Source organism: Primulina eburnea, chromosome 3, assembly GCF_022965805.1.
Source record: "Primulina eburnea isolate SZY01 chromosome 3, ASM2296580v1, whole genome shotgun sequence".
In the NCBI taxonomy this organism is placed as follows: Eukaryota; Viridiplantae; Streptophyta; class Magnoliopsida; order Lamiales; family Gesneriaceae; genus Primulina; species Primulina eburnea.
In genome coordinates, this window is record NC_133103.1 from 49,487,664 (window position 1) to 49,553,553 (window position 65,890).

At 35.0% G+C, this 65,890-nt stretch overlaps 6 protein-coding genes across 9 annotated transcripts; 3 read left to right on the forward strand and 3 right to left on the reverse strand.

Moving 5' to 3' along the window:
- The first annotated feature begins 7,954 nt into the window (after positions 1-7,954).
- On the forward strand, positions 7,955-13,128 carry LOC140827798 (uncharacterized). Its single transcript, XM_073190642.1, has 11 exons — positions 7,955-8,159; positions 8,260-8,328; positions 9,045-9,140; positions 9,222-9,297; positions 9,382-9,480; positions 9,561-9,640; positions 9,718-9,825; positions 9,913-10,050; positions 10,495-10,600; positions 11,117-11,328; positions 12,654-13,128. Exons 1-11 carry the CDS (start codon positions 8,103-8,105, stop codon positions 12,720-12,722), a joined length of 1,110 nt encoding a protein of 369 aa, XP_073046743.1. The 5' UTR covers positions 7,955-8,102; the 3' UTR covers positions 12,723-13,128.
- Positions 13,129-21,567: 8,439 nt separating this feature from the next.
- LOC140827799 (protein disulfide isomerase pTAC5, chloroplastic) lies at positions 21,568-35,696 on the forward strand. Its single transcript, XM_073190643.1, is given in 8 exon segments — positions 21,568-22,043; positions 33,120-33,326; positions 34,051-34,146; positions 34,245-34,379; positions 34,808-34,828; positions 34,830-35,040; positions 35,144-35,181; positions 35,449-35,696. Coding segments are annotated over 8 exon segments (1,224 nt in total). The 5' UTR covers positions 21,568-21,623; the 3' UTR covers positions 35,545-35,696.
- A 6,475-nt stretch (positions 35,697-42,171) lies between these two features.
- Positions 42,172-45,421, reverse strand: LOC140827800 (putative F-box protein PP2-B12; the record flags this gene model as incomplete). Its single annotated transcript, XM_073190645.1, has 3 exons — positions 42,172-42,789; positions 44,054-44,172; positions 45,194-45,421. Coding segments are annotated over 3 exons (819 nt in total), but the record flags the coding sequence as incomplete, so codon positions are not given.
- A 1,684-nt stretch (positions 45,422-47,105) lies between these two features.
- On the reverse strand, positions 47,106-57,292 carry LOC140827801 (glutathione reductase, chloroplastic). Of its 4 annotated transcripts, none has more exons than XM_073190646.1 (17): positions 57,078-57,292; positions 56,281-56,431; positions 55,871-55,935; positions 55,258-55,327; positions 54,747-54,818; positions 53,879-54,082; positions 53,526-53,599; positions 53,357-53,440; positions 53,002-53,089; positions 52,219-52,300; positions 50,908-50,984; positions 50,410-50,517; positions 50,204-50,268; positions 49,802-49,915; positions 49,075-49,174; positions 48,368-48,421; positions 47,106-47,448 (listed from the first exon to the last, which is right to left on the reverse strand). In XM_073190646.1, the coding sequence occupies exons 2-17, from the start codon at positions 56,419-56,421 to the stop codon at positions 47,356-47,358; spliced, it is 1,491 nt and encodes a 496-aa protein (XP_073046747.1). In that variant the 5' UTR covers positions 56,422-56,431; positions 57,078-57,292; the 3' UTR covers positions 47,106-47,355. The 4 variants fall into 4 exon arrangements, with proteins under 4 accessions (XP_073046747.1, XP_073046748.1, XP_073046751.1 ...); XM_073190647.1 differs by having other exon boundaries at positions 57,129-57,284; XM_073190650.1 differs by having other exon boundaries at positions 57,176-57,255.
- Positions 57,293-59,237: 1,945 nt separating this feature from the next.
- Positions 59,238-60,781, reverse strand: LOC140828536 (cytochrome P450 89A2-like). The gene has a single exon (XM_073191469.1). It carries the CDS (start codon positions 60,779-60,781, stop codon positions 59,255-59,257), a length of 1,527 nt encoding a protein of 508 aa, XP_073047570.1. The 3' UTR covers positions 59,238-59,254.
- Positions 60,782-63,627: 2,846 nt separating this feature from the next.
- Positions 63,628-64,869, forward strand: LOC140827430 (uncharacterized). The gene has a single exon (XM_073190098.1). It carries the CDS (start codon positions 63,628-63,630, stop codon positions 64,867-64,869), a length of 1,242 nt encoding a protein of 413 aa, XP_073046199.1.
- Positions 64,870-65,890: the final 1,021 nt, after the last annotated feature.

Genomic DNA, 65,890 nt, shown 5'->3' on the forward strand with positions numbered 1-65,890 from the left:
AATACATGAACAAAAGGTAAGAATTGGTCGACAGTTTGTTCAGATGTGACACCTATTCTGGTAGAGTTCCGATATCAAAATCTTAACTTTTATCTGGCATGTGCATTTTTACTGATCTGGCATATTTTAATCTTTGATGCATATGTATTTAAATCCAACGATTCATACATGAAAAACATGGATGATGGAGGGCGGATCCAACAAATAATGTCCATAAATAGCCAACACCGCATGTTTTTAAAATTCTTTGTATTACAGTAATAAACTTGAACTTAGCATGGATTTACAAATTTATTATTTCCATTGTTCTATCTACTTAATTTGTTGATTTTCGTTTCAACTTAAGCAAAACATAGTATGTGTCCGGAAATGATTTAATTCTGTCACTATTGCTAGATTTTGTATTATTCATCTTTGTCAAGTGATCTACTTATAATATTTTGGTTTTTTGGAAAATTAAAGGAGTTTGCCTATTTTTAATTTATTTTCCATATATTTAGAAAAATCGTTGCAGTAGTTTACATTTTTTATGTCATATCAAATTTTTATAGCTTTAAAATTTGTTCTATTTAATTTGTATGTTTGTATTGTACTTGAGTATGATTCGGTAAAATGAATATTATATTATTACTTTAGAACAGAAAGGGTATAACTTATGCATACAATAGCTAAAGATAAATACAGCTTTAATTGTTTTTTGATCAATTTATTAGCTGAATTTAGAATACAAATTTGAGGTTTTATATTCAATAAATTCTAGTTTGATGATATTATTATATTTTTTGAAATGAATTTTTGTTTACTTCTTTTATATTGAAGTTTATCATTATTTTACATGAGATGATATTGCGACTTCAAAAGAATATTATTTTTAATGATCAAAACTTACATCATGTAAGGTAACAAATCGAGTTTGACATGTTTATTTAAGCTTTGGAATCCACTGTCTTTCATTATTCAAGTACATAATGTTTTGGTGTCATGATGTTGTAATATTAATAATCCAATATTTTTATGACACACGTGGTGGTTAGTATTTAATAAAAATTTAATTGTATTTATTGTAAAATTTTAAAAAATCATTTGATATTTAAAATTTGACATTTAAATATTTTATAATAGTTTAGAGATATTCAAAATGTCAATTCTCCATTAAATTCTATTAAATATAAGAAAGTACAACTATAAAATATTAAAAAACTGAATAATTCAACATAAAGATTTAGATGAATATTTAATTGAGAAATATCTCAAACTCACGCTGTAGGATTGGTTATGTATTTAAAAAGAGGTTGACTAAATACTTAAACACAATAAGTGAATTTCTTCGATTAGTTTAGATAGGTTGACAACTAAACTGTTTATTCTCGAGTGTTTATGTCAGTTTGCTAACATATGAGTGTGGAAAGAAGCTAAACTGACATATTTGAACAAATCACATAATGAACAGGAAAGAGTAAGCTAAAATGTAAGTAAGACATATATGTTTCTAGATGTTCGTAGAACTGAAATTCCTATGTCACCCTTTTTCCTTTTGGGAAGATTCGCACTAGAAAACTTAGGATGATACAAGTAGTTTGCAAGATCCTGATACAATTGGTCTTAAACACAGACAAACTGAAACTCCTAGTATCTCAACTGATTAACAGACAATCTGCAAACTACTATACACATTCAATATAAAATGAAGCTAACTTAGCACAAAATTATCCTTAAACGATCAGATATAATTCTTTTAAGGTGTGCTAAACTGATTCAATTTTGCTCAGGTATATTATGCATTTTGAAGGCTTAATCTTGATAGTGAAAAATGCTCGTCGCTTCTATTTATACTTTCAGAAATAGATCCGTTCAATCTAAAGTAGTCGTTGGCTAGACAATATAAATAAAATCAAAAAAATATTTACTCTATTTATTGATATAAATAATAATTTGAAGATCTACACAAATAATAATAATAACAAATACATAATAACGATTTCTCAAATGACATGACTTTATTTTATCTTTAAAAAAAGGTTAATAAAGGCACCCCTTTTAAGAGGACGTCACTTAATTAAGTAGAAATAAATTTTCGAATTTATCTCAAATAATTAAATTATTCTAACATTATTGTAGTTAGTATATATAGAAAACTTGACTGAATCCAAGAATTTATTTTTAAAAATATTTAAGACGTGAAATTTTATTTTTATTTTATTTTTAAGAAAATAAAACAAGTCACGCATTTTTTTAAGAAAGACAACTTAACAAAAATACGCATATAAAATCATATTATACTTAAAATCATGCAAATTTTATCATGTCTATTGAATTGACGAGATCCTTTAGTTTAACATATTTTATCGATTTTACTTTATTTTATTAAATTAATTACTACAAACCGTTAAAAATCGCAAGAGGAAGAATTGAGAAATAAGAGGTATTCTAAAAGACCTTCCTTTTAAATTTATATTATATATCATATATAAAAGCTATTTATATAATTATATTTTATATATATTCGAAAAATTCCATCTTTTGTTGGTCTCACGTACGGTAATTTGAGATAATAAATATGAAAATAAAAAATAAACTGGACACCGAGATTTATGTGGAAAAACACCAAAAAATTATTAGGGTAAAAACCACGGGCAAGATGAAAAGAATTTCACTATAATATTTTTATGGTGTACAACTCACTAACTGTGTTTCCAAAGAAAAGACACACTCTCTTAATACATGTATTCAAAACACCTCACAAATATTATAGAACTAAGCACTCAAATGCTATAAGATGAGAGAAAACTCGAAAAAAGATAATTTCAGAATGAGGGAGGAGCTCTATTTATAGAGCCCCTAAGCCGTGTGAAGACGCGTATAAAACACGTCGTCTGAAAATTCTTCGTCAAATATGCCAACCGCGTTTCTGCTGCAAATTATGACTTTTTTCCCTCATTCATTGAATGATTCATGTTTGGCATTAAATGCATATTGTCGACATTCCTCCTACTTGGAGATTTGATTGAGAATCAAACACATCTCCACACATCTTTTTAATCTTGTTATTCCATGCTGCTTACGTTTCTGCTAGGCCACTTGAGGATCTACACTTCTCAAACTTATTAGTGTTCACTGGCTTGGTTAGAAAATCAGTTATGTTATCTTTTGTATGAATCTTCTGCATATCCATGCTTCTTTCTTCTACTACTTCCCGTACAAAGTGAAATTGGACTCCAATGTGTTTCGTCTTGGAATGAAAAGTTGGATTCCTTGCGATGTGCAAGGCACTCTGACTGTCATAAAACAAAAAAACATTCTCTTGTTTGTGTCCGATCTCCTCCAATAACATTTTAATCTATATTGACTCCTTGCAAGCTTGAGTAGTTGCCATGTATTCTGCCTCTATTGTAGATAATACTACAACTATTTGCAGTTTTGAAAGACAGCTTACAGCTCCCCTCCAAGTGTAAATACATAACCAGTATTAGATTTTCTCTTATCAGGATCACCTGCGCATTTGAGGTACCCTTAATATATCTAAGGATCATCTTAACTGTATTCCAATGCTCTCGTACAATATTCACCATATACCAACTAACTGCTCCCACTACTTGAGCAATGTCCGGTCTTGTACAGATCATGGCGAACATCAAACTTCTCACTGCTGATGCATATGGTACTCGAGACATCTCCATCCTCTTTGCTTCACTGCTAGGACGATACATCTCAGAAGATAACTTGAAGTTAACAGGAAGAGGGGTTGATATTGGCTTACTATCTTGCATGTTTAAGCGTTGCAAGACTTTCTTCAAATAATTTTTTGGGAAAGTCTAATCTTTTTGTTACTTCTGCCTCGGTGAACTTGCATCCCTAGAATCTTGTTTGCTGGCCCCAAGTCCTTCATATCAAATTCCCTAGCCAACTATGCCTTCAATCCTTGGACCTGATCTTTGTCGGGGCCTGCTACCAACATGTCATTCACATACAACAAAAAAATGATATAATCATCACCAGACCTCCTGAAATATGTACAAGGGTCTGCACTCAGTCTGTTGTATCCAAAGCTCATGATATAGGAATCAAATCTCTTGTACCAACACTCCGGCGCCTGTTTGAGACCATACAGAAATTTGTTCAATCTGCAAACCAAGTTCTCTTTGTTTTAGTTTTTTCACAAAACCTTCTGGTTGGAGCATATAGATTTCTTCTTAAAATCTCCATGAAGAAATGCAGTTTTCACATCTAGCTGTTCTAGATGTAGGTCAAACATCGCACACAATGTAAACACTACTCTGACTGTTGTAAGCCGATTCACATGTGAAAATATTTCATTGAAGTCAGTGCCTTCTTTCTGAGCATACCTTTTTACTACCATTCTAGTTCGATACCACTCCACTTGGTTATTGCCATAATGCTTGATCTTATAGACCCATGTGTTTCCAACGGCTTTCCTCTCTCGTGGTAGTGTATCAAGATCTCAAGTTATACTTCTGTCTAATGCTTCCAACTCTTCTTGCATTGCTATCATCCACAAGGATACATTCGAGCTTTTAGTAGCCTCGTGGAAACTCGATGGCTCAGTATCCTCTGATAATAGACAATATGCAATAATGATATCAGTGACATAATCTGAAAGCCAACCTGGTGGTCTTCGGGCTCGAGTTGACTGCCTCACATTGGAAACCTCAAATTCAACATGTTCTTGTTCTTCATGCTCTGGTACTGCTTCACAAGAATTTTGACTTTTGTCTGTCCTATTTTCCACCTGAAATATAGTAGTTTCTGAATTCAGTGTGCCTTTGTCTCCCTTTACTTTATCTTCCTCGAAGATAACATCCCTGCTGATGACAAGCTTGTGGACAGTAGGATCCCACAAGCGAAACCCCTTAATTCCATCATCATATCCCAAAAAGATACATTTTTTGAATTTCGAATCCAACTTCGATCTTTCTTGCTCATTGTACAGAACATACACATGACTTCCAAATATATGCAAATGAGAATAATCTGCTGGCTTTCCGGTCCACATCTCCATCGGAATCTTCAAATCAATCGCCACTGAAAGAGAACGATTGATAATATAACAAGCGGTTTTGACCGCTTCTGCCCAAAATGACTTTTCTAGACCCGCAGCCCTCAACACAGCTCTTGTTCAATCCAACTAAGTTCAATTTATCCGCTCTACCACTCCATTCTGTTGATGTGTGTAATCTATCGTAAACTGTCTTTTGATGCCCTCATGTTGAAAATATGTATCAAATTCGTCACTGATATATTCTCCTCCATTTTCAGTCCTCAAACACTTGATTTTCTTTTCTAAATCAAGTTCAACCAGCGCTTTGAAATCTTTGAAGATCTGAAAACATCTGATTTCTACTTGATTGAATACACTCAACATCTCCGAGAGAAATCATCAATGAACGAGAGAAAGTATCTCTCTCCGCCTAGGGATACAACTGATGCTTGCCAAACATCCGAATGAATTAGCACTAATAAGGTTTTGCTTTTGGTCGTAGAAGTGCCAAGCTTTAATCTGTGTTGTTTACTGGTAACACAATGCCATTACAAAGGGTAGTGACACTTTTGTAAGTCTCGACAGCAACTTCCGTTCTAAGAGAATTTCAACCCTCATTCTGACATATGCCCGAGCTTTCTATGCCATAACACTGTTAATTCTTCTCCTGAACCAATTGATGCAACAACTAATTCCGCCTCTTTGTGTATTTCTCCCAAAAGTAGATATAGATTTGCAGCAATTTTTTCCGCTTTTCACAACCACAAGCACATCCTTTACTAATTTTCATGATCTCATTCTCGATACGGGTTTTGCACCCGATGTCATCCAATTGTCCCAAAGACAAAAGGTTCTTCGTCACTCCTTTCACATTCCGTACCTCTGTATGGTACGATGGTGCCATAAAATATTTTTATTTTGATAGTACCAACCCCAGCGATTTCCAAGCCATGATCATTTCCCATGTACTACAGATCCTCTCGAGACTGCTTACATAATGATCGAACCATTCTCTGAGACATTATGTGCCATGTCACTCCTGAATCCATAATCCACTGTGTCACAAAATTTGTGCCTGCTTTCAGCAACTGTTGTTGTTTCGCTGAATAATATTTCACTACCGCCTGAAGGACTGGCCACATTTCCTTGAGAATTTTTCTTGATACTCGTACACTATTTCTTGAAAGTGTCCTTTTACCACCAGATTTACAGCAGTAAATATTTTTTTCTTACTTCTTGACTTTGATATACCTCGCCTTTGGCTTACTACTGGACTCACGGTCCATAAATATTCCTCTTATTATCGGCAAAGCCTCTGCTTGCTGCGAAGTTACCAACCTATCTTCCTTATTATTGGGCTGGCTTTCTTCACTGAGAACCGCAGTTAAGACATCGTCAAATTTTAGAAAGCCCATAAGAATATTGTTGGTAATATCGATGATAAATTGATCATATGAATTTGGTAGACTTTGAAGTCAAAGCTCCGTACGTTCATTTTCTCCTATTTTATGCCCAATGGAAGTGAGTTGGGCAAATAGAGTATTTAGTATGTTGATATGGTCGGTCATCGATGAAGATTCCGCAATCCGAATAGTATAAAACATTCTCTTTAGGAAAATCATGTTGTGTAGCGATTTGACCTCGTACATCTTTGTCAGAGTATCTCAGATAACTTTTGCTGTTTTTATCTCAGAGATACTTGACAATACTTCATCTGTTATAGCCACGTATAAATTGGTAACAACATTATCATTCATCTCATTTCACTTTCCATCGTCCGTAATTTCCACCGGTCTATTTCCAATAGTCGTCAAGCAATTCTTCTTTCTTAAAATTGCTTGTATCTTTATTTTCCATAACATAAAATTGCTTCAATTGAACTTTGTTATCTCGTACCTGTCCACCATTATGTCTACAACAATTTAGTAAACTGGACAAAACAATTCTGTCTTAATAAAAAAATCTCAAAAAAATCTTTTCTGATATGGAAGATAAGTCTAGGCTGTAACCACAAAGCATATTCAGAATTTTAACATATTTTAAACCAAGGCTCTGATAGCACTTGTTGGTCCCTCGTGCGGTAATTTGAGATAATAAATATAGAGATAAAGAATAAACTGGACATCGAGATTTACGTGGAAAAACCCCAAAAAATTATTAAGGTAAAACCACGTGCAAGATGAAAAAAATTTCACTATAATATTTTTATGGTGTACAACTCACTCACCGTGTTTCCAAAAAGAACACACTCCTTTAATACAGGAGAATGAAACACCTCACAAATATTATAGAACTAAGCACACAAATACGATATGATCAGAGAAAACTCGAAGAAGAGATAATTTCAGAATGAGGGAGAGCTCTATTTATAGAGCCTATTGTCCGTGCGAAGACGAGTATAAAACGCGTCGTCTAAAAATTCATCGTCAAATATGCCAACCGCGTTTCTGCTGCAAATAATGACTTTTTTCTCTCATTGATTGAATGATTCCTATTTGACATTTAATGCATATTGCCGACACAAAATAAGGTTCTAAAAAATGTGTCGAAGCACCGATATCAACCTTTAAACTCTTTAAATTAAGCGAAGTACAAACTTAAGCATAAAAAAAGTTTTTTTTTTGCACGTTAATTATAATTTTAATAAGAAAATAAGATATGATGTAAAATAAATATCAAATAAGAAATTTAAAGAGTATTTTGATAATAACAAAAATGTTTCATATCATATTAAAAGTTATTTACGTGGACTTTAACTTCCATTAATTAATAGCATAGATAAATTTTTGGATATTATAAAATTTTTATGGGCTTTAAAATATTTATAAAATTTATATGGGAACAAACAATATATATATAAAAACATGGGTTAATCTTTTAATTTTTATATAAAATGTGATATTAAATTATAAATAATGTAATTGTAATAATAATAATAATAATAATAATAATTCGAGTAAAAAAGATAAAGTTCGATCGCGCAGTAATCTTCGACAAGCAAATATTGAAACTCGAATCTGCCTAAAACGCCGTCGTATCCCTAGCGATAATTCGCATTGGTCTTCATCTTCTCGATCTTCTTCTCGAATCTCTAGCATTTGCTGCAATGGATCCATTCAGAGCTTATGCTGCCACCCTTTTATCGATTCTCTCTATTTTCCAGGTTTTTTTAGCTGTTGGCCGTTCATGTTTTGTGTTTATTTGATAGTTTTTTCGATATTTTTATTTAGAAAATTAGTTTGGTTTTTGATTGATTTTTATAGGTTGGTTTTGGGGATGTGCTTTTCCTCGACAGCCCAACTCGGGATTATTTTCGCCGTTCGCCTGATCAGGTGATGAAATTTTGTTTTAATATTTGAAGTTCTTGTTTTTTTGAGCTGCGAGTGAATAATTTACTCGTTAAAAAAGTATCGAAGAGGTATTCATGTCTGCGGTGGAGTGTAATGATGATTGAAATAAGGAGTTTGCTAGTTGAGGGTGATGATTGGACTTGGTGATAGTTGATCGTACAAATTGGGATCTTACTCGATTGCAAGAGTCCATTTTATTTTGATTGATGCTGGTTCACTTGATTGGAAAGCAAGACTTGTAAACTTTTGTTTTTTTATTCTCGCGCTTTTGTTTTTCAGTTCTTGAGAAGCTCTTTATATCTTTTTGATATTGTGATTTGAGTTTGACATACACGTCCAAGGTTGGCTATATAGAAGCTTATCAAGCTCAAAGTCTAGCTTTTAAATGTATGATTAAAACTCCATGGATTTGGCATTTTAAATATTTTCTTTAGATGCAGTTTTGAAAGACTTGGTTCTAGTTTTCAAAATGTAGTTTCTTGATAATTTTCTTTCCTTCCCGATCTTGTCTCCTCCTTTTTCTTATTAAGAATAATTTGGATGTAAAGAATTCAACAAAGTTTTTTGAGGCCATGCTCCCTAACACATAGTGTCAAAACTTATTCGTTATCATTGCTGATACGGAAAATCAAGGCAATGCTACCATGTTGGTTGCTATCTAATTTGAAAAGAGCTCATAATGTTTGGTGGTCATGCAGACAACCACATTCTCGCCCTCTGAAGTTGGTGCTGCCGCATCTGTGTTGCTTGGCTTTCCACCTTCTTCGATCCTTACTGCTGCTAGCTCATTGAAGGTACAACAGGAGACAAGCGCACAAAGTAACTTTGTTATATCTGCTATGACTTGCATTTTATTCTTGATTTCTGTTCTACAGTTGAACGAGGTGCTTATGCCCAACCCGTTTAATAGGCCTCGTGCTGTATTGATGCTTGAAGTTACAGGAGCTGAAGGTATGTTGTTCGAACTAGACCAACATTAAGTTGACGCCTCAATTGTTTCTTTGCTCTAAGTTATTCACAAATTTATGTATACAGGAACTCAACTTAATTTGGATTCAGACAACTCTGCATTTAGTGGTGCTCTTGGGATCAAGGTTGTGGGTGATGAACAAAGGGTGGACATTCAGCTTCCAGGTAACTGACCTTCGTGGATGGTAAATGTCCCAGAGTCATCATCTAATCTGAATCTTTTTATTGATCTTATGTTTGCTCAGGTGAAGATGAAGCATCATTGGTGTCCTTGAACGAAGTATCAAGTGATTCTGAATGTTCAGATAAAGAGCTAGCTGATTTTGTTAGTCACCTCTCTCTCTCTCTCTATATATATATATGCATGTGTGTGTATCTTTTTTGAAAGTGTTTTTTACACAGGCTTCTTGGTTGGGTGGATCGTATGTTGAGGATGCATCCAGACCATTGAATGGGGAGTTTGCTGTCCCCTTGGCTAATGGCGCCTCTTTGATACTTTATATGTCAAAGGTTCTAATAAATCAGCAATTTCAAAGTCATCATGGATTATTTTGTTTCTGAAATATTTTCTGAAGGCCCGTAAATTAAATATGGCAGAGAGCTGACCGAGAATACACCATGAATCTTTTCTCCCTCATTTATAATATTAGAAGGGCGATGGAGCTACATGAAGTATTGTCAAAAAGAGATCAGAGTCCAGCAGAGCTAATTATTGGGAAATTTGTTGGAATAAAGGTCTATAGAATTTCTCACGTTTTTTACCCTTAAAATTCTCAGTCTTAACACTGTTAATTTAGGATCATTTTAGTTTCATATTGTCTTAAACCTAATTACTGGGTCTGGAATGAAATTACTTTTTGCCCATGTATGTGTAGCCAGAAACTATAATACATAAGGTACTTAAATTCCATTTTAGTCTTTGGGATGCTTGGTTTTTTAATATTGTTGACTATTAATTAAAGATACTAAATGAATAAAAAGCTTTTGAAAGTTGCAATGTTGAAATAATTTTGGTGAGGCAAATTGCTTTGTTGCCAACGAATTGAAAACAAGGTATTGAAAGTGAACTGGCTGAATAACTTTATGATTTATGCTCATAAACATCTGGTGGACCGTACATATGTTGGCCTAGAGTGTTTGGTTTAGTTTAATGATTCTCAGTCTATTTTGTTGTCACAGGCCTTTCAAGATTATTACGATGGAGAAAGCATTGCTCAAAATGGATTGGAACTATTTGTCACTTCTATTTCTAAGATATTTGATTCCTTACAGGCAGCTTATCAAGGTTTGATGCCTATTCGAGCCATGAAGCAACTTTATCTATAAGTTCACCAACTTGTATTTTTCCTTTTCTTTTTAATGCTTTTGAAAGTTACATTAATTGGTTTGTTAGTGAATTTATTGCGCTTATTTTTTTTGCTCTTCAAACGCTTCTTATGGTCAAATCTAGACAATGGTATCAAAGAAAGTCCATTTATTTCATTATTGATCAGGTGGTAACATGTTTTAGTGGAAGCCAATGATGTGTAATTTGTTTGATCGAATGACGTCTTAACATTCATATTTACCGATAATTCCTCTTCTTACAGAAAATAAATATTAATCAAAATTTTTGATGCTTTGTACCAAACAAATAAGATTGGACAACAACCCTACTGTTGAAATGTAGAATGCTTCTAATTATCTAGCCGAAGAATGCTTCTCTGTTTGCAGATGATGCTGGCATATAAAATCTTAATATTCGCATATTATTTTCTCTTCATTTTCAAGTTTGGAAACTAAATAGTGATTGTACAATCAGGCCAAATTTGTGGAGTCATTGTCCTGGGTGGACCCACTACCTCAAAGTTGGAAACTATGTTCCATGTGAAAATAGCATCAAGAGCATCTACCCGTTGGTTGGAGGAAACAGAAGCCTCAGCCGATCCCAGCAAAATCGCAGAAGTGGTCTTTGTTAGGAAGACGTTAGCTTGGATAACAGGAATAATACTTCTCATTGCCACTCTGTTCGGGGTAAGTTTTTATGATAATTCTTCATCCATCCTTCTCGTGCTATTTAATCTGTTAAATGCAATATGATTCAATGCGTAGTGGAAATTACACTCATACTTGGTATCCATGCCATGGACTAAGTGACTTCTTCATAATTTTGGTTGGTTATCAGAAGTCTATTAGCTCATATCTGTGTATATTACATCCTGAAGTTGCTAGGAAATAGGTGATAGTGGAAAGAGGAATATGTATTAAACTTGTGATCACTATCTCGCTTGGTTTGAGTTGCACAGAGCATCTCCAAAAGGCTTTTACTTTAAACCTTATTATAACTTAAAATAAGTTTGAAATACCAATTTCTGGGAAAAATGTCCTATTTGAATGAACAGGAATAGCTAAAAGTGACAAGCTGATGTAATTACGAAGTAGGGTGCGAGTGAAGTCCTAGCAATTCAATTCCTCGTCGTCGTTTAATTCACATTGTTTGCTATCATCCAAATATATTTTTGCATAAATTAAATTGATAATATCACATTGACTATAGCAATTGATGGGCAGCAATCAACTGTATTAGCTGGCTATTCATTTGAGCACCAAAGTTGTATTCACTGCCTCCAGTCTCCAGAGGTTATTTTAAATCTAATTAATCTGGATAAAAAATTATGGTCTTCCGTTGACCGCTTTCAAGAAAGAAAATGAATTTGATCTACCTCCAAATTCTTGTGTTCTTGTTTCTGTAATGTTTTCAGCTGATGCAGAATGAACATGCAACAAGGATAAGATCTTATATAAATTCTGTATTTATTTTATATTTGGAAGCATTAAAATTTGTCTATAACTGGTGTTAGCCAATATCGGGAGCACTCTCCGTAAGTCAGGAAGGTTGAAATGGAGGGTTTATGTTGGACTGCAAGTTTGGTTTGAGTTCACCAGACAATTGAAGATTTTTGGTTCATGCCTGTGAGAAAGATTTAGCATTTGATTTGAGAAATATTGCGGTAATGCATGAATATAAGTGAGGTTGTCCTGGTGGATAAATGTAATACACTTTGCGGTGGGTTAATTCATGCTATGGATAAATTTTCGCGACTGTTTTTAAATATAGAAGCTATTTAATTTTTATCCCCAGAAAGCTAGTTATAAGTGGTTGGAGCATAGGAACTTTTGGGTCAACCAGGTTTGATTTTACAATGTTTTGGTGACAAAACAGCTTTAGACTTAATATCTCTGCTTTGTAAACTGGAGAAGGCCATAGTCGAATAAAAATTTATGTTATCGTACATATCTAGTTTTAGAATGAACAAGAACAAAACATCATCTGATAAAGTTATTTCGTTTTGGTGCAGATCTATTTTCTCATGAACATGCCACTCACCAAGGACACCCTCCTGTACGCTAATGTCAAGCTTGACTAATTTTCAACCTCAGCACCTCATTCTCTTCTATTTAAGATATGCGACGAAAAGTATTGCTGAAGAATTATTTCTGTAACTATTGGATCGACTATTCTACCTATGGCATCCGATTTCATGTATTTTTGATTATGAGAAGTTCAGTGCTGCTCCAGTGGTTGAGCTTTCTGTTGCATTATTTGTTTGTGGCTGTATCAGCTTAGAAAAAGAATGTATTACAAATGTTCAACCGGTGGATACAAACGAAGCTGCTAATAGTGTGTGATTCTGCACATAGTTTTTGAATAAACATTTCTTGTATCAGGTTTGGTTTCATAACTATCAATAAGCTATCTGAACCTCGTGGCATTGAGATGTCTGTGAATCTGCGGTTAATCGCGTAATGAAATTTCTGCATTTCTTGCTTTAATATCTCCTTTTTGATTTACTTGGGGTGTACCTTGTAACAAAGTGTCATGGTTAAAGGCTAATTGAATCCACAGCAAGGAGCGGTGCCGTAATGACTCAAGTTCAGTTAAAGTTCAATTATCAGGAAAGTATAATTTAAATATGATTAAATATTAATACGTAAATACCGGCTGAAATATCAAGTTGAATATTATGTGTTGATTTACTTGTCATATTATAAATGTTTTATCTATTATGATATTTATACGGCATTTGCAGATCATGTTGAGCGTGTATCTTTTGAGATATCCTTGATCTAGTGGGGTCACTTAGTCTTGTTTTTTAGACGTTGGGTATAGTGAGCCACCCACTCTTTCGACTAATTAGTGTGGTACGGTTATCCAGGACATTGTAGGTCCATGTCTAGTTAGTGTGTGAGCCACCAGCTGTTTCGAGAGACCGGCGTGCTGCACACTAGGAGCCTTAGTCTGAGGAAGATATGCCAGTTTGATCTTTGATACCTAATTCATGATTCATGCATGCACATATATGTTTGTATAATAATACTGTACGTATTAGACGATTTGTCGCTTACGTCTTTATTTTCATCTTGGACACCCTATTGCACGAGACAAATTTGGTATTGTACGGATCAGACGACCAGGACAACAACTAGCTTAAAGTGGAGATCAACGCCTCAATTATTTGTTGTTTTATGGGTTTTGTTTCATACAACTATTCGATTTGGTTGTATCATACTGATACTCAGGTTTACCATTAGCATAGGGGGATATTATTGTTATGTCTAATTATGTCCGCTGTTTAAAGTTTTGATTATGGTTTATTAAGTTTTATCATTGTATACTATTTAATGTTTATTGTTGGCTTGTCGGGTAAGGACGTTACATTTAGGTGATATCAGAACATGCAAAAGATTTTAGGAAGTATATAGTACTCTGATTAGAGTTTCCTTCAGATGTCAAGAAGATGAAGTTGTGGAGAGAACAATAGTCGTGGCAATGTCAGACGTGATCATCGCGAGGATGAGTCTGTCCATGATCGTGATGAGAGTTTGGCAGATCGTCGTAGGGATCATCGCCATAGATATCAGGACGAGAGGCACCATCGAGATTGTCTTAATGTTATGGATTTTGTCAAGGTTGGACCCCACCTCTTACTGGTGAGGAGAGCTCAGATGCGGTGGTTGGAGCACATGGCGCAGTGGTTCCACGCTTTCCTTCATAATGAGGAGTTTAAGCGAGAAATGACTGATTTCATGGTTCATGGGAAGGGGAGGAAATTGTGGAAATCCACAGCGACTGCATTAGTTCAGCCACATGGAGCGCTCGGTTCGGAACATTTCTGCCTAGCATTTATGACCCACAAGCTCTCCGAAAAACAAAGGAGATGGAACTTCTGATTCTACAACAAGGCGACTCAACTATCGAAAAGTCTCCTTAGCGTAAGAGAGACTAGTGAATCGTTACAAGCAAGCAGAAATTAGTATTGCAAGGAATAAGAATATCCAAGCTAGACGGGGTTCTAGTCTATTGAGACCAATAAGAGACATTCTTTTAAGAATCTGGTTCATTGTCATCCTCGGGCTCGGGTGGAGTTCGGGGTATTTTCCGGCAAGAGGATCTGTAGAGCCAAAAATTCAGTATACGTAAAACCCATGCATTATTTAAATTGTTAAATTATTTAATTAAGTTTAAAATGATTTTAGAGATGCATGATTTATTTAAATGTATTATTTTAAATCATTTATGTTTATGTGATGCACGTTAAAATGTTTCCTTGAGTTTCATGTTTCAGGCGATTATTCGATGCATGATCGAGGAAAGAGACAGAAGACGATTTTGGCTTTTTAAACTGTGGTATTTTATTTTAAATTAGGATTGTGGTATTTTAAATTATTTATTTAGTTTTAGCATTTTAAAACCTGATTCAATTATTAGGTGAATTTTCAAGATTCTGAACTTTAAAGGTTATCAATTGTGTATTTTATTTTCAAATATAGGAATATTAGTATTTTAGTGAGGTATTAGTATTTTAAGTAGTGGGTTTAATTGTTATTTACATTTTTAATTAGTCAATTAACTCGCACACACACACATTTACACACACCACACACGATAACACAAACTCACATTTCTTTGTCTCCTCACTTCATTTCAATTTTTTTAAAACATCAAAACCTAGGGTTCTAAGAACCAAGAGCATCCGGCCCTATCCTCTGAATTTTCCAGCAAGTTTTCATCACTTTTCTTCAAGAAAAATTGTGCCACGTTCATCCCGGATTAACCCTCGCACCATTTCCGCTTCGGTATCGCTGTATCGTGAGTTTTAAATATCAAAACGCATGTATATTCTCTCGTTTATGCATCGATCTCGTTATAGTACATGTTCTTATGTTTATTATGCGTAAAAAAATCCATGTATGTTGTGAAAAGTTTGAGCAAAAACGTCTGAAATTATTTTTGGATCAAAATTTTTAGAGCTGAAAACGTGTCTGCTGTCATTTCGATTTCTGAGAAAAACCGGTTGCTTTTCTGGAAAACTTTCAACATATAAAACGTAGAAATTTTCGATACCTTCAATTTGACAGTAAATTCGTAATTTTTGGACGAGAAACGAGTGAGTTATGATCGTTTTTGTGGGACTGCTCAAACTGTAATTTTCTGAAAATGTGTTCTTGACGTGTTCTTGAAATTATTTGCTGCAGGCTTCGTTTCGTGTTGTTAGGAACTTGATTGCTTTAGAAATCATAGGAAAGATTTGGTGTCAAAAATGTCATGTTCACGGTTTAAGTTGCGTTGTATGATTTGTATCGTTGTTTTGAGGAGTCATGGGAGTTTGAATCATTGCCATAGCATCCTAGGATGGGTCTCGAGGTGTTGGTTCATGGTCCGTATGATTGAGTTAGGAGGACTAAGCCATAAGAGTAGTGATTTCCGTTGGTTCACGTTTTCAGAGTCTACACGGACCCTTACCCAGACCCTGACACGGGGTGCGTGCCTTTGTTATTTCCGTAGGTGAAGTTTCCAGAGTCTACATGGACCCCTAGCCTGACCCTGACACGTGGTCCGGCCTTTGTTAATTCCGTGGGTGAAATTGCTGAGTCTACATGGACCCCGACCCGGATGTCTACAGTCTTCCATGTTTGGGAAAAAATGTAAGGATTGTTTTGGGGTACAATGTCATGGTTTATTACGATGATTAAACGAGGTCGAGTCCCGAGAGAATTAGAACGTCATAAGGAAATTTGTCATTTTTGAGTGTGAGCATGACTAATACGTCTATGTTATGAAAGATAAGTGTTTGAACTCATGTTAGTATGTGCAGTAGTGGCCCCAAGCGAGACCCAACGCATCCCTCAACGCTATGTAAGTATGTTCGACGTGCAAAAGAAAATATTTTATGTTTTTGAGGTATGCTAAATGTCTTGTGACCAATTATGAACGAGTTTGGAAGTCGGTGAACGTGGCCGAGGACCTCTCCACCCCGATAAAGCATGACTGAGTTTAGATCAGGATTGGAAAACAGTAAAGCATGACTAGGGACCATTCCACCCGATAAAGCATGATCGGGGATCTCATGTATGTGGTAGTGGATTTTCTTTGCCAGCCCAGTACTGTGGTTTAGTCTGATCAGGTGCATTTATGTTTGGGTCACTTGCTTTGAAATATATCTCTACGCAAAATGATGAAGTTTATGCATGTTCAAGTATGTATGATGCAAGTATGTTTATGAAAAGTTTTACGATGATGGCATGTCTATGTTTATGTATTTATGTTCAAGTTTCAAGTATGTACGCCTTACTTTAAAGATGCATGTGGTTTTATTACATATTACTTGTTATATCCAGTTTATACATGTGGAGTCTTTAGACTCATTATACTTGATCGATGCAGGTGAGGATGATCTTGAGGAGACGAGGGTGGGGACCATTGAGCCGGCTTGCGGGAGGCTAAACCCGAGGACCGCCTATGTTTTAAGATTTTTATGCATGTTTCAAATATTCTGGATTTTGAGGGTGATTGTTTACGATGTTTGTCGATTACTTTAGAAAATTTTATTTGTCATCTTTTGTCGCAAATATTTTGGATGAACAATATATTTTTATCGAGATTGAATGATGAATACTCATTTAAGAAAATTTTTATTTTTTCGTAAATTTTAAAATAGTTTAAAAGTACTGTACGTTACAGGATCGCTGCAAGCACTGTAGAAGGCCTCATCCAACCGAGGAATGTCGCAAAGCTACATGGGCATGTTACAAGTGTGGAGGTTTCGGTCACTTGAGGAATGAATGTTCTAACAATGGTAGTCAGTCTGGAGAAGGATCCATCGAGGGATCTCGCAGAGGAGGACAGTCAGAGGCATCTATTCAACCAAGGACTCAAGGATCACAACCGTGGGAGATCCCATCAATATCCGCAGAGTCAAGGACAAGTATTTGCGCTCAACCAGGAGCTTGCCAGGAATGATAAGAAGTTTGCAAGTACTTTATATTACGTAATCTTTCTGAATGAATAACAATAGATTGTTATGCATTGTACACATTCATTATCCACATGAAAAATTAAGAAAGGTATATTGCATTAGATACCCTTAATTATAGAATGAGAACCAACCAGACGTGACTATCAGTGGTTAATCACCTAAAGGAGAAGAAATTATGTAGACATTGGATTATATAAGGCAAAGTTCATAACCACATAAGGAATAAGGGATGCTTACAACAAAATGGTAGGATCTAGCTGATGGAGTAAAGGTAAGACTTGCGAAATTGCATGGTTGATTAGAACAACAAGAGAAAATTATATGCGTTGGGATAAACTACCACCGTTGGAAGTAATAGAATGTTACAGTTCCATTGGAATTTACACCAGATGAAATTTTGGGACAAAATATTTTAAATGAGGAGAGAATGTAATTACCCAAGTTCATTTATCAATAAAGTATAGTTTAACTATGATTAAGTGTCATTGCTTAAGCCAATGGAAGTAATTGTTCAGTAGTAAGTTCGGAAACAACAGAAATCGAAACTTCCAAGCCCAGAACAAACGTCCGTAGGCAGATCGGAGATTCTAAAGTATCGTGTCAAACGAGCATCGACACGTCATAGTTCGGACATTCCAAAGTCACGCGTCCGATGAGGTATCCAGACGACGGCGACATGTCACTGCATGGTGAGTTTAGAGCTTCCGAACACGGGTCGTAGCTTCCGAACTCCTCCTATATACATGGAATTGGGGATTTATATTTATACACCATTTGCAAGATTTCCTCTCGATTTCCAGTGCATTCCAGGCTTTCCAACTATTCTTGAAGTCTGGAAGGGTTGCACAAAGCTCATGAAGTAGGCGACAACTTGAGATTTGAGTTACATGTAGGGATGTAAACGATCAAAACTAAGCCTAACAATATCAGGCTTGATCTTGGCTCGCTTAAGATTGATAGAGGCTCGAGCTTGACTGTAGTTCGATTCGAGCTTTTATCATTAGGCTCGAGTTCGAATTATCTTGAAATTACTGAGCTCACGAAAAGCTCGAGCTCGGCTCGTTAAAAGCTTGTTTATCATGTTAATCAAGCCGAAATTGAGGTTGGTTTATTAATAGCTCGCTTATCATGTTTAACAAGCCTGACTTGAGCTCGGCTCCTTTTCGATATCGTAAAGCATACAATTGAGCTCAAGTTTGAGCTCGATTCAAGTTTGTTAAAAATTAAATATACCTATGAACTAATTTTAAATTAGGCATAGAAGTGTAAATTCATTCATAAATAACCAAAACGACAAATATAAAAGCTAAAAAAACATAAACTCGACATATTATTGAATATCCCAAAATACTAAAGCTAGCATGCAAATAAAAAATGTAAATAACATCACCATAAAATCTATTACCAATTATCTCACAACACAACAACAATCAAAATATAAAATTCATTATCAAATATTCGTCATTGATACCACCATATAAATAGCATTGCAATAATTTGAATCATATATCCTATCTCTAGGATATCACAAGAATTTTAGCAGTTATCTCTATAATTCTAAGATTAATTGCTTGGAACTTCATTAATGAATAATTTGTTGACCGATGACAATGATACAATTGAATATTTGAACCCTCTTGAATCATAATTTGGTAAGATTGAATTCTTATATTCATTTTAGTTGTTTAATTCTCATTTAGCAGTTATCTCTATAATTATAAGATTAATTGCTTGGAACTGCATGAATGAATAATTTGTTGACCGATGACAATGATACAATTGAATATTGGAACCCTCTTGAATCATAATTTGGTAAGATTTAATTCTTATATTCGTTTTAGTTGTTTAATTCTCATTTAGATTTATTATTTTTCAGTGTTTGTTAATTTTAGTTTTAGTACTTTATTTAGTTCACATAAAAGAAATCCCTATTTTTTAATTGTATTTACAAGAAAGAAAACAATCTCCCGTTTCTTGTGAATTTAACCTTACTCACAATTACACTCATTATATTTGAAAATATGAATTTAAATATAGTGGCTCGACGACAACACATTATTATGAAGTAAGTTCAATATAATTAACTTAATTATTAATTAATGTCAAATGACGTATCAATTTAGCACGTAAAAGTTTTAATTAACCATCATAGACTCATAATAAATGATCCTAACCAAGCCAATTTAAAAATTTTAATTAACCAGCATAGCTCATAAAAAATTAACATCTAAATTCTAAGATGATATTATATCTAAATTCATTATATTCAATTTAAAATAATATTTTGGTATAATAACTTGTAAAGTTACTCAACGTGCATATGACTCAGTGACGTAAATTTTCAGGGAAAAAAGAACAAGTTGGTATATTTTCTGTTAATTTATTTTATTTATTGTGTTTTAAAGAATATTCTAGTATAATGGTATGAAAGCAAGATTAAAAATGTAATTGTGACTAAGTGGTGTGAATTCTTCTTTATTTCAATAAGGTATTGGGTTCAATTCTTTTCATCGACATTAATACTAATATTTATTTGTTAACTCAACAAATGAGTCAAGCTCGAGCTTACAAGCCACCTAAACAAGCTGAGCTCAAGCTCACGATCTTATTAACGAACATGTTTGTGAGCTCACGAGCCCAATATCATTAGACTTGAGCTTGATTTGATTAAATTCTCGAGCTCGAATCGATCTCGAGCTTTGTTTAATATGATTAACAAACGAACTCAAATGAGCTTTTGTCTAGCCGAGCTCCGAATAGCTCGCGAATGGCTTGGTTCGTTTACATCCCTAGTTAGCTATCGTCTCCAAAGAGCTAACTACGGACGAAGGTATGATCCAAGTGCCTTATAATTGAGGATAATAATCATGGTATAAGCAAGTATAGATAGTAATATCAATCATGATTATGATGTCTAAGACATAGGGTAGACATCGAGTATCCCAGACTAGTTTTAGAGATATATATGTATAAAATTGAGATATCCAGCTGAGTATGCACGATTATATGTTGCATTCTCTTGTCATATTATGCATGTTTTATCAGTCATTGATATTTATGCGGCATTTATATATCATGTTGAGAATGTATCATTTGAGATAGTTTTAATCTAGTAGGGTCGCTCAGTCATGTTTCTTAGACGTTAAATACCGCGAGCCACCCATTGTTTCGACAGACTCGCGTACTACGATTATCCAGGACATTGCAGGTCCACGTCTAGTTAGAGTGTATGAGCCACCAACTGCTGCACCCTCAGCGCCTTAGTCTGAGTAAGAGATATCCGCTTGATCCTTGATACCCAGTTCATGGTTTATGCATGCACATATATGTTTGTATACTCATAATGTGCGTACTGAGCGATGTATACTCATGTTGTACGTACTGAACAATTTGTCGCTCATGTTCTTGATTTCATCTTGGATACCAAATTCCAAGGGGCATGTTCAGGCTTGGACGAATCAGACGACCAGGGCAGCGGCTAGCTTGGAGTGGAGATCAACAACCATACGAGGTTTATCTGTTGTTGTTTATGGGTTTTGTTTCAGACATCTATTCGATTTAGTTATATTATACTGATACTCAGGTTTACTGTTGGCATAGCGGGTATATCATGGTTATGTTGGATTATGTTATCGTTTCCTTTGTTTAAGGTCTTGATTATGGTTTTTTAAGTTTTATTATTGTATGCTAGTTAATATTTAATTAGGCGAGCAAAGTACGAGCGCGAGCCGAGTACGAGCATTCGGGCTAATTATTAATAATAACGCAACCATTTGACAATATGAAATCATGCATTATATGAGTTTCCAAAAGAAAATCATGTATTCTATATCAAGCTATGATTTTTTTTACTGCATAAAATTGTCAAATGGGTTGACATTTATAAAATTGAGAATAACTAAATTAACTAATTTTCCTAATATCTTGTCAATATTAACTTATTTTTAACCACTCAACCGTCAAAAAAAATCCTTCAAATATCTTCCTTTCGAACTCAAATCCAACCCCTCTATGAAATCTGTTCATACACCTCTTCCTCCCCGCGTAGCTCCTTCGACATCGGTGATGTCATCTATATTGCCTCTAACTTCATATTTTACGCTCCCTCTACTCCACAACCCCCATTTGATAAGTTCAATACCCTTGAAATCATTGTCGAAATCCCACATATGCTTCTCATTTCCACCCTCAAACCAGAACCCAATTGGGTACGGTCCTCAGGAAGAAGCGCGGTGGCTGAGGGAGGAGCAGAGGTGGTTGAGGGAGGAGCAACGGTGGCTCAGGGAGGAGGGAAGGTGGAAGGAAGAACGCCAGCGGTTGGTTCAAGAAATAAACAGCCTTAAGCTTAGAGTACAAGAACTGGAGCAGCTCAATTCTTTTCCAGAAGCCACGGTTTCTGACACTGTAGGAAATTTTGCTAAATTACTGCAGGTATGTTAAGAAATGGGGTTCCTTTTTTCTTTTTCTTTTTTTTGGTATCCGTATCATTTGGATTGTTAATTTTTTTTTTTTGAATTTACCAATAGAGCCATAGAACACGAGAGGCAGAAGAAAATTCTTCTCTGTTATTCTTCACGGAAATGATCAATCATGCATATATACATGTGAGTTGCATATAGCTGTCAAAAACTACCTAAACCAACTTAAACTAACTAAATACACTTAAAGCTGACTAATCTAACAAATAGAGAGAAATAAGTACACGTGTTTAAAACTCCCCCTCGAGGTGGCTTGTAAAGATCCTTTATAGCCATCTTGGACATTAGTGGTGCTAAGCGAGCAATGGGTAAGGGCTTGGTACAGATGTCCGCTAGCTAATGTTTTGATAATCCCTTCATGTACTGTTTCGAACAAAATGACAATCGATTTCAATGTGTTTGGTGCGTTCATGAAAAGTCAGATTCGACGCTATATGCACTGCAGCTTGATTATCACAGTAAATGATTGCGGAATCAGTCATAGGAATAGAAAAATCTGAGAGTAAGCGAGTCATCCAAACAGTCTCACTTGTTGTTGTAGCAAGTGCTCGATACTCTGCCTCTGCTGATGAGCGAGATACGGTTGTTTGTTTATTGGCTTTCCATGACACAAGGGAATGACCAAGGAACATACAATACCCAGTAACCAATTTCCGAGAGTCCGCACAAGCAGCCCAATCAGCGTCACAAGGCTTTTTCAGCTGTAGGAGAGATGATGCTGAGAAGAAAAGTCCATGTCCTGGATTCCCTTTGATGTATCGAAGGAGATGATGGACAACTTGTAAATGAGGTGTGCGGGGTTGAGACACAAACTGACTTAGTTTGTGAACATGAAACGAAAGATCTGGCCTTGAAAGTGTGAGATATAATAAGCGACCCACAATGCGCCTGTATTGGGTAATATCCTCGAGGGGATCGCCATCATTGGAATTCAGGCGAGCCTTAGGATCCATGGGTGTCATAACCAGCTTGCTGGCCAGAAAATCCGTGTCACCAAGAAGTTGCAAAGCATATTGGCGTTGAGATAATACAATGCCTGTGGAAGATCGAGCAATTTCAACACCCAAGAAGTATTTCAGGCAGCTCAGATCACGAAGCTTGAAATGGCAATGTAAGAACTACTTTAAGGATTCAATAAGCACATGAGACGGCCAGTGATAATGATGTCATCCTCATACACTAATAGAGCAACAAATGAGGAACCCGATCCCTTAGTGAGTAGAGAATAATCAGATCTGGATTGAGCAAGACCAAACTGGAGCACAACTTGGGAAAATTGGAGTTCCATTGTCTCAAAGCTTGACGCAGTCCATATATAGACTTGTGAAGGTTGCACACCATATGGTTCTTGGAATTAACCGGCTCCCCCTGAAACCGATACCCCTGTGGAATGTCCATATATACTTCTTCACACAGATCCCCATTTAAGAATGCATTACTAACATCCAACTGAACCAAATGCCAATTCTGACATGTTGACAAAGCAAGAAGGATTTTGACAGTGACTAACTTTGCCACAGGAGAAAACATGTCTAAGAAATCAATACCTTCATGTTGGTTAAATACTTTAGCAACAAGCCTAGCTTTATGTCTTTCAATTGAGCCATCAGCATGAAGTTTGAGTTTATAGACCCACTTGCAACCAATCGAATGTTTGCTAATTGGAAGAGGAACAATCGACCAAGTATTATTACATTCCAAAGCAGCTAACTCAGCAGTCATTGCTTGCTGCCACTCGGGGTATTTGTTAGCTTGGTGATAGGATATAGTGTTTCATGCACCGAGGGATACATGGGATCAGGACCTTTCAGAAGGTTGCAGTGGTAGTCTTGGAGATAAGATGGTTGTTTCGGAGGACGAGTGGAACGACAAGGCTGAGGTAAGGGTGGTCATTGTGCTGGAGCATGATCATGATTTGAAATGTCAATGGAAGACTGAGGCTGAGCTAGAGGAAGAACAATATCAGGAAATGGATCAGCCAATGGTAATATAGGTGTATGAGTATGAAATGGAAAGATGTCTTCATGGAAGATCACATCCCTAGACAAAAAAATTTTTTTGCTATCAAGATTATACAGTTCGTATCCTTTAACACCAAGTAGGTACCCAAGTAATACACACGAGTGTGCTCGAGGCTGAAATTTTGATCGAGCTGCAGGTAAAGTAGAAGCATACGCCAAGCAACCAAAGACTTTGAGACTAGAGTGATCGAGCTGCAGTATGATGTAAAAGCTCAAATGGTGTCTTGCCATGTAGCAAAGGCGACGGAATGCGATTAATGAGATAACATGCAGTGAGAATGCACTCATTCCAGAACGACAGGTGGAAGACGAGACTGGAAATATAAGGCTCGAGCAACATTGAGTAAATTTTGGAGTTTTCGTTCGACAACAGAGATTTGTTGAGGGCGTTCGACACAAGAGTATTGATGTAAAACTCCACGTTGATGGAAGGAGAAGGCTAATTCTTTGGCATTATCCGAACGAAAACACTTAATATTGCATTAATATTGAGTATCAATCATAGCAAAAAAACGAGGAATTACATGAGCCACATCAGATTTTGACTTCAACAAGAGAATCCATGTAAATCTAGTACAATCATCGACTAATGTTAGAGAATACCGATGATCGGAATAGGACGGTTCATTGAGAGGACCCCAATTATCACCATGGATCAAATCAAAAAGATGTAAAGATACATGACTATTCGAAACAAAGATAACCTCTTTGGTTTGCAAGTGGACATATGTGACATATAGTGGAAGTACATTGCTAAAATACAACATACTTCAGTTTGTTGTGTAAGGAATCCAATACCTTGAACGATGGATGTCCAAATCTTTGGTGCCACAACTGTACGGAGACTTTATTGACAAATGATATAGTGTATGAACCAAGTTGATGAAGGTCCAGGATGTACAATTCCCCAATGCGATTACCTTTGCCAATCATCCTCTTGGAGCTGGCTTCCTGAATAACAAAATGATCATGATAAAACTGCACAACCAGGTTGGACGTCGTGGTGAGTGTACTTACAGAGAGTAAGTTGAATTTAAATTGAGGAACATATAAAACCCTACGAAGTGTAGTGTTTGAAGTGAGCTGAAGAGGATGAAGAGGACCATGAAGAGGATCAGGATCATTTACTGGTGCACTGTGTGTTCTCAAGAAGTATTTGGATAAAGGTGCTGCAAGAGTTCGGATTAATTTGGATTTTTCCAAAGAGGGCCAAAGACATGTTTATCATAGATCCGGGATTTGGAAATGATCCAGTCGTCAATACTTTCTGGTATACGGTAGTTCATTACACATTCTGGACTATATGGCTTGAGAGAAATAACAGAATCTTCAATGACTTAGCAACCTCGGAGGACAGAGTGTGGGATTTGTTGAAATTCAGGGTGGCGCAGTCAATCAGAATTATCAGAGGCCTAGGTCATTTAGCTATTTCAGATGTGGTTAGGGATTGGAAGTTCGTAATGTTGTAATTTTATTTTGGTCGTTTTTATTTTTCAGCTGTTTTTATGGCGGAAAACTCTTTCGCTTATTTTGTATCAGACTATTTTACAGATTCTATATATTATTAGTTTCCTATCAAAAAAAAAAAGTGAGCTGAACATCACCAATGGAATCAACGGAAATAGTGTTTTGATTGGGCAATGTCACAGACGCATTACGTATTTTAGACATGGATTGAAACGCATCAGCATTGCAACAAATATGACTAGAAGCTCCCGAATCAATGATCCAAAATTGTCCTGAAGATAGATTTGGAAGCACTGAAACCGAAAGACAAATACTTGCAGTGTGAGTTGTGGGATTCAACCCGATGCAATTGTATTGTTGGGGACAGCGGAAAGATGAGACTGAAACATTTGCATCAATTGCTGATATTGGTCAGGGCTAAGAGTTTGGAAGAACTGACTCGTAGGCGTAGCCCCAATTTCCAAAGTATTCCCCACTAGATTCATATTAGCCACAGAAGGATGCGAAGAAGTAGGATGACAGTCATTTCACATTCGTGGCCGAGATTTAAATCCGGGGGGGTAACCATGATACTCATAACATGTATGCACCGTATGACCATGAATCTCACATTTAGTGCAGTATGGACGATCTCTCCTTTTGTATTTGAACTTTGGATGCTGGTCCTGACTAATAGGAAGTCGACTTAGAGGGCTGAGGTTTCACAACAAAGGCCATAGATGTTGCAGATGCTGGATTTAAACTAATTTTTTGTTGACGTTCTTCTTGAGATACGAAGGAAATTTTTTTGTTAATCGGTGGCAGAGGATCCATTAACAGTAATTGACCTCTGATATGAGAAAAAGAATAATTCAATCCAAGTAAAAACATCATGATTTGCTCTTGATGATGAAATGAGTCCAAAGACTGAACCCCACCACAATTGCATTTTCTGCATGTACGATCTGGCCGAAAATTGGATAATTCATCCGAAAGAGTCTTTAACTTCGTGAAATATGCAGCAACAGAATTTTGATATTGGGTATGATTGAAGAGAGCACGTCGCAACTCAAAGATACGAGGACCATTGCTCTGTTGAATCTCTCACTTAAATCCTTCCAGATTTCAGCTGCTATATCTGAAAACAGAATGCTAGCTGAAATTTCCTTGGATACGTAGTTTAGAATCCACGATATCATAACATTGTTGTTGCGAAACCAGGCAGCATGTAAATGAAGATCCGATCATCTGGTTGAGGAATAGATCCATCAATGAATCCTAGTTTGTTCTTCACCGGAAGCGCTATGCGCATCGCCCGACTCCAAGAGGCATAGTTTTCTCCAGTGAGGGGCTGAGATACGAGTGAAATACCTGGATTATCAGAATGATGTAAGAAATAGGGATTGAGCGGATCGTCTACTACAGATCTGGATTGTGAACTCGAATTGGATGGCGTCATGATCACCGATCAGTCTCCAATTGCAAGAAAATAAAGAATCAACGCTGCTTCCCCACTAGATCGAGGATATCAACAACGGCAATTAATTTCATCTGATACCATATTACGAACAGAGCAATAACCAGAGACGGGAGAAAATTCTCCTCTGTTATTCTTCACGAACATTATCAATCATGCATATATACACGTGAGTTGCATACAGCTGTCAAAAACTACCTAAATTAACTTAAACTAACTAAGCACACTTAAAGCTGACTAATCTAACAAATAGAGATAAATAAGTATATGTGTTTAAAAGAATTTGTGATACTTTCTTTATATATGAAATTGTTAAAATGTGAAGAAATGAAATGAAATTTTCTTCAATATTGTTCGAAAAATTATCTATCAGAAGAGATGAATACAATTATTTATACAGCAAGCCCAAGTAACTGTGTAAGTGTTACTTTAATTGAAGAAAATAAAAGAAAACGTTGAAAAGCAAAACACGTTTATATCCAACTATATAACCAACACACGCCCTTCAAGCTTGATACAAGTGAGTGCCAAGCTTGGATAGCAAATAAAGATGCTGATCTTCTCTCCCCAAGCTCTTGGTAAAGATGTATGCAATTTGGTCAGTGTCGAAATGTGAGCAGTTTGAAAGAGTCCCATCTTGATCTTCTCACAGACCAAGTGAAAATCTATCTCAATATGTTTAGTACGCTCATGATACATCGGATTAGAGGCAATGTGAAGTGCTGCCTTATTGTCATGGTAAAGAGTTATTGGCTGAGTGACCTCCATATCATGCAAAATCCCACGGATCCAAACAATTTCACAGGTGGTAGTTGCTATAGCTTGGTATTCGGCTTCGGCCGAAGAACTTGAAACTTTATTTTGCTTCTTGGTTCACCAAGGTAATAAGGAATCACCAAGTTTAATACAGAATCTAGTCAATGAACGTCGAGACATAGGCAAGATGCCCCATCAGAATCACAATAAGCCAAAAAAGACATAGAATTTTATGCTTTCAACAAAATACCGAAGTTAGGAGAACAATTGAGATATTTTACCACTCGAATAACAACATCCATGTGAGATTTCTTTGGTGAATGCATGAATTGGCTAAGATGCTGAAAATGTCAGGTTGTGTGATAGTAAGATTCAAACGACCAACCAACCTTTGATAGGAATCTGGATCGCTCAGTAAAGGATCATGAGAACAACTAGGTTCAACTTGTTCGATAATGGTATCCATCCCCACGGTTGTCAATTTCTTATTTTGTTCCATAGGCATATTAAATGGTTTGCTCCCAGCTATACCTGTATCCTCAATGAGTTCCAATGCATATTTGCGTTGATTGAGATAAATTCCCTCAAGTGATCTAGAAATCTCAATCCCAAAAAATATTTCAATTGCCAAGATCTCAAATTTGTAAATGAGAGTGCAAAAATTGTTTCAAAGCTGCAATCAACTCCTCACTACTCCCTATGATGACAATGCCATGCACATAAACAGCTAGGATAGTGACATGCTGAGAATCTCATCTGGTAAAGAGAGAGTGATCGTGGTGGAATTTTGTGTAACCAGCAGCATGCATTATCCCTGCAAATGCATGATTCCACTGCCTTGAAGCCTGCTTAAGACCATATAGCGACTTGCGCAAACGACACACTTTATGATACCTCGAGTGTGATAGCCAAGCGGAAGCGTCATAAATATCTCCTCGCCCAATTCACCTTGAATAAAGGCATTAGCCACATCCATTTGTGTAAGAGACAAGTTATTAGTTCCTGCCAAACTAAGCAAGCATCGAATGGTGACAATTTTGGCAATTGGAGAAATAAATCATGGAAATCAATTCCCGATTGTTGTGTATACCCTTTGGCGACCAAACAGGCTTTGAATTTATCGAATGTCCCATCCGGATGATACTTGACTTTGTACAGCCATCGCAACCAATGGATTTAACATTATCAGGAAGATCAACTACATCCCAAGTATGTTTAGAATCCAAGGCCGCAAGCTCTAATTCCATAGCCTTTTTCCATCTAGGATCTTTTGTTGTCTCGTCATAAAATCGAGGCTCTGAAACTGAAGAAATGACATCCATAAAGCTTTGATAGGAAGGAGAGAATTTAAAATAAGGAAGGTGTCGAGAGATTGGATACATGCACTGAGTTGAATTACTTTGAGGAATGTAGGACAAGAAAAATCTTGTGTCTACAGTGGAGCTGTTCTTGTCCTGCAAGATCTTCTCAATGGTGGAAAAACATCATTATTATGTAAAGGCAAAACTGGAGACTCATTTGCAGGTGGAAGGGGACAATCATCTATTGGAAACTTTTCTGGACAAGTGGATGAAGGTGGAAATCGAGGAAGAAAAGGCACGCTCGTGGCAAAAAGGAACAAGTCCTCATGAGAAACAATATCTCGTGAGACAACAACTTTCATGCTTTGAAGATTCATGACTTTATATCCTTTCTAGACACTGGAATATCCCATAAAAACACAAGTTGTGGCACGAGCAGAAAATTTATCCCTAATGGTGGGGGGGAAGTAACATAACAAAGACATCCTAAAGTTTTAAGATGATTGTATGATGGAAATTTGTGAAATAAGATTTCGAAAGGTGTTTTGTTCCCTAGGACAGGACTCGGTGTTCTGTTGATAAGGTAAACTGATGTGAATACAAAATCACCCCAAAATCTTAGAGGAAGAGAAGCTTGAAATCTTAATGATCGGGCTATGTCAAGGATGTGTATGTGCTTATGCTCAACCACCCCATTTTGTTGTGGTGTATAAGGACAAGAGCTGAAATGAACAACACCCTCTGAGGCAAAAAATTCAATACACTCAGATTTGATAAAAATCAGTTGCATTGTCTGATCTAATGGACTTAATTCGAGCAGAAAATTGGGTGCTCACTAAAGCAAAAAATTGCTCAAGGATCCTGAATACATCCAGCTTAGACTGCATGAGAAAAACCCAAGTTCCTCTTGAAAAATCATCAGAAATCTCCATTATATGCAGGTTTGCTATATGGACCTAAATGTCCATATTTATGAGTTGAAAAGGGGACAAAGATTTTGTCAAGCTCAACTTTGGAAATGTCAACTTAGATGGCTTCGATTGAGGACAAATAGAATAATGTTTTAATGATATATTCTTTGATAGAAATGGTAACAAATACATCCTGGAAACAGAAATATGTCCTTATATTTTGTGCCAAGTATCACAATCAACGGAAATAGAATCCTAACACACAAAATTATTCTGGTAATGCGAGGTATTACAACTGGAATTAAAAGAAGGTAAGGAAGTCACAAAGCAAAAGGAGCTGGAGTGCTGAAACAGTTGATTGATAAGATGATACAACCCATTCTCTTCTTTACCAATCCCAACTATCCTCCCACTCGTTAAATCCTGAAACAGGCAAAAACATGGAAAAAAGGTGACAAAACAACTATGAGCTTTGGTAAACTTAGAAACTGCTAGAAGATTGAATTGAAAATGAGGGACACAAAGCACATTATGCTAGGTAATTGATAGAGACAAGGGTTCTGAGCCAATGTGACTGATGAAAATCTTATTATCATTTGGCAATCTGACAGAACTAGAGGAATTGGCCATGGACTTAGCACTTTGCAACAATGATGGACATCTAGTCATGTGTTCATTTGCACCAGTGTCTATAATCCAATCAGTACAAAATTTCAGAGGCACATTACCTGCCATATTAGCAGCTGGAGTATTCGAGCTATGGGCGCTCTGGCCTCCCAATAACTTCATCATCTCAGCATATTGTTCTTGGATAAAAACTGGAACAGAGGAAATGCTATCAGCGGCCAATTCCTTAGGATTATTGTCTTCCACTTAGTTCACTGCTACAACAGGCTTCTTTGGTTTTACATAGCCCTTTGGCTTCCTTCTATTATCACCACGAGGTTGCTGTCCATAGAAGCGATATCCCGGAGGATATCCAACCAGCTTGTAGCATGTGGCTTTAGCATGTTCCGTCCAGTTGCAATATTCACAATAAAACTGATTTTTCTTTGGCTCCTCAGCTTTGTGTTGTGTAGAGTAAAACACAGATGCTGGTTGTGGGTCCTCTTATCAATTATCTATGGATTCCTCTTGTGATAGAATGGAAAAAGCTTGTCCAACTCTTGGAAGTGGACCCATCATAAGGATTTGGCTACGAATTGGCATGTCCTTCGTTTAATCCAATGAGGAATTGAAATAGTCTTTGCTGCTGTTCATGATTCAAGTACTTTTTTGCTGTAGTCACATTCACAAGAAAGAAGTGTAACCAAAGAAGCATACTCATCCATAGATGTTTGAGTTTTGAGTAATAAGCAGATATTGTACTATTTCCTTGAGTTAATCGACTGATATCACGATGGATTGAGAAGTTCCGTGATCCATTCACTTTATCTAACTGTTCTTTCAAGTCATTCCAGATCATTGAAGCAACCGTCGAATACACAATTCCTCCATAAATCTCTTTAGAAACAGTATTCATAAGCCATGAAGGCCCCAAAGCATTGCATTGCTCCCACTGATGCAGAGAAGCGTGTCCAACCGTTGGTCGTGTATAAGAACCATCAATAAATGCAATCTTATTTTTAGCTCTTAATGCAATTATCATAGCTTGATTCTAAACTCCGCAATTCTCGACTCCAAGCAATTGATTATTTACCAATTCATTCCCGGTTTATCCGAAGGATGCAAGAACAAAGGATCATTGAAATTACCTGAATTCGCCATCAGTCGAATTCTGCACTGGTAAATTAAACTAATCGTCAACAACCGCTTCGATCAAGCTTCAATCGTCGTGATTACCACTGCACAATTGCGATAATCACGCAATAAATTCCAGTAAAATGAGCTAGATCTTGTATAGCACCAAAAGACAGGATCGAAACCTACTCTCTGATGCCATGTTAAAATATGAAGACTTGAACTGAAAAAATTCAGTATTGTTCGAAAAATTATCTGTCAGAAGAGATGAATACAATTATTTATACATCAAGCCCAAGTAACTGTACAAGTGTTACTTTAAGCGAATAAAATAAAAAGAAAACGTAAAAAGTAAACATGTTTACATCCAACTCTATAACCAACAGAAATAGTCAAGAGAATTGCATTGAACACTAGTTTCTCGTCTTGATTATTTTACGGTATTTTGTTTCACATTTATGACCTGTTCGATTCAGTTTGTGAGCTGACGGAAGAAATTAATTGGTATGCTGTCACTTATGGATTCACACAAACAAGCCTGCCCAACGTGTTTTTATAGCATGTATCCGTTATCGTTATACAAATCCAAGTTCCTATAGGACTTCATCATAGCCCCTTACAGATCATTCCAAACATCAATTTTAAACCGACTTGGGATAGACAGAGTTACATAATTGGTTCTAGAAAAAATCTAGGTAATTTTTAGATTTGTTTCTAATATTGATCGCAAACGTTACTTTGAATTTGTGCAGACAGTGAAGTGTGCTTTTTAGTTATTCTTTTCCACTAATTAGATTTAGTTCATAGCTCAGATGTGGTTTCAAGAATTTTTTTCCGTCGAACTGGGATGGAGCCAGGAACTGGGAAGAGGGGAGGAAATTGAATGATTGTGGGCGACTCTCAGTAAAACCAAAACGACTTGTAGTTTCTTTTTAAAAGAGTGCAATTGTCGCCGTGGATCCAGCTTTTGTTATATCATGAAACATAGGTATTATTTTAGTGGTTGAAACATTGTTTAACAATTCATGTTTTAGAGCCTAGAAATATTGAGTTCTGTAGTCTCATAGACAGACAGATGCGATCCCTTTCTTCATGAATATATGATCAAAGCTTTTATGAGATTTAGAACTTTGTTAGTAATGAAACATGCAGAAAGTGATCTCGATTTAACTTATGATGCTGAGTAAAATATATTTTAAAGTTCAATACAGTAGATTATAGTTGTTGCAAGTATCATATGACGCATAACTCTCGTTGTAATGAACTTTATTTATTTTTATTTGTGTTTCTTCCTATGTATGGCCATTGGTTCTCAGGTGATTCCGTGTGAGTGACAGCATGATTTTGATGGTGATCAATACTTCAGTTTTTCTGCAGGTTCTGAAGGATGGAGATTCGGGGAAGACCATAAATAGAATTACTGAGAGTGGTTCGAGTGCCGTGCCACTAGTGGTCGAGGCAGCTATAAAAGATGAGGAAGTAATCATTAAGGAAGTAATAAGTGTTTCCGATGGAAAGGAGATAGCGAAAAGGAGGGTGAAATTGAGGATTGGATCAGAAGGAGAAGAAGTACGAGCCTTGCAGGTATGCCATGAACTTCTATTTTGTTCTTCAATATTTTTCCTCCATGGAATTTCCTAGGAAGGAGACATATTCCACCCATGTCAAGCAAAACCTAAAGTTCCTGAATAAAAGGCTTTAAACAAGTTCAGAGTGTGATTGTTTTTGTATTATATGTGACTGCCTTCAACTTGTTCTTTCTACAATGTGACTTGAACGAAGGATATGCAAAGTGTTCTATAATACATGGGAATAGTCCATTGCATATTGCTACAAAAATAGATAAACAGCTTCCCTTCGAGTTTCAGTTGAAAGTTGATTTAAGGCTAGTACGGTGCTGAGCAGGTGAATATTTTTTCCAGTTAATTCCGTACTGTGCTACATGGTGGTTTACTTGACCAGCAGTTGATCTAGTGAGCCATGTTCTTATTAATTAAAGTAAATGCGTTTTGAGATAGCACATGCTAAGACTTTCAATTGGCGTTTTACTTGTTAAGATATGTTTATTTGGTTGGTGTTTGTTCACCACTTATTTTTGTGGTTGATTTCTTTGTTATTAATTTATTTTTGGATGAGAAATCGGGATGGGTTGACTATGAAAAAATTTGTGATAATGTTTGGATGGTTTGGTGAAAGTTTATGCAACGGCTAGTGTACTGTATGAGAGTATATTGCGATTGTGTTGAGAAAATTGAGGAGAAAAGAGAGATTATATGATGGTTATTCTATTTTATGTCATCTATGACAGGAAGCTTTGCAGAAACTTGGATTCTATTCCGGTGAAGAGGACATTGAATTTTCTAGCTTCTCAAGTGGAACCGAGCGTGCAGTAAAAACCTGGCAAGTATGTCGTGCTTTACTAGAAAATCTAAGTAAAAACTCATCAAGAATCAAGTTCTTCTGCCTAAATTAGTTGCTACATTTTCCTAATTTTCTTGACAGTCATCTATAGGAGCACGAGAAGATGGCATAATGACTCCAGAACTTCTTGAACAGTTGTTTATGGAGCAAAAATTTGGAAGTTCTGGCCCTGGAAAGACCAAAAATAAAGAAAATAAATCTGCTGGTTCTGTGAAGGTGCTGTGAATTTCTTGAAATGTGATGTTTTGCTATTCTGATTGAGAAAACCGGAGCTAGATAATATTATTATAGGTCCATCTCTCAAAAACTGAGAAATCCATTTTTCTAGAAAATTATTGGCATCGTATGAACATGAAAGCCGAGATACTAATGAATCCTCGCTCCTTCTTTGGCAGCCCGACATTCAAATTTGAAAATCTTTATAATAAGACATGTTTTTTTCATTTTGAACCATAATTTATTTTAAAATGCCGATGCAAAACATAAATACATCCACGGGGCAGTTGAACATATTATAAACATGGTTATGTAGTCCGGTTGTTATCTAATTTATTTAGGCAGTCCATGGAATTGGAAAATTTGAATGATCTGGATATATTGTAGACTAGGGCTCACATAATGTTTTTATCATATATTTCTCTAAGAGCGAAAATGGAGCCCCAGTTCTCTTCCATTACCAGTATATCTGAAGTTCAGAAGACAAAAGGTGAATTTTCCAAATCTCCACGAGTCTTTCTTCTTGGAGAGAATCGATGGGAAGAACCTTCAAGACTTTCTGGAAGTAGCAAACGAACTGGACCAATCAACACTGGCAGCAGCAATGCTACAGTAGTAAAGTGCCTTGCATGTCGTGGAGAAGGACGTGTTTTGTGCATGGGTACACAGACTTTTCTTTCATACTTTCCTGGTCTACAAAATTTATATAATTTCCTATTTTTCATTTATCCATATCCTAAGAATTTTGTTGGCTTTTCCGGCAGAATGTGATGGAACGGGTGAGCCAAACATTGAGCCACAGGTTAGAAAATGCCTTAACCTTGTCGTAGTTCTTCATTTTGATTATAAATTATAGCAGCCAGACTTCATTGGTTTAAATATACATGGAGCATCCTATGCGATTTGGAGACCCTACGGCACATTCTTGTTGTTAATATAACATTACATTTATACCACTTACATACTAGGAGTGTGTCTGTATTTAGACTTAACATGAGGTGGTTGCGATAGCGTCGTTCTTTGACATGCCACGTTTTTTTTCCTCTAATGAGTAAGATATGTGGTGCAGTTTCTGGAGTGGATAGATGAAGGAACAAAATGCCCTTACTGTGAAGGTCTCGGATTCACCACATGTGATGAATGTGGGGGGAGCAACGATTGCTGATGCTTTATAATATGTGCATACACTGCATAGGAGACACTTGATTTGTTCCTTCTTGTTCCATATATAGAAATGCGTTGTTTCATAAACAGAAGAATTTTTTTTTTTTTTTTGGAAGTTTAATATGAATGCAGAAGCCACATGCTTTTTCAGAACACTTGACAAAAACTCCTTCCACTTCCTTTTTTATGTTTGCTTAGAAACATGTGGAGTGTCATTAAACATTGGTCGTAACCGAGTCTTATCGACTTTCAGCTCTTAATATCCAGGAACCACAATTTCTGTGATGGATCCAGGATTTCGGACTATGATACAAGATCACACGAAGATCGGTGACTCGATAGATAGATAATCACAATAAAGATTTCAAATTTAGTTTGTGTTTGAATCGAGTGGGGGATATTAAATTCCACTTTAGTTCTTCAGACGCTTTTAGTACAAGGAGACTTTGAACTCAGCCTCTTCAAATTTATGCTTTTGCACAAACAATGTGGATTCTATATGCATCCAACTTCTTGTTATTTTTAATCGAGGAATTCCGAACTACATGACAATTATATTCATCACCAATTTCGTGCCGACTTAGTTGAACATATTTGGTCATAATACAACTATATTTAAATTAGTATTTTACATATTTAAGAACATTTAATTATATGTTATTTATTAATTTTATGCAAGTGTGACTTTTTTATATGTACTCATTTATTACAAATTTATAATAATATTTTAATTATAAGTAAAAATAAGATAAAATAATTTATGTAATAAATATATTTAACAATATTATTATATTTATTTTAACTAATAATCATTTAAATTGTGTAAATACAATTGAAAATATATTTATTTAATGTAAAATAAGAATAAAGATGAATGAGCGTGTAGTGATAATAACAAATAATGAGTGCTAATTATGTGAGAGAATTAATGTGTCAATATAATGTATAAGTGACATATGGACTTAATGCTTTTTGATGAGGTGATATGTGCTATAATATGAACCGATGCCACAATGCGGATGCCCTAAAAATTGATATGACCCAAATTCTTTTAAACGTGGGTCATTCTAAATCCAGGCACGGTATAACAGTTTTATGATATTCAGAAGTCCTTGATTATGGTGGATCTTCCATTAGGAACCAAATCGTTGGAAGCAAATGGATCCTGAAATGCAAGTATAAATTTGATGAAAATGTTGAACAACACTAGGTCAGATTGGTGACTAAAGGCTACATACAAAAAGAATTACTTGATTTTTTTGACATGTATTCATCAGTATCAAGAATAAATTTCATTCATGTGCTCATAGCAATCTAAGCTTAACATAACCTGGGGATGCATCAAATATATGTTAAAACCGTATTCTTGAATGGTGAATTGGAAGAAGAAATATATATGAAAAAAACTCAAATGTTATAATGTTCGAGGTCAAGAAAAGAAAGTATGCCGACTTGTTAAGTCTTTATATGGGTTTAAGCATATGCCCAAAGATTTTAATTCTTAGTGTGACATAAGTAATGACGATATCTTTCATATCAAAATGTTTTGTCAAAAATTTGTTGTCTTTATCATGTCTTGATTACTTCCCATTATAAGCATGTCATCAATATATAACATAATATCACAGAAGAGCCTAGTGTGCCCCTAATGTAAACACATTTCTCACATTCGTTAATCTTAAAATCATTTCATAAATTTTTCATGTCATTATTTGGGCGCCTGGTTAATCCAATATAAATATTAAAATCTTTAGGACTTCGGAAACAATTGTCATGTCTCAATCTCATTATGTTGAGACAGTCTTGAAGAAGTTTAATGCATATGACTCTTCTCCAGTAAAGATGCCTATGGACATGAGCATTCATTTGGGTAAAAGAATAATGGGAAACTAGTATCCTAGCTGAAATACTCTATAATTATTGGAAGCCTTATATACGTCGCAACTTGTACTTGACCGAATATTGCCCTGTGCAATAAATAAGTTGAGTCGATTCACTAAAAATCCAAGTGAGTTTCATTGGAAGGCTTTGACTAGGATGCTTAAATATTAAAGACACCTTAGAGTTTGAGTTGCAATATACTAGATATCATGTAGTTCTAGAAGGATATAGTGGCACTAATTTGATTTCTGACACCAAATACTCTAAATCAACTATTGACTATGTTTTTAGTATTGGTGGTGGCACAGGCACAGTCTCTCGAAAGTCATCAAAACAAACTTGCATCGTTATATCTACAATGGAATCTGAATTTATAGTACTAGAAAAAGTCGCAGAAGAAGCATAACGACTTCACAAATTTTTAGAGGATATTACTTATTGGACCAGTTAGACCAGTGCCTTCAATAATGATATACTATGAGAGTCAGTCTGCAATTGCAATGACACAAAATAGTATGTATAATGGTAAGTTTCGTCATATTCATCGAAGACACAATACCGTGCAAAAATTGATCTCAAGTGAAATTATCACTATTGATTTTTTCAAATCAAAAGATAACTTGGCGGATCCGCTTACGAAAACCTTGAATATAGATTAAGCGTATAGCTTGTCAAAAAGAATGAATTTAAAACCTACAAAATAAAGTTTTCATAGTGTTAACTCAACCTTGTTGATTGAATATCCCACTATCTTAGTTCAACGAGACGACTAAATTATGAGAACTTGTATTAGCACTTGGAATTACTTTGTTTCTCATTCTTAGGACAAAGATTATCGTTTTCAACAAATGTAGTGAGTATATTTTTGTACTTTTAACGGTTTCTTCGCTAATAAAAACATGGATTAGTAGAATAATCTATATACCTATAAAAGTGTGGATTCTTGACATTGTTTTCCGATTGTGTATTGACAAGAATACCCTTCGTGCAAACTTGAACAAAATAAAACTTTTTATTATTGTTATGTAAAGATAAAAATAATAGGACATAAATGTCTCATCATTACTAATAATCAATTGACATTTACAGCCTTATAATTTCATCATTATAAACTTTTTTACCATTAAATACTCACACCGGAAAATTATATTTAATCAAAATTTTAAATTTATTTTGTGAATTAATTTCTAAATGCATGAACAAATATAATATTAAACCTAAATTTAATTGTGAATTTAAATAATATTAATCAAAATATATATTTCCAATTGTGCAATGACAAAATTAATCTTCTATACACACTTCAAGAATAAAAAGTAACTCCTATATTAATTTTATCAAATAATTTATCTTTATACTACATTTAAATATTCTATCTTTTAATTTTCCCTCTACAATTTTTACTAATGATTTTATTGTAAACTTTTTTACCATTAAATACTCACACCGGAAAATTATATTTAATCAAAATTTTAAATTTATTTTGTGAATTAATTTCTAAATGCATGAACAAATATAATATTTTATAAACCTAAATTTAATTGTGAATTTAAATAATATTAATCAAAATATATATTTACAATCGTGCAATGACAAAATTAATCTTCTATACACACTTCAAGAATAGAATGCAACTCCTATATTAATTTTATCAAATAATTCATCTTTATACTATATTTAAATATTTTATCTTTTTAATTTTCCCACTACAATTTTTTCCTAATGATTTTATTGTAATTTTGTAATTATATTTTTAGTGTTATTTCTAATTAAGTAATGAATTATACTATCACAAAAATAGAATAGAATGTAATACCTATATTAAGTTTATCAAATAACTCATCTTTATACTATATTTAAATATTTTATCATTTTAATTTTCTCTCTACATTTATTCCTAATGATTTTATTGTAATTTTGTAATTATATTTTTAGTGCAATTTTTAATTAAGTAATAAATTATAGTATCACAAAAAGATATATGAAAAATTTATAACATACGTGCTATAGTAGAATAACTAACATATTTTATGGGTTTTTTTAACAAAGAATTGAAAGTAAAGAGTTTAATTCTGATTTTAAAAGATAGTACGATTTTAAAAAATTTTGAAAAAAAAATTATCTACAACAAATATATATGTTATAGGCATAATTATTTTATTAAACTGTATAACTAAAAAATTACATGTATTGCTGATAAAATCAATCATCAGTCAAAACATTGAATATGTAATTCATGAAAAGAGATTTAATAAGAAATAAAAAGACTCTAAGTTATTTTCTATGTAAAAACAATACATGATATAATCTTTATAATAAATATAATTATAATGAATCATTATTTTCTATGTAAAAACAATACATGATATAATCTTTATAATAAATATAATTATAATGATCATTGATTAGCATTTGATATTTAATTATTTTGAAATCAAACTAATTAATTCAATAGATACAAAAATAACATTTTTTTATGAAAGTTTATTTCTTTTGTTATATTTCAAATTTTAATGGTGAAAATCGTACCAATAGTTTAAAATCTATATTTAATAACTATTGTATGAGTTTATTTGATATTTATCATATAATCTTATTTGAATGTGCATTTCTTTATATTTGTTGATTTATTTATTATTTTAAAACTTATTTAACAAGAAATTAATAGTCATCAATGGTAGTCTACGAAATATCGATATATAGGATTTATTATCAATGATATAGAATTGTAAAAAAAAAGTAAAAAAATTATTAAGAGGTTAAATTAAATATCATGAGTTATATTTTACTATCAATATTACTATTTCATTTATTTTAACATTGTTTTTATGAGTTAGTCACAGTGATTTTAAATTGATAATTATTTGTCTTTAGTATGCTTCGCTTATGTAGATTATGATTTATACATTGATAAAATCTATAATTTGGTTGATTTTTAAGTTATTATGCTTTATACGTAGTGTTTAAATATATAATTTTTTAAAAGAATTTGTTTCACTTCATTTAGTTCTATCTATTATGTTCTATACATTTTGTTATATAACATAAAATCAACTGCTTGAATTTTAATTTAGAAAACAATTTTGAAAATAAGTTATATAAGTTCTTATAAATCGTCTAATATGATAAGAAATTAAGCCCAAATAAATAACAAATGATTCAAATTGTTTTTTAAAAAATCAATTTTTTTAATTTTTATAATATAATTGATATTACGTGCAACGCACGTGCATCATGCTAGTCTTAAAAAAGAAGACCACATATGTAAGTGAGGATGAACCGCCTCAACGAAATACTTATGAAGCCAAGATGTGTTTTATGACAAAATTGGACAAAACTGGAAAAATCAAAATGAAATTATAGGGCAGTTATCGTGTATATATTGTTTTCTGGTTTTAAATAAACCACCACAAAGTTCAAGATATTATGTTCACTTCGTGACCTAGTAAATCTGACAGTACTCTGGTAAGGAATGTTCAAAGCAAAAAGCTACTTATTCCATGCAATAATATTTCCATCTAATCTCTCTTTCGACATCACGTACATTCTTGTATTAATCTCATTAATGTGAGGATTGTTAATTAATATAATTTAGGCAAAGAAATCTCGAACGAAAAACCATAAATGAAACATGAAAGCGTTGGAGCACCCAAAAGGGGACGCTGGCCTGGAAATTTCCAGGCCTTAGGACAAGGTGCCAGGGAGCCCAAAAGGGACGCCCTAGCTTTCCATCTACACAGGAAAGACGCTGAGACTCCCATTTTAGGCGGCTCAGCGTTGCAGGTGCGGTATGGGCTTCTTACCAGACGAAAAAGAAATTCCCAATTTTCGAGTCAAACCCTAACCCTAAGCCCATTAAATTTCTGATTTCCTCTCTGCCATCTCATCTGGCCATTTAACCAGCCCTGCCGTTAACCGTCACCCATGGACGGATGACCATTACCAACTACTCCTTGCACACACACAGCGCCATGCAACTTGCTAGAAATTGGAAATCATCCGCACATAAGCAACGATCAAATTTTCCCAGATTCAGGCCATATGATGATTATTCACGGTCGGGTCCTAATATGTCATCGTGATGGGGATATCTGGGCGACCGTTTCCATTCCATAGCCACTCCCCGATCGGCTAGAAATAGAGCGAACGATGCAGAAAATCGAGTATAACAAAGGTTTGATTTTGTGGCCAATTTGAGGACCTAATGTTCTGACCAGCGGTGGTTTACGATCATCCCGAAGTGGGCTTTCGGTAGGTGGTCCAATTGCCGGATTTGGGTTTCGAACGATGGCCGGTGATGTTGATTTAAAAATTAGGGTTTTTGTTTGCACAAAATAGCGAAATAAAATTTTCAAATTATTTTCTCAATCGTAACAAGACAGAGATAAAAATGGCTCTAATACCAAATGTAACAAATTCATTCATGTTTAAACTTAATAACATCATACTGAATGTGGAAAAATAGATCGAATGTTATATTCAGCTATTGAATATGAAGAATGCTAGGAACACCTCATTTGAATTTTTTCAAGTTGTTGGAGAATCTTCTAAATACTTCAAATCTCAAAATTGCTGGTTTTATGTAACATTTGGTGTGTATGTTTAGAGATCTCAAAAACTACTATTTATAGAAAGCTTGTACCATCATCGATTAAGTTTAAATTTAAATTGTGCCTTAACAAGATGAGATATTTTGAATTTCAAAATATTATAACATTATCAAAATAATCAAAATATGATCAAGATAATTTATCAAGTTGTACTTTTACACATCTAAATCTTTACAAATCTACTACCAGTAGATGACATAAAATTTGTGCATAATTAAATCTTATAATTATGTGCCACTAAATAGAATAAGATTTTATAACTTGATAAATCTTTTTCAACAGATTATGCCATCACGATTTTTGATAGGCATTGTTTGGAAACAATTGGATTGTCACTATATCTAAACGATGGTCGGAACTCCACGCCTCCAACAATAAGGCCGCTTTTCAAAAAGTTCCAACTCTTCTCGAACAGCCGAGCCTCCACCTCCCCGTTTTCGCCTTGACCAATGTAAAATCTTCCGATTTCTACCTCCATCCACCCGTCATCTCTCTTGACCACGGTCGAGCCTCTCCGGTTCTCCTCTGGGTCAAAGTGCACGATACAGGCTCGTTTTTCAGCATCTTTTTCGGTCTCGTCGTTAATGAACCGGACCATTGCCTTGGCTGATTCAAGACCCTTCAGTTTTTTGGCTAGTTTGAATATTAGATGGGCTTCATACGTTCTCCTTTGGGGAAATACTTGTGATCGGATCTTGCAGCGGATATCCAGCCACCATACTGCTTGAAGCTCTGCCACCTCTAAGAATCTGTCACTACTTGGGGGGGGAATAAGCAAAATTAGATGTTGGAACAAGAATTTTTTAAATGAACAACTTAGTATGTTTTGAAAATATACAAAACATAAGTTTTAGGAAATTCATGCATTTATAAATTGGAATACTTTTACATGGAATGAAATTTTACTCAAATAACCACACCACGATAATTTCCTTCATCAACTTTCAAATAAATTTTGTCCAAAGTGGATAACCATAGAATCTCTTCATCCTATGACGAAATATCTTGACATTTATTTTATGTCCAAATTTGTTCATCAGTAATCCTAATTCTTATCAGTTAGAATATAAAATATTGTTTAGGACACAACTCATGTGAAATCAAGCTTTTGTAACAAGCAGCTTCAGGGGTCAAATGTATAAAGTCTTCCCGCTAAATCCTGGGACGAGGTCTCGGGTTTGGGACGAGGTCTAGGCATTCAAGGCATGCATTTTGTGCTTTCTAGTTTACATGTGTGGGATGCATAATTATAAATAAATGGTTCAACTACCTCAAATGAGCTCGAAAATTTGGGAATAGCAGTTTCAATATCAGAGCACAGGGTCAAAGGTTCAAAACTCCTGGTTTGCAGGACACATGCATTTCTTTAAGTTGTTCATTGATGCCTTTTTGCCTAATACCCAACTAACTTGCATAGGTACGTTATGGATATTGTTTTCGGGCATACATTCCCCGATCTCCGGTATAAACATCTAGATATGAGTTAAACCAATAACTTCCTGTTTGAACCACATCCAACAATCTTGAACTTTTGGCACAGCCAGTTTCAGCAATTCAGAATCATTGAACAAAGAGGGATTGATTTTTCTATCAAAAGTTCTTGCTGAATCTTAGCTTTCCACCCCCCCTCTCCCTACATCCCTATCTCATGAATCCAATATTTGAGTCTATGGACAACCTTTAGAATTCTTCCAAAATATCTCCCAAAGAAAATATTGAATTGAATCGTTAAACAAACAGGATTGTCCTTGTTTCTGTTTATGCTAGGTTCGAACAAATTATTATACCGTGCTTCTGTCTAAGGATTAGTCTCACACTTTCACAAATTTTACAAACCAGAATTCTTATGCTATGTTAAGAGAAATGGATCTCTTATGATCATAATTTCCATTCCTGATATTAATTCTGAATGTACTTCTTAGTGGGAATTAAGTTTCTTTAAATCATTTCAACTTTTAAAAAAATTCTATTCCAAGAAAAAGTGAAAACACAAATCCAACATAAGATATCAACTAGAACCTGGAATCAGTTTGAGTTGTCCATTTCCAAGATTGAGAATCTTCAACTGATGAAATTTCAAGTCCTCTAGCTCCAACCACATAACAACTCTTTCCAGTTCTTGGGTCCACAAAGACTCTCTGTTTCAAAGCTCGATAAATTTGCACTTGCATTAGTCATAATATACGACGGGGAACCTAGAAAACCAAGGGAGAGGGGCGAGACGATCCAAAATGTAACCTGACAAAAACTTGTGTGAGACGGTCTCACGGGTCGTATTTGTGAGACAGATCTCTTATTTGGATCACCCATAAAAAAATAAAAACATTATTTTTTATTGTGATTATGATCCGTGAGACTCCACGAGACTCACTTAACGTAACTGCATGCAAAACATAGCCCGACCCACCCCACCTACTCGAAAAAGCTTTTTTAAAAATAGATATAAATTTTTTAATATACAACTATTCAAACATTATTATTTTATTATTTAGCAAAATAATTAAATAAACATTCAAAACATAATAAATATTTTAATTCAATAAAATTATAACAAAATATTGTATAAATATATAATAATTATGTTTTGTGAATTTAATATTTAAATTTAATTTTAGAAATTGTATAAACTATTAACTACTTATAAAAAAATAATTATTTAACACATGTAAATATTTTATAAAATAAATATTATACGATAAAAATTAATTAGATCAATAATAATAAGAAAAAATTTTTAAACATATCAAAATAATTTTCAATAAATTATTTCAAAAATTAATATTTGCTGAGACATTCTAAATTATAAATAAATTTATAAATTTAAAACTAAGCTTGTAGAAAATTTAAAATTTGCTTAATATAAAAAAAATAACAATTTTTTAAAAATCAATAATTTAAAAATAAATATTATACATTGAAAATTTACGATATCAATAAAATAATTTAAACATATAGTGTAACTATATTTCTTAATTTTATAAAAAAAAGTAAAAAAAAAAAATTTACCCGAATGAAACCCAACCTAACTAACTTTTTCAAGCTTTATTTTAGGTCCAATCTGAGTTCCTAACTTTAATTTGATTTGTTTTGGATAAACTCTTGTCAGATTATCCAGAGTCGAGTTCGTTTTTGACACCCTGACCCGGAAAAAGGACTTACCAGAGACTCTGATCTCGCCACTGTTTCGTGATCATTCGGGTGAACAGCGGGGAACTCGAATGTCTGGGTTAAAGAAAATGACCCGTTAACGATGGGAGAATTGTAGGCAGAACTAGCCCGGAAACTGGAAGACGCGAACTGATATAGCTGACGGACTCCATTGAAGGCCTCATAGCAATTATCCTGTTCTCCTCGTCGCGCATCACTGCTCGCACCAATCTCTCCCAGTTATCGTAGTTTCGAGACATGATTAATTCTCAGCTCAGCAAATGGGCCTCTAGATTCTTGAAGTCTCACGTTGATTTCAGCAAAAAAAATTGGAGATTGTACGAGTGTTAGAAGATCTGCTTTTGGAAGACGAAATCAAGTTTGGAAGCGCGAGTGAATATGTTGAACTTAAGTAGAAAATTCAGGGAATTGGGGGAAAGAGAGGTAGTCGACAAAGCAACTACGTGTGGCTTTTGATTTATTAAATTTCTCTGTCATTATGTTAATTGAATTTTTAAAATATTATTCTTGAATTTTTATTGTATATTATATTTTATTTTTATTTGATAAAATAATTTTTTTTAGTTAAATTAGGATGGGAAAAATAAGAAACATAGATTAGATAACGACAAAAACTTGTGTGAGACGGTCTCACGGGTCGTATTGTGAGACGAATCTTTTATTTGGGTCATCCATGAAAAAAATATTATGTTTTATGCTAAGAGTATTATTTTTTATTGTGAATATGGGTAAGGTTGGACCGTCTAATATATTAGGATCCGTGAAACGGTCCCACATAAACTCACTCTAATCTTGATAGTAAAGATATACCTCAGGTGTCGGTGATAAAACATAGATTATTTTTATTTTGATTGGATAATAATATTGATTATTTTAGTATTTAATTATTTCAATAGATTATTATGCATTCAAAGCAATTTTGTAGGGGATATAATTGAGTAATTCATAAGAGATAAAATTTCATTGTCTTTTATGCTAAAGTTTTTTAATAATATGGGGGTTGACCGTCCACAGATTGAGATCCGTGCTTATTTACTATCTTTGACAATAATGCATGGGATTATTATCAAATCCCCAATCATATTTTCTTCATAATCACTTGGTATTACTATAAAAAAAAAACAAAATTGTTTTGGTACTATTTCATACAAAATGTGGTACACTTCATGTGGAAATGTGGTACACTTCATGTGGAAATGTGGTACTAAAAAAGTACCTAGGGACTGAAACAAAGAAAAAAGGCGGCTGGGGACTGAAGCCAAATTTCCCGAATAATTGAGTTGCAGTTGCTGTCAAATATAATATCCTATTTTTTTATAACTAAAATTAATTTAGAATGTATAATCAATGATAAAACAAAAAACTTACTACTTCATCTGATAAAAATAAAGTTTAAGCTCAACTCGAAAAAGAAATCGATATACTCAAACTCAGTCAAAACTGAGGTTGAGTCGCTTTAATCGAACTACTTTTGAGCTATTCATGATTAACTTGGTTTGCATACAGTCTATCTAAAATAAAATTTGAAGTGTATTAAAATTCTCAGTGAAAATTAATTAACATGTATTAGTTGATTGTAATGAGTGTTTTTTGGAAATTAAGAAATATCATATCACTTGGGAATAAATGCAATTATAAGATGCAATGTGATACTCAGACAGTATAAATATGCACATAATATTGGATATTTTACTTAAAATAATCAGTCAAGAAAGAAGAGCATAGTTCAGGCTTTTTTTTTATATCTTAAACCAATCATCGACTTTGACTCCAACTTTAGAACAAAGACTATCAAAGTGGATCCTGATTCGAATTGTTTAAATTCTGGTTTTAGAAAGTTGGTTCCTGTTTTGGTTCAGACACACTCAAGTACTAAACATAAACACTAATTCGAAGCCAGAACTATATAAAAGCAATCCTTGAAGTCTGTGTTTCTAAAATGTAAGTTATCAAACCACCTGCGGTTTGCCATATTGCGTGGCTATCATGTTTCTGTGTAAGTTCTCTATAAGAACATGAAGCTAAAAAAAAAATCACAATCAATGTTTCACAATTCGAATCAAATGCCTCTTCTGTATGTTTTGGTCGATCTCCGGTGATAGATTCGTGCCCGAAAACAGCGTTCGCTTTGTTAACTCATAATATGTTCAAGTCTAGAGGTTGTTTTTCGGTTTACCAGCAGATACCCGTCTGGTCACAGATCGCATGGTGACGAATTCTTCTGCAGCAGATGGATGTATGCCAACCTGAACGAAAACGACAAGTTACTGACGTGTGGCTAATGGAGAGATTTGTCAAAGAATCCATAACAAAATTATCAAATCATCAGAAGTATGTATTCATTTCAAAACTGCATGGGACAACTATGGATAAATCAACCAAATCACCGCATTTCCATTGTTGTGTAACATTGTTATCGTCACCAGATCACATCATTACATTCGTGGTACAGTGTGACACCAAGTCACCGACAACAATTGTTGTTCTCATAAACCTCCCAGTCCCTCGATGCTTCTTGCCTAACCTTGCACCGGGAGTTCGCTATGTGTCACAATTCGAAAACTGTACTACATATACCAACTAGAATAATTCCTACTCACACCCATTTAGTAAAATTGTAGTGGGCCGCATCACCCTTATTCTAGAAGGATTTGGAAACAGGGACATGTGAGAAAGGGGGAATAAAGTGCAGAGGGGAAAAGGTTATGGCATTGGGTCAATTTTCATTTTTCAGCGAGTTTACTAGCTGTACTAGGGAGAGGAGAGATTGTTCTCTTGTACAAAGTAAAAACTCGGGGAACATATTCATATAATGCCATTATATTCCAGTATATTGCTTGAATCTTCTGTTCTTCATTACTGTTAGCATTGTAGCTATTCTGTGGTTGAAACAAAAATCAGTACTTCTCTGTCGAGCAATGGAATGGTTACTTGAACTATTTGAACTTGAAAACTACAAATATTGGACATCCTAAAGTATCGGATAAAGCTCGTGCTTGTACTATAAAGGTTCATAGTAATTATTTATGCAAGGAAAATAAACATAAAAGCAACGGTATTCTATTAATTTTTCACTGTGAGATGCTGATTCTTGTTGGCTCTTGAACAGAACTAAATGGAAAGATAAGCAGAAAAAAAATCTCCTATAAAGTTGGTTAAACTTACAGTACTATCAAATTGCTCTTTGGTAGCTCCACATTTGATTGCAATGGCAATTCCCTGCAACGAAACACCAAAAAGTTAACAGTAATTCAGACACATACAATACGATGGGATCAACATTGAGTTCCAATGGTGAGAATAAAGTTGGAAACATTGAACACTGTCCATCATTTTCCCTAATATATGGCGGTGATTGAAAAGAAAATTTGGACTAGATGTCAATAATTTCTTGCGCAAGTTAAAGACAATCGAAAAAAGCAGAGGGAAAAAGGAACCAAATTAAATTGATGTCAAAGATGATGAAGCTGACAGTAGCTAGCTTCGGGCTAACTGGGATGAAGAAATATATGGTTGATACAGAAAAGGGAAAGCTTCCCACGTTTTCATGTCTTACCTCAGGTTTAACATGACAGTGAACATAAACCACGTAACTTAAATGAAACTTTATCTGCACTTGTTTCGAGAAATAAAAGAACCGAAGTCTCTCATTCACAGCAAATTTACTCGACGATACATACAAAAGCACGAAAAAGATCACGAAATATATTATTGGCAAAAATTTTTTTTAAAAAAGGAGATTTCAACTTTCAATCTTAAACATGATTTGGTGACGGTAAATTAATCAAGAGCACGCAGTGGAAAACAAACTCCAATTGGATATCACATATTTATCATGATGATCTATAAATAGGATTCAGCCAAATTAAAACCTGCATGATTTCAGGTGCATCCGGGCCACACATGGATGCTCCAAGAACTTTATCAGTCTCAGCATCCACAATAAGTTTCATAATCGTCTTCTCTTGCCGTCTACACGATGGAAGAGCCGGATATCATTTTTATAACTATGACACTATTATAAAATGCATTCCAAATCCAAGAGAACTGAATGATGTAAACTCATTAGTTTCTGAAGTGTAAACAAAACATAAAATTTTCACCACCAAGCATCAATAAATCATCGGATACATTATGTGCTCCTAGATGAAAATAAGGCAGCTATTTCATAGTTACGATTTAGATCAATTCAACTGTTAAAACTAAACAATATAATTGAATCAGATTTTACATTATTAAGATTATAATGTATTTCTAATAATAATTTATCGAAATTCAGTCACAGAACAGATATTCTATCTTATTTATTAACGAAACTTCCAAATGAATAGGTGATGATTGTATTCTAATCTATGACATATTAATGGAAGCTATTATATCGTGGATGCAGGTTCTCATAGCTGAATCATGTAAATCCGGAGTCATTTTGGCATTTCTTTCATTATATTTATACAGCTTAAAAATTACATTACCAACAAGATGAATTAGCGGGACCATTCAGGAGACAAGTTACCTTTGTCGAGTATCAAAATAATTTTTAACACATTTTATAAAAAATAATCTTTTTTAACACAAAAAACCAACGCCAAAAAGACATACCCAGACACGGTGTTCTTCATTGGGTTAAATGTTGATGTGAAAACCAAAACATCACCATTTGCTTGCTCTATTGCCTGCTCCTCACTTAGACCAACAACGGATAGAGGTGGTATGCTGTGAAGAAACACAAAATACAAGTTTGAACATCATACAATTGATCGTTAACCAAATACACAAGCACAATGTACTATCCACGATGTTTCATGCAACAATCGGTAAGGCAACAGTAAACTGCATTGGAATGGATGCAACTTATGGTATCATTATCACATCTTCATAGGTAAAATCAGATATAGATGAGTCACGACAAAATTTAATACAAAATCTCATGCACCCGAAAAAGATGAAGAAAGGATAAAAACATAAAGAATGAAATATGTGGCCAGGGAAAGATGGTAGTACCAGAACACAGCACAAGGAACATTGTCATGATCAGGTTTAGTAGGCTGTCCACCAAAAACAGTTTTCTGGAAGGAACAGTTGAAAAAGAATAATTAAATATTACATCTAACGAGAGTAAATGAATCAATGAACTATAAATCACGCCTATCCAAGCTTATTTGGTGAAAAAATCAGAGAAAAGCATTAAAAGTTTAGGAAAAGCATACAGCAAAACAGGTTCCTTCCATTAAGGCAACAGGGGTGAGGTTCATTCTGTTCGTAACATCACCAATGGCCCATATGCTAGGTAGGTTGGTACGAGAGTATTCATCAACCTGGGATATGAAAGGGTAAGTAAAACTTTGAACACCTCAAATAAATACACGTATGTATTGTGCAATCAACAATATCAAAATATCAAGCAAAAGGAAATACTGAATAAATGTAGTAGGGGGGAAAACATGAAAAGCCTTTCCATAAACACTGCATGGACTCAACTTAGCCATTCACTGAGTTCATGGACTGATGGAGCATATAAAAGACATGCATACAATGACTTTCAGTACCACTCATACTAATACAATTCAGACCTATCATGATCCATGCTTTCAAAATAAGATATTTGAGTTTTAAACATTTCATCACTCAGAAGTTCACTAACTGTTTACCCTTTTATAAGAAACCATGAAAAGAATATGGAAAAAATTTGATAGATCCCAACCAACCTTAACGGCTCCTGTCTTTTTGTCGAGCTCAACACCAACGGATTCCAGGTTTAGCCTCTTTGTATTAGGGGCCCTTCCTGTAATTAATGAGAAAACTATCATCATCAACCTCTCATCAAGAGACATAGGTGAAGGAAAATATGTAGACATGTCCAAAAGTTCAACAAATCAAGAGAACAATACATGGAGGGATATTTAAGAAATAAAAGAATCACTACACAGAGACAAAAGTAGTTGCTCAATATGTTTTTGGTCAACCAGATAATATTTTATTATTTATTACACGTGTTGTAAATTGGGAAAGACCAATTTTTAAAATTAATTTCTATAAAATATTAGTGATAATTATAGCACACAATACTGAAGTATCACATTGAAAAAATAAATTATCAGTAGTAAAAGTAACGAATAGTTAAAGGCTTTAATGGAAGAACACAGATATAGATAGATAAATGTCGATATTCTAAATAACAAATTAAATGCATAATTCTTTTATCAAGGGCAGGGAGGTGTATGTAATATTTAAATATAGTTGAGTTTTTTTTATTAATATGACAAACTTTGGGGGAGACATATAATTAACCCTATATAACATGAGTTATAAAAAGTCGATAGATATATTTAACTATATAGTGCAATTAATTACATGGTGTTTACTGCGTAGGTTGAGTGTGGATTGAGCAATCAATTATATCTTTCCGATCACACCGATCAGTACTATAAAACACATCAAAAGATTAAATATTAATATACTAAAAAATTTACTATCCCATACCATCCTTGGATTGAGCGGTATTTAAGAAAATGAAAAAAAATCAAATCGACAAAAACTAGACATATTAAGATATTAATTATTAATACCACATAAAGAGACTATATATATAGTAGAGATATTGACAGATAGATAAATGAACATGTGTCACAGATCTCAGAATGACTACAAAAACTTGCTTTTAACTTTTGGAAATAACAAATATGCTAACTATGTTTGCGAAATTCATGTGTCAAAAGCATAAAAAACTGAACTACGTGATCAATCAGGGAAAAAAATACAATCTAAAAAATAAAGCATATTGCATCTGCAACTTATATTATGGACGTGTAGTCAAGTTTATTCTAAATCAAATTGAGTAAATTAAGGATAACTATTGAACTTTTGTGCATGATTCCATAGAAGAGAGAACATTGTTCCTAAACTACCGGAAAATTCATCTTTAGCATGAAGCATAACAATAAAAATAGATATTCTGGTTCAAATTAAAGAGAATATATCACATCTAGTCTTATTCAGTGGCACTTGCAAAAAATTACCAGTGGCAAGGAGTACCACATCTGCAATCAACTCTTCACCATGGTCAGTGCGGACTTTTATTCCATTTTCTGTCTTCACCAGCTGCATCACCAAATCAAAGTGGCAAATGTTTAAAGAAAATGAGTGTGCTGTGATGCCAAACAGAACAGAAGGAACCAAAAAATGGAGCATGAAAATAGCAATACAATAGTTTCTTTTTTCATCTGCCTTCTATACCATAGTTGTCAAGGGCGCAAGGCGCACCGAGGCGCACAAGGGCTCTGGAGCCTGAGGCGCAAGGCGAGGCGCGCCCCTTACCGAAGCAAGGGGCACATTTTTAATTTTTTTAAAAATATATTTAGCTTATAATAATATATTAAAATATGAAATAATTAAGTCACAATGTCACACAAAACAACAAATAATTAATAAGTTCATAACAATAAGTAACACAATTAAAATTCTTCAATCATCCTGAGAAGTTACGTTTGGGTTCGTTTGAGCTTTTACATTTTAAGTTACTATTAAAAAAAAACTGAGAAGTTGCATTTTCAAAATACAACTTTTCTGTTACTGAATTTTTTTAAAAAAAAAAGCAACTCAGGCGCGCCTTCCAAGGCGAGCCCAGGCGCGCGCCTGGGCGAGCCTTTGTGAATCGTTGCGCCTGGGACGGCCCCAGGCGCAACGCCCACGCCTGGTGGTGAGGCGAGAGGCGCTCGCCTTTGACAACTATGTTCTATACATGAAAAAATATACATATATCTATATATATTTATGGTATAGAAACATGTTTAAGGGAGAACCTCAGTTACAGATGTCCTGGGATGCAAGTTCACACCCCTGCCTTCAAGATTTCTTGCAACCACTGCTCGCATCTCATCATCAAAACCTCTGAGAAAAGTTTATAGAGGGATCACATGAGACTTAATGAGTCCATTAAAATGTCCAGGGACCACATGCTATTGTTTTCCATATCAACAATTTGTAGTGTACAAAATCTATGCATATAAATACTAACCACATAAATGTCTTAATCTATTTAGATAGCCACCATATAAATGTCTTAATCTATGTACATAGCCATGAATATAGTCAAAATCTCAGAGGCTCCTCCGACAAGAGGAACCTAGAAAATTAAAAGGTGAAAGAGTTTATAACCTTAACGGAAGCTCTTTTCTGAAACATAAATCAACGACTGCGCCCATTCCTCGCCAGATTGAAGCAAACTCCACAGCAATGTACCTATTTTAAATAGAAGTACAAGTCACTTGAAATCCTAATCATCCAAAATGGATTAACAATACAAAGCACGAAAAGAAAAGGATACCCTCCCCCATAAACAATTGCTCTTTTAGGGAACTCTTCCAAGCTTAATGCCTCGTCGGAAGTTATTGCCAGTTCCTAAACGTGCCACATATATTCATATAAGACACATAGTTTGAAGGAGAAAATCAAATAAATTCAATAATATAACCAAGAGAAAATTACCCAAAAATTGAAATTTGGACTAAAGACAAATTGTATACTATACATTGTACGATTGCCAGGTATATTTATCTACTAAAAAATTTTATATGCAGGTAAGTCGTGATGCAGGGCCAAAGAACTTGTGTATATTAAAAATGAAACTGAGATATATGTAATAGTTCAACTTTACAAAATGCACACATAGTCACATACCTGTCCCGGAATGCCGGGACGTTGAGCACGACTTCCAGTGGCAATCAAAATGTGTTTTGCTGAATAACTTATTTTGGTGCCATCCAATTGGATCACTTCAACTTCATTCGGACCAACAACTTTTCCCTCTCCTTCAAATAATTTGACTCCAGCATTTGCAAGTAACCGCTTATAGACTCCATTTAATCTGACTATTTCCTCTGTCTGCATATTAGAAATTAAAGGAGATAAAACAATTTCAAATATAAAAATTATACTAGTAAATGTATCATCAGGCAAGCCATCAATTTAAATAGTTCTAGCAAAAGCAGCTGATCAATCAATCAATTAAAATAACATGTACAATAAAGGTGTATATTCTCCATTTCCATAAACTTAGTAAGTAGGAAAAAATGGTGGAGCATTTACTTGACAAACAAAACAAACAACTGAAAAAACATTATTACAATAGATTCAACTCAACAATAATTGGTATCAAAATATCCGGAGTTCAACATGACACAAAATCTGGGTGGGTATTGCTGAATCATGATTACAAGATCTGATCACTCCTACTAAATGAAATAATGCTTAAGAGGATCCACAATTTTATTTACCCAAAGGATCAAACTAGGAAATCAGAATATCAAGTGATCACGATGAGCTTCAATAGAATTTAATAATAAAAAATTGACAGATGTCAATTTCTGATTAAAAAAGAACACTATCTGGCACTTCGTCTTTTGTTAGTCACTAGATTAAAAAACTAGATTATCAGCACAATATCCATATGCTGTAGAATCATATTAAAAAATGGTTGCATGAGGGGGAGCTAGTGAGTTTGAAGTACAATCGACCTAATGAATATGAAAGAACAATGTGAAATAACCTTTTTATGCAAAAGTTTCTTCCAGTTGAAATCAATTCTCTCGTTTACTTCCCACCCATAATTCCTTGCATCCTGCAAAACAATGGAACTCAAATACTCAATCAAATTACGTCGAATAGTCCAACTAATTTGTCTACCAGAAACCAATTGGTTTCTCAAAACTAGAGTTCTTTATTCGAGTTCATGGCCATGTTAAAAAATACCAATGATTTTTTACATTATATATGTCATGAAGTTGCTGAAAAGAAGGTTAAAGGGCTTAAAAATTGATCTAATAATGACTAAATACATGATTGTTTTACAATATTATGGAAACTTCCCCTTCTTTATGAGATAAAATCATATTTTCTTAAATTTCAAAAAAAAAAATAGAGAAATACTTATTTTTAAGTCATCATTCAAGTCTCATTTGTTTGTATCAAACATTTTGATGTATGAGCACAAAGAAAAATAGAAAGAAGTTCACAGCCACCAGTTATCATATATTCCCATAATTAAGTCACATTCTTACCTCCAGTTCAGGCCCAAAGGAAGCACCATAGACCAAAATCTTTTTAGGAACGCAACCACGGATTACACACCTGAAACATGAATAGCATTATTTTCTCAGCTTCAATTTAATCTGTTTATTCCATAATTGTCGTCAAGTGGGAAACCTTATATCAGCATCACTACCGAAACAAAAACTTCATAAACAATTCATAAATTTCGACAATGAAAGCAATATCACCAAGATGATCTTAACCATGTTGGTACTTGCAAAGATCTATCTTGGGAAAGCTTGTTTGCTTATACCAATACCACCAATGGCGATCCATTGCGACAAATATGAAAATTTCTTCCATGATGTTGTATGAAAGATGATGTGAATATTACAGAAAGATAATGAGAGACTGGTCTTAAATGTTCCAACTGTGACAATCATAGAGCATCCCAGGGCTTAAGGCAAAAGGGTTGAGATATATCATCAAACATAGTTTCGAGGAACTACGAAGGGAAAATGTAGGAAAATAAACTACACTTAATATAGACAAATTTAGAATGAAAAATGTGAAGTGAATAAAGTATGATGTAAAGGAGATGCAGTGCTCATGACCTAATGTTGCTAAAAATTCCAGACTTACGTTCCACCAACTCCTCCAACTTCTTCAGAGCTGATAGGATGGAATGGAAGCTCGCATATCCCAACCTGATGACACAAAATTTCTTCAATCAAATTTTATAGCAAGAACATCGAAGACAACCAAAAGCATGATTACTATTTACTACTCAATGAAAATAGACCTAACTCTCAAATTTACTACTTATGATCTATATAAAAACAACTTATGCAGTCATGCTATATGGTGCAAAAGCAAAAATACTCAAAAGGATTAGCTAGTAGATCTTTTCAACTTAATTATTTCAACGGATGCACTAATTAGGTATTTGTAGTTTCAGATACTTCAACAGTACAATAATGAACAAGATTGTAGATCTATAAAACGTTACTAAAGGTATAAAAACTCAGAGCGACATTAGTCGATTGTTATACCTTAGCCCCATTTTGAGCCGAAAATCGTGAAGCACGGACGCCACCACTTCCTGCCCCAATCACAAACAAATCAAAATCATAATGAATCTCCTGTTCACTGGTCTTATCCAGCTCCCCATCAATAAGCATCTTCCTTGCCATTATAAGAATACTGTACACAAACACACAAATAAGTAATGTCGGAAAACTTAAGATGCTGTAAAACATAAGAATCTAATCACAAATTTGTTCCTCCAAAATAAATTAAAATAAAATCGATGACATCTCTATCCTACGAATAATTGATTACTTAACTCTAAATTAAATAAGAAAAGATGCAAGTTTCAGTACACTTCAAAAACCATAATAAAAATATATTATTCAAAGGTTGTCAATCACGAATTAATTTTGGCAAAGCACATTTACTTAAAGATCACCAAATTGAAAAAAATTCACAACTTTGTGCAAAGAACAAACAACAGAAGGCTAAAAACGGATTACTCCACTCAAATATCTCTTTCTTTTTCATAAGTTTTATTCATTTCTTCCATTCTTTCTGGGAATTTTTTTGCAAAGAAATTATGAAAAGAATCAAGCTTGATTTGATATTTTTTCCCGGTAAATCATAGCATAGCCCATCCCCTTAAAGATCCACAAATAGAGAGAAAAATCATAAGTTCATACTGAAAAATGGCTAAAAAGTATTACTCGACTCAGATATCTCTGTATTTTTCTCTAATGTTACTCCTAGAAGAAAAGAAATCATGGAAGGAAATGAAGAAAAGAATCAGCACATGTAACAGTTCAATAAAGGGTACCTAGATTGAAAATTAACTTTAAGAAATTTCAAGATCCAGCAGAGAACATACGAATTAAAAATGAAGTATTAGAAGTTTCAAGATGGGATTTTGATGACTTTTCTCTTCTACGACTGAATACGTGTAGGGTTCGAATAAAATGCGAACGCTGATGGAAAACGAAGGCCAAAGGACGTATTCGATTTCTCAAGGTAAAATGGGTTTGATTTTGTCGACAATCACTCCCCCCCTTCTGATGTAATCTTCAATTTTGTTTTCTTAGTATATTTACGTTTCCCACTGACATTCTTTTTTTATATTTACAATAGAAATATTAAATAACCATTTCTTGAATAATCATATAAGAAATAAAAGCAAAAAAAGCAAAAAAAGTCGCGACTCATTTATCATGTTTCTTCGACTCGACTCGACTCGACTCGACTCATATAGATAATATATCCAAATCATTGAGAATTTGACATGTGTCAAAATTTATTATATTAATTAACATATATGTCAACTTCTAAATGATTTGAGTCATTACTCATATAACTAGGATCGAACAAATCTGTATGTCAAATCAGACATTGAAATCAGCCATAAAAGTAAAAGAATGTTTTGAATAATATAATATAACTAGGATCGAACAAATCTGTATGTCAAATCAAACATTGAAATCAGCCATAAAAGTAAAAGAATGTTTTGAATAATATAAAATATATATAATTATTGTATATTTTTATCAAATAAAAGTTTCAAAATTTGGGACCAAATTTTTTATTTTTTTAATTATGTAATTTAATAAATATAATTTTTTATTATTTAAATAAAAAATTATGATATTATTACTATTATTCTAAAAAAAGTATCTAAAATTTAGTGCATCAGGTTTGAAAATTATATTTAAAAAATTATGAAATAAATATTATATTTTATATGATTCAAACAAATATGTAATAATAGTAATAATGTTATAAATTTTTTTTATTCAAATTATACAAATATAACATATTTACCAAATTACAGACTAAAATAATTTAAAACTTAATGGTCGAGATTTAAAACCTATATTTAAGTTAAATAATGTAGTGTATATATTTTATTATTATTAATTTATTTTATATAACTAGTTATTTTTATCAAAAATATTAATTGAACAAAATATAGGATAATTATATTTTTATATTATTGAAATAAGACAAATGGGTATTTAAGTAAAATACTTCGAAATATAATTAATTGGTTCTATTTTTTATATCTAACAATAGAGATGGAGATACAGTTGAAATAATTTGAAATGTCAACATTTTTCACTAATTTTCAGATTTTAACAACATTAAATGGAAATGATTTTACTAAATATTAATCAAAATTTAAACATTATACCATTCTATTCATTTTATATAATTTTTTTTTCCCATTTTGTAAAACATAATCTATTTTCAGGATGACAAAGAGTTTGATATTTCGCACGGGCACTCTATAAAGTTGTTTTTGGCATTTTGCCCCCACATTTTTCAGTTCTTGAGAATGACCTCTCACCTAGAATTTCATCCATAAGAACATAAAATTTACACTTTAATAAATTCTGCACCACCAGGCTAACTTTCGTCAAATTTTTTATTTAAAAATAACAAAGTTGTTGGGTGCAATAATTGTCGTTGCTTGGTGGAGCGATCGAACCGTGGATCACCACCAACTATAGCTTTTGGTAAAGCGACAGGCGCTCGGTCCTACAATTGATATCAGAGCCAATGTCACGGATGCGATTCTCATTGATTCCAAGGAATGCAATTATTTGGTGAGAAATTGTTTGGTGCAATAATTGTCCCTACTTAGTAGAGCGATCGAACCGTGATGCTTTAGATGTTATGCAGTTTAAAAGATTTTAGTTGCACCATTACCACCAGCTATAGCTTTTGGTAAAACAGCAAGCGCTCGATCCTACAAACGTTGAGTTTATTTCAAATATATTTGAAGATTTCATTTTCTTTAAAAAAAATATTGATTAAAGTCATTTTCTTTATAGTTTGTCGAAACGTTTTGCCGATTTAGATATTGAAACTCACAAATGAGAAAAAATTTGTCTAATCGTCTGTTTATTATGTTTTTCCCCAAATTAATGGTTTTAAAATTATATTTAAAATAACATTAGAAGGATACAAGTTTTTAATCCTCCAGCTTCCTTCTGATTTTCATCAATGGATTCGGATTCTGGGAGAAATTCGAGCACGCAGCGGATTCTTCATGACAGTGGTGAATTCTTGCTTCTCAGTAAGATCTACATGGTCTCCTTCCTCCGGAATCCACTCGAAAATCCAAATCAAATTGGCTACAAAATATTCCAAATGCAGGAGTGCCAATGTAAGGCCCGGACATATCCTCCTTCCGGCACCAAATGGCATCATTTTGATCTCTCTGTTCCCTGTTATATCGAAAGCCTCTCCCGAACTTGTCGCCAAGAATCTCTCCGGCTTGAATTCCATTGGATCCTTCCACACCTTGGGGTCCCAACCCAAATCCGCCACCATAAAATTCACCGTGGCGTTACAGGGGATCATGTAACCGTCCAATTCGACGTCCTGTGTCACCTTGTGGGGTAAAACGAAATGACCAGGTGGGTGTCGCCGCAAGCCTTCTAATACTATTGCTTTCAGGTATAGCATTTTCTGCAAGTCCTGTTCCTCAATCAATTGAAGCTGACTGCTTTTCGACGATCCCACGACTCCGGTTATCTCGTCGTAAAGCTTGGCTTGGATGTGGGGGTATTTGACAAGATTAGCCATTATCCATTGCAGTGCTGTGGATGTGGTATCCGTGCCTGCAGCGAGGAATTCGCTGCAAAGCCGCATAATTTCTGGTTCATCTAGTTTCCTGTTTTCTTCGGGAAGAATCAGGTTTACCAGAGTGTCTACATATGCTAATACTGCTGCGCCGTCTTCTTGGTGTTCGGAGATTCTTTTCAGGCGGGACCTGATGAGAGGAAGCAACACGTTTTCCTGTTCTTTCCGTAACTGAATGAGTTCTTTCCAGCGTTTGCGGAAAATGATTTTACCCAATGCAGGCCAGAAGTTGAGCACGTTGAATCGGGGGAATCCCAGAAGCAACCCACGTTGCACCGATTCGATTCCCTTGATTTGCTTCTCCTGGAGCTTTTCGCCGAAGCACATGTTCACGAGCAGGCAGAACATGGCGTACTGGAAATGATCCATTACCCTCACAGAGATTTCCGATTTCGACGCATCGAGGAGGCGGTTGACCAGCATTGAAAGAACCCAACGGCGGGAGCTGGAGTACGACTTGAACCGAGCGGGATGGAGGATCTCCTGTGCGAGATTACGGCGGAGGAGGCGCCACGTGGGGCCGTACGCGGCGGAGCTAATCTCTTTCAGGGTTCTATTAGAAATCTTGCTTGTGAACAGGGGAGCAGGCCTGTCGGAGAACACGCCGCCGTGCTGAATCAGCGCACGGTGGGCTAAAGAGTGACTGGCGATGAATACTAGCTTTCGACGGCCGATCCTTAACATCATGAGGGGGCCATATCGAGTTCTGAGGCGGCGGAGGATGAATTCCAACTCCGAGACAGGGCGGCGGAGCCATATCAAATCGCCGACCAGAGGCAGAATTGGCGGTCCCGGCGGCAAATTTTTCTTGAAGAGCTTGAAAATGGAGCTCACGAGCGCTGAGACACACAGAGAAACGATAATGAAGAACCAGGTTTCCATAGCAATTGCTACTCGTCGGTACAAAGTCCAATAATATTCGTTTATATATTTTCACTCTTTGGAATTTTTAAATTATGATATATAAATATTAAAACTATTTAATGCTTTTTAATAAATTACATTAAATTATTTTTGTAAAAATATTTAAAATAATCGATAAATTAAACTAACACAAAATTTTAAAATCTAATCTTAATAAATGTGGTATTAAAAAGAAAATTGGTGAAATTTTTTGAGGTAGTCTTGTGACTATAATTATCCACTTAATCTATTCTAGGATCAATAGAATATCACTTTGCTCTACTGTACACATCACATAATTTGTTAAAACGATTTCAAAATATTATGTTAATTGGACAATATGTTAATAATAATGTTAAAAGATTTCAAAATATTATGTTAATTGGACAATATGTTAATAATAAAGTCTAAGTATAATAATAAAATCATATTATTATAATATACTTAAACATAAAATCTATTTTTATGATACTACTGAAAAAATATTATGACTGCTATATATAGGAAGAAATATTAAAATTATACCTGTAAAACCCGAGATTCTGTACAATCGGGATCATATCAGATTATTATCAAATTTCGAAATTGTATGAGATAAAAGATTAAATTTTTGAACATATCACGGATAGATCACGATTTGAGATAAAAGATTTAAGCCAGATTTCATCGCGATATCACTCGATCTCGATAGCAGCCAACCCCTATAAATAGGAGGGCCCTGTATTCGAAAATCACACCTCACAATTCCCTCAAAATTTCGAGAAATCTCCCCCTAGTCCCCTTAGGAGTTTTCGAGTATAGCGAAGCACTGCCGCCGTCCAGCCAGAGAAGTAGGAATTTCGAAAATTCCTGTGCAAGCAATCTTAGCGATTAACGTTTCTTTTTCGTCAAGAATTCAAGGTAAGTGGGCTGTTTTAAATTTCGGTTTATGCATATTAAAATTTTCGGTTTTTGTTTAAAAATGCGGTCGAGTACCGTCGTTTTGTCTATACGTTTTTATGAAAGTTGGTACATTTTTGTTTGACACTGTGAGGATTCTCTGAAAATGGGTGGAATTCCAACATATGGCCCTTAACAGTGGGATAGAACTGTTTTACGGCCTCGCCCCCTTAGAGGATCAAAACTTAGGGACTGATATCAGTAAACCATGAAAGGTGAAAAATTTCAGTGTCGCAGTGCTATTATGTTATGGAATTTACGTTACGATTATGAAAATCATGTTGTACGTTTATGATATGTTTCGAAAATGTTATAAAACTTTTATGTTGTGTTCAAAGTCCCCCATTTACTGAGTATTCCCAAAATACTCACCCCCTTACTCTCCCCTCCCAGATAAGTCCGAAGAGTAGGTTGAGGACGAAGAGACGGATCAATTTTGGGGTTGGTGATTTGCCAGATAATTAATAGGCTTTATTTCGAATTTCTGATTTAAAGAATTGTAAGACGCTTCCGCATTATTTACTATTTCGTTGGATTTCGTTATTGCAAAGACAATGTTATTTCATTGAAATTATGATATATAAACTGGTTCGGTTTATACTGTGCTACGAAAGGCTTGTTGTTTCGATTGTGTGATTGTTAAACAACGCCGGTGTCGACTAACCCCGGTCTCGGGGCGTGACATTTAAGTGGTATCAGAGCCGTCAGGTTCATAATCCGAGTGGGAAAAGTCGAGTTTCAAAAAAAAAAAATTATATATCGATTTTCGAAAAAAAAAAAAAAAAAAATTTCGGGAAATTTCCGGCCAAACAGGCCCTTAGCGCGCGCCGCCGCGTTTCTGCCGATTCCGGCCGCTTCCGGTACCCTTTATATGATTGGAGACCAGTTCCAGAATCGTCTTGAAGAGACGAACTAAAGCCCTCAAACAATTTCAGATTTCGCGTTCCGATGCAACGTGTATTTTCCGGCGAATAGCGCCCGCGCACGCCGCCGATTCCGTAACCGATTCCGGCCGCCGCCGGTAATAGTCTTTCGATAGGCGACCAGTTCCAGAACCGCCTCGATGAGATGAACAAAAGCCCTTGAACAATTTTATATTTCGTGTTCTTGTGAAACCGGAATTTCAGATCTACAAAATTTGCCTATGAACCCTAAACGCCGAAATTATTTTTGTCCAATCACTCTACCAATACTACTTCTATTTTAAATTAATTTTACCCAAACGATACGCAACCCATGGGTAACGTTTAATATTAATCAATTTTGGGATCAGAACAACCGATCGTAAACGCCCAAATTTGAGTTAGTTAGCGAGTTGCGCGACTTCTCCGGCGAAATTAGGTGCCTTCCCGACCGATTCTGGCCGTGCCGTCACCTGTTCCGAGACCTCGACCTCTTCGCCGACGTACGCCTGTACTCCGACCATATCCCGGCGAGTCAACCCGGCGAGTCAACTCGGCCGAGTCAACGAGTCAAACCGCCAGCTTTTGTCCTTCGATTTTTTCGTAGGAAACTCCGAATTCGGTTCTGTCAACTGATCTGAAATCCTCTCGACATACTCTTCGACTCCATATGTCCATTTCAAAACTTTCCATTTTGGAAATTTTTGAAAAACTTTTAATTTTCAGTACCTTACTCTATCCTGATATTTTATTCTGTCATATTTATGATATTTTGAGCGTTTTCTTTTTCATTTTACTTTTTCGTTTGTTGCTATTTTATTCAGTACGACTTTTATTTCCTTTAGATTGGTCATATTTTTTCTTCTTTTAGAAATCAATAAAAATTTGTTTTATTTGGCTAATTGATTTCTAGTTATTTCAGCACAATCTATTGTATGAACTTTACTCGTACAACAAATTCTTAGAACTTGCAATCTGTAGGAAATGGCCGGCAGACCCCCGAGGCAGAACCGCAACCCGCGTTATGCTAATACCAACCGTGAAGACAGACAGGAGAACGAGCAAGGGAATGGACCCCCGCCTGCAGTCAACTTAAGCCGAGCTGATCTTATGGCAATAGCCACTATTGTGGCGACAACACTGCAAGGATTGGGAAACCAGAACGCCAATCAGCCGCCACCACCTCCACCACCTAATGGAATCAAGTTCCACTATGAATCACTCCGCAAGAACAGATGTCCAACCTTCAGTGGAGCTGCTGACCCTGAAGTGAGCCAGAGCTGGCTAAAAAGTGTAGAGACTCAACATCGCCTATTGGAAGTTCCCCAGGCACTGAAAGTGGATGTGACGGTGCCGTTCCTGGAAGATAAAGCAGGAAAATGGTGGGAAGCAATCTCGCCAGCCATGACAGCTGCAGGACCAATCACTTGGCAGCGATTTCAAGAAGCCTTTCTGAAACAGTATTATCAAGCCGAGGTCAGACTGCAGAAACTGAGTGAGTTTGAAAACCTCACTCAAACTCCGGATATGTCGGTTGTGGAATACACCTCCCAGTTCAATGCCCTTGGATCTTATGCTCCGGCAATCATGGCAGACGAAGTTTTGAAATTGCACCGCTTCAAGAAGGGGTTGAACAGCAGGATCCAATCAGCTCTAGCAGTCTACCAGCCTGCGAATTTTTCAGACCTGATGGGCGCAGCGATCCGAGCTGAAACGGACATCCAGCGCAGGGAGAAGGAATTTAAAAACAAAAGGCCTATGAGTAGTCAATCTCCGCTCGACGGTCAGACTTTCAAGAAGCCTAACCAGTCCGGTGGACCGTCTAGAGAGCCTTCGCCTAACTCAAGTTACCAAGATATTAAGCCTTGCCCAACCTGTCACTTACGACACCTGGGAGAATGCCGAAGAAATAGTGGAGTATGCTTCGGATGTGGGAAAGCGGGACACCGAATTGCCGAATGTCCTACTGCCGCCAACCAGGCAGCCAGGCCCAACAAGGGAACTGGACGAAATACAGGAGCTAACCCCAACAAACCAAAGGAAGGCAAGCCTAACGCTAGGGTCTTCGCTATGACTCAAGAAGAGGCTGACGACGCCAATGAAATCATTTCAGGTACCATCCTAATTCAAAAAGTGCCTGATTATGCGTTACTTGATTGTGGTGCTACGCATTCCTTAGTATCTAAGAGATTTGCTAAGAAACTAAGACTTAAGCCGAATCACTAGCTGAACCTTTCGAATAACCACACCGAAAGAGAAGCCATGTGTGAGCTAGAAGAAAGGATGAGAAACCAATACCCGTACCTCTTCATAAACCAAGTCAATCCAAGTTTCGAGGACGAAACTTCCCATAAGGAGGGAGGGATGTAAAACCCGAGATTCTGTACAATCGGGATCATATCAGATTATTATCAAATTTCGAAATTGTATGGGATAAAAGATTTAATTTTTGAACATATCACGGATAGATCACGATTTGAGATAAAAGATTTAAGCCAGATTTCATCGCGATATCACTCGATCTCGATAGCAGCCAACCCCTATAAATAGGAGGGCCCTGTATTCGAAAATCACACCTCACAATTCCCTCAAAATTTCGAGAAATCTCCCCCTAGTCCCCTTAGGAGTTTTCGAGTATAGCGAAGCACTGCCGCCGTCCAGCCAGAGAAGTAGGAATTTCGAAAATTCCTGTGCAAGCAATCTTAGTGATTAACGTTTCTTTTTCGTCAAGAATTCAAGGTAAGTGGGCTGTTTTAAATTTCGGTTTATGCATATTAAATTTTTCGGTTTTTGTTTAAAAATGCGGTCGAGTACCGTCGTTTTGTCTATACGTTTTTATGAAAGTTGGTACGTTTTTGTTTGACACTGTGAGGATTCCCTGAAAATGGGTGGAATTCCAACATATGGCCCTTAACAGTGGGATAGAACTGTTTTACGGCCTCGCCCCCTTAGAGGATCAAAACTTAGGGACTGATATCAGTAAACCATGAAAGGTGAAAAATTTCAGTGTCGCAGTGCTATTATGTTATGGAATTTACGTTACGATTATGAAAATCATGTTGTACGTTTATGATATGTTTCGAAAATGTTATAAAACTTTTATGTTGTGTTCAAAGTCCCCCATTTACTGAGTATTCCCAAAATACTCACCCCCTTACTCTCCCCTCCCAGATAAGTCCGAAGAGCAGGTTGAGGACGAAGAGACGGATCAATTTTGGGGTTGGTGATTTGCCAGATAATTAATAGG

Excerpts from the sequence above, each read along its gene's own strand:
- LOC140828536 (XM_073191469.1), bottom strand. The coding sequence starts at position 60,781 with ATGGAAACCTGGTTCTTCATTATCGTTTCTCTGTGTGTCTCAGCGCTC.
- LOC140827798 (XM_073190642.1), top strand. The coding sequence starts at position 8,103 with ATGGATCCATTCAGAGCTTATGCTGCCACCCTTTTATCGATTCTCTCT. Across the intron at positions 9,481-9,560 it reads GGTGGACATTCAGCTTCCAG|GTGAAGATGAAGCATCATTG; the intron begins GTAACTGACCTT and ends ATGTTTGCTCAG. Across the intron at positions 11,329-12,653 it reads TCATTGCCACTCTGTTCGGG|ATCTATTTTCTCATGAACAT; the intron begins GTAAGTTTTTAT and ends GTTTTGGTGCAG.
- LOC140827430 (XM_073190098.1), top strand. The coding sequence starts at position 63,628 with ATGGCCGGCAGACCCCCGAGGCAGAACCGCAACCCGCGTTATGCTAAT.
- LOC140827801 (XM_073190646.1), bottom strand. The coding sequence starts at position 56,421 with ATGGCAAGGAAGATGCTTATTGATGGGGAGCTGGATAAGACCAGTGAA. Across the intron at positions 53,090-53,356 it reads AGAAAAGAGCTTCCGTTAAG|AGGTTTTGATGATGAGATGC; the intron begins GTTATAAACTCT and ends AACTTTTCTCAG. Across the intron at positions 49,916-50,203 it reads GTTCCTTGTGCTGTGTTCTG|CATACCACCTCTATCCGTTG; the intron begins GTACTACCATCT and ends GTTTCTTCACAG.